The sequence below is a fragment of the Emydura macquarii genome, unplaced genomic scaffold (assembly GCF_026122565.2).
Source record: "Emydura macquarii macquarii isolate MOO-44397 ecotype Brisbane River unplaced genomic scaffold, CSIRO-AGI_Emac_v2 contig_1313, whole genome shotgun sequence".
Classification (NCBI taxonomy): Eukaryota; Metazoa; Chordata; order Testudines; family Chelidae; genus Emydura; species Emydura macquarii.
In genome coordinates, this window is record NW_027131450.1 from 143,974 (window position 1) to 212,805 (window position 68,832).

At 51.7% G+C, this 68,832-nt stretch overlaps 5 protein-coding genes across 5 annotated transcripts in view; all 5 read left to right on the plus strand.

Moving 5' to 3' along the window:
* Positions 1–4,660: 4,660 nt before the first annotated feature.
* On the plus strand, positions 4,661–8,467 carry ADRB3 (adrenoceptor beta 3). The gene is made up of 2 exons (XM_067550767.1): positions 4,661–5,979; positions 8,434–8,467. Exons 1-2 carry the CDS (start codon positions 4,661–4,663, stop codon positions 8,465–8,467), a joined length of 1,353 nt encoding a protein of 450 aa, XP_067406868.1.
* A 5,785-nt stretch (positions 8,468–14,252) lies between these two features.
* Positions 14,253–20,112, plus strand: LOC137154917 (nucleoplasmin-like). The gene is made up of 8 exons (XM_067550768.1): positions 14,253–14,271; positions 14,844–14,930; positions 15,017–15,123; positions 16,803–16,885; positions 17,633–17,752; positions 17,989–18,082; positions 18,697–18,782; positions 19,965–20,112. The coding sequence occupies exons 3-8, from the start codon at positions 15,057–15,059 to the stop codon at positions 20,013–20,015; spliced, it is 501 nt and encodes a 166-aa protein (XP_067406869.1). The 5' UTR covers positions 14,253–14,271; positions 14,844–14,930; positions 15,017–15,056; the 3' UTR covers positions 20,016–20,112.
* Positions 20,113–21,649: 1,537 nt separating this feature from the next.
* Positions 21,650–27,967, plus strand: LOC137154911 (aspartate aminotransferase, cytoplasmic-like). Its single transcript, XM_067550764.1, has 9 exons — positions 21,650–21,761; positions 22,615–22,796; positions 24,167–24,290; positions 25,031–25,143; positions 25,264–25,356; positions 25,451–25,601; positions 26,246–26,411; positions 27,185–27,327; positions 27,641–27,967. Exons 1-9 carry the CDS (start codon positions 21,650–21,652, stop codon positions 27,814–27,816), a joined length of 1,260 nt encoding a protein of 419 aa, XP_067406865.1. The 3' UTR covers positions 27,817–27,967.
* Positions 27,968–36,526: 8,559 nt separating this feature from the next.
* LOC137154918 (prolactin-releasing peptide receptor-like) lies at positions 36,527–60,142 on the plus strand. The gene is made up of 3 exons (XM_067550769.1): positions 36,527–36,710; positions 51,027–51,470; positions 59,509–60,142. Exons 2-3 carry the CDS (start codon positions 51,052–51,054, stop codon positions 60,140–60,142), a joined length of 1,053 nt encoding a protein of 350 aa, XP_067406870.1. The 5' UTR covers positions 36,527–36,710; positions 51,027–51,051.
* A 5,362-nt stretch (positions 60,143–65,504) lies between these two features.
* Positions 65,505–68,832, plus strand: part of LOC137154910 (rab11 family-interacting protein 1-like) — an 18,679-nt gene continuing 15,351 nt past the window's right edge. Inside the window, 1 exon segment of the mRNA XM_067550763.1 lies at positions 65,505–65,905. Coding sequence (XP_067406864.1) covers positions 65,550–65,905 — 356 coding nt within the window. The 5' untranslated portion in view covers positions 65,505–65,549.

Here is a 68,832-nt window from a genome sequence, read left to right on the forward strand (position 1 = left end):
ACTAATATGGCTAAAGATGCTCCACAATGAAGTCAGCATTCAGGCAGTTCCTGGGTTGATTTGTAGCTGGCTTTGGTCTCTTAAGCACACCCAGGAGCTTTGGTGAGGATGAGTGTGCAAGGCGACTGGCAGCAATGTGACAATGATGATCTTCTCTGGGCTTCAGTGGAATGGGGGGTACAGCAACCACAAGTATTTGCTGACGCCACAAGAAACGGTTTCCCAATCCCATCCGAACGGGGCGACAGCAAAGGTGAATGAAGCCCTCTGTGCAAGAAAGAAGTTGCTCAGCTGCTAAAATTGAGCTCAGGAGGTGACAGTTTTATTGGCACAGTGGGGACCTAACTCCAAGTTTGTGAGACATGAAGAGCTTTCATTACAGAGCGCTTCAATGTGCCGGGAGCTATTTTTTGCCGCTGTTGGACTAAACAGCCATGGGGTGAAATCACTGGCAGCAGGAAGTCACAGAAAGTGACCAGTCAGCATTAGCGCTTGTGGGAATGTTTGTGCGGACACAAATCAAGAATTCACTTTTGTGATCCTTTTTATCATTTAAATGACAGTAGTCGTGCCTGGCGGCCCCCCTTGTGCTGGGTGCTGCTCACATAGTGCCTGGGTCCCCACCCTGACAAGCTCTCCACCCTCCAGATAGACAAGAGAGACACAGATAGGGAGGAGAAACTGACACACAGATTGGTCAAGTGAATTCCCTGCAGTCATCCAGGTCAAATCCAGGAGTTGAATCCAAGTCTCCTGACTCCCACCCAAGTGTCTCATCCACTAAACCGGCTGCCTTCATATTTATTTCCCGGGTGCATTCCTACAAGTGCTTTTGGTTTGCAGAGAGCAAAAGGTTTCTGAACTCCCGTTCATATGAAGTTTCAGGCTAGAATTGTTTGCACATCGACTTTTGAGAATGCTTTGATTTCTCTCTCTGTTTTTTATCTAATCAGGAAGCAGAAACAACTTGCTGTGAGATCAATGGCCAACTACACCATGAATAATAAATCTAAAAGTCAGCTGAAGCAAATAATTTGGAGAAAAAAGCCTCAGGGCTGAAAAATGTCCGCCTCACATGTTTGTATGACTATTCTGAAAAACCAAAAACAATTGTAAAAATCAAACTCTCTTTGTGGATAATTCATGAACTGAAGAAAACAACTATTAGATGAATATTGATTATGAATCGTAAGTAGTTTTTGCTCATCTGTTGTCAAATTATTCCTGCTGGCTGAATAGTTGGAGGGCTTATGGCTGCTAAATTCTGGTGCCTGCATGACCAGCAGTGCCAAACCTACCCACTCAGGAAACTAACCAGGAGTGTTTCACTGGAGGAACAGAATCTCATGCAAACACATGCCTAGCTTTAAACGTGAGTAGCGTCATTTACTTCGATGGATCTATTCACACGCTTAAGGACTAGTTCTCCATGTTTACTTGGTTAAATATATATATATTTTAATTTCAAAATTGTGACGATTTGAAATGCTGAATGGTTTAATTCCAAAAGAAAGGAAAATGTGACCCTTTTTGGGTGCAAAATGTCCCCCTTTCTTTGAGTAGCTCTCATCACCAGGTTTGTGTTTCCCAGACACCCTGCCCCGGGAAAGGACTGCACCAGGGGCAAGGGAACGGAGATTCAGTCCCTTAAAGCCAAACACATGCGCTGGACGTGCTTTGCTGGATAAAGGCCAGGCGGTCTACACTGGAAAGCGAAACCTACGGCACCAGGTCTCAGAGCCGGCGTCAAGGGGCTTGGCCTGCAGGGAAAAAATAGCACTGTAGATGTCTGGGCTTGAGACCCTCCCCAGCCACCAGATTTCACAGCCCGAGCTCCAGCTGCAGCCAGAATGTCTGTACTGCTGCATTTCGCCCGGCTACCTGAACCCTGCCAACCTCGGCCAGTTGATCCCGGCCCTGAGACTCGGTGTGGCGGGCCTTTTATTGCAGGGCAGACACACATGTCCCAGCTGCTAACGCATGAGCGCAGCATCGGGCTTGTTTCCTAGCAATGTTCCTAGCAAATTCATAGCCGAGTGAGCAATCTGCCCCTGCTAATGGCACCCGGGCAGTCTGGGTGCCGCCGAGATGCAGTATCCTTCAGAAACGTCGGACATTTGTAGAGCGAAATGGTTGGTTGCATCTTGCTGGGAGAGAGCCCAGGGGCTAACGTTCCTCAAGTGTTTCTTGCTTCTTATTTTTGGGACTTCCTTGGTTTTGTGCTTATGTTTCAGTGAGTAGCTGGAGATGCTCAGGAGCCAGCCCCTGCCCTGGGTGTGGTGGAAGTTTGGGGGTATGGCCTGCCCCATCTTTCTCCCATCATAGTTACTGTGCACAGTCCTGGGGGGCTCTGTGATACAGCTCAGCCAGGGTGGCCTTGTGCTGGGAGGGGAGATCCGGAGACAGCAGGCCAGGGTGGGGTGGAGCCCAGAAAGGGGCAGTGGAGACGGAGAGGAAAGCTGCAGAATGGCCCCAAAGCTCCCCCACAACTTTGGTGCCCTGTCCATCAGCAGACGCTGTGCTTTGGTAGCTGGGGGCAGGGACGCAGGAGGGGCAGGGTGTCTGATCCAGAGCGCATTGGACTCTGTGGAAAGCCTCCCCCCATGACTTTGTCGGGCTTGACATGGGAGCCGGGGTGCACAGTCAGGAAGACAAGCCACGGGTCTAGTCCTGCCGCCCTTGGCTCAGACGGTCTGTAAACTAGAGAAGCCATGACCGTGTGTCCTGGCTCCTTGAGTGCTGGGGGCGCAGAGCTCCTGGCCTGGGGCCATCCCTCCCAGCACCAAACAATCTGCGGGAGGGAGCAGGAACAGCTGGAGGCCTTACCAGGGCCCGGATCCTACCCACCGAGGGCCAGTCAGTGTGGGGTGGAGAGGGCACAGGCTCTGCCCCGGAGCCGGAGCTCAAGGATCAGAACACCTCCCCTGGCTGGACAGCCCAGGAGGCGGTGCGGATTAAGAGGCGCTGAGTTTCCTGCGAGGATAAGGTACCGAGCAGAGGGTGCCTGCGCCAGGCGGGCAGTGTTTGCCCCTTCCTAACGCTGCCTAAACGCCGCTCGGATCAACCCCCCCGCTGCAGACTCCTGCGATATTTTCATTCTTACGCCCCAGCAGGGAAGCAAATGACCCCCCGCCCGCAGCCGGCCTCTGCCTGCCCCCTTCCCTCGACACACCTCGGGGGAGCATCTGGAGCAATTCGCTCGCCCACGGGCGCCCCTCGGCCGTGCGTAACGCGGCAGTCTTGTCCTGAACTCTCCTCGTTCGCCGTCTCAGCCCTCCCCAGGCTGTCCCGGCTCCTGGCAGAGGCGGTCGGTGCAGATGGAGGCCAGTGTTTCTGCCAGGGCAGTTGGCAGCGGACACAGGAGATCCCGCCCGTGTCCAAATGCCCTGTACAGCGGGACGCGAGGTCAGGGTGGATCCCCACCATGCATGCGACCCAAAGGCTGTTTGCTAAGCGCTCCCCAGCTGCAGGTGAGACCTGGGCAAGCAGGGGACAGATCCTTTATCTTTCCCCGGCTGCACGTACAGCAGCAGAGCTTCCCCCGGGTCATCCCCTGGGCAGCGTTTTGCTGGCCCCGGCTCCCACCTCGCCGCCCTGCCGGGGTTTGGGGCTTGACCGATTCGCGCGTGGCTGAGCGCAAAAGGAAACCGCTACTTTCTCGGACCGGCAGACCGCTGCCGTGTGTGTCAGGGGCTCTGGCCCCAGAGGTAGCCCCCCGGGAGGAGTGAGCTGGCTTGCTTTGCAACGGCTGAACTGCCCAGCAGATCTGCCGGAGGCCCAGCGCCCCAGGAGGGATCCTGCTCTGGGGAGGGCCGGGCACAGGCTCTCCTGCGTGAAAGCGTCTTCCCTGCAAGGGGCAAAGAGCGGGGCGCCAGGGGAAAGGGCCGGGGCTGTGCAGAGATCCAGGCAGACGGGGCAGGAGGGTCAAACGCTCAGCCCCAGGAGAAGGTGCGGAGGCGTGGCGGGGAAGGGGCAGGTGTTGGACCCCGAGCATTTAAAATCCCCGCGGGGGCGGTTGAGAAAAAGGAGGGACGGGAACAGACCGGGAACGAGCGATGCAAATGGGCGTGTGTTCCAGGCCGCTTTGCTTTTCCCAACCAGCCTGCGAGAGGGGGGCAGCCCGCCTGCGTCCTGCGCCTTTAAGGGCTCCTCCTCTGAGCCGGCCACCGGGGGTGTGCAGGGCGGAGGAGGGGAGCCCATCCCCTGCGGCCGCTTTTTTCAGTGCTCCCGGGGAGATGGCACAGGCTCAAGAAGCCGCTCGCACGCCCTGGCTGGAGCCGCAGCTCCGAGCGACGCGGGGAGTTTGCCCTTAGAAGCTGGCGTTCCCCTGCGGAGGGAGCGAGGCGCGGAGACAGGGGCGCGCGGAGCTGGGTGCACGGAACTGGGTGCACGGAGCGGGGCGCACGGAGCGGGGCGCGCAGAGCCGGGCGCACGGAGCGGGGCGCGCAGAGCCGGGCGCACGGAGCCGGGCGCACGGAGAGGGGCGCACGGAGAGGGGCGCGCAGAGCCGGGCGCACGGAGCGGGGCGCACGGAGAGGGGCGCACGGAGCTGGGTGCACGGAGCGGGGCGCACGGAGCTGGGCGCGCAGAGCGGGGCGCACGGAGCTGGGCGCACGGAGCTGGGCGCGCAGAGCGGGGCGCACGGAGCTGCCCGGCGGACATGGCTCCTTGGCCGCCGGGCAATGCCACCTCGTGGGGGGACGCGGGGCCAGCAGGCGAGGGCGCTAACTGCACCGGGGCCGCCAGCCTGAGCCGGCAGTGGGCCGTCGGGGCCGCCCTGAGCCTGACGGTGCTGGTGATCGTGGCCGGCAACCTGCTGGTGATCCTGGCCATCGCCAAGACGCCGCGCCTGCAGACCATGACCAACGTGTTCATCACCTCGCTGGCCTGCGCCGACCTGATCATGGGCCTGCTGGTGGTGCCGCCCGGCGCCACCATCGTGCTGAGCGGCCACTGGCCCTACGGCACCACGGGCTGCGAGCTGTGGACCTCGCTGGACGTGCTGTGCGTCACGGCCAGCATCGAGACCCTGTGCGCCATCGCCGTGGACCGCTACCTGGCCATCACCTGGCCGCTGCAGTACGAAGCGCTGGTGACCAAGGGCCGGGCGCGGGCCGTGGTCTGCCTGGTCTGGGCCATCTCCGCCTTCGTCTCCTTCCTGCCCATCATGAACCACTGGTGGCGGGACGGGGCGGACGAGGACGCGCTGCGCTGCTACCAGAACCCCCGCTGCTGCGACTTCGTCACCAACCTGCCCTACGCCATCTTCTCCTCCAGCATCTCCTTCTACCTGCCGCTGCTGGTCATGCTCTTCGTCTACGCGCGCGTCTTCGCCGTGGCCAGCCGGCAGGTCCGGCTCATCCAGAAGGACAAGGTCCGCTTCCTCCCGGGGCCGCCCCGCGCCCAGGGCCTCCCCCGGCGGAGGAGACCCTCCCGCCTCCTGGCCATCCGGGAGCACAAGGCGCTCAAGACCCTGGGCATCATCATGGGCACCTTCACGCTCTGCTGGCTGCCCTTCTTCGTGGCCAACGTGGTGCGGGTCTTCTACAGGTCGCTCATCCCCGGCCAGGCCTTCCTCTTCCTCAACTGGCTGGGCTACGTCAACTCGGCCTTCAACCCCATCATCTACTGCCGCAGCCCCGACTTCAGGGGCGCCTTCCAGAAGCTGCTCTGCTGCCCGCGCAGCGCCGAGCGCCGGCTGCACGCCGTGCCCAGGGACCTGCGGCGCTGCCCGTGCGCCTTCGCTGCCCAAGGCGCCTCCCCGGGGCAGAGCAAGCCGGTGGCGCCGGGGCGGCAGCCCGCGGGGGAGGAGGAGGAGGAGGACGGGGGAAGCAGCAGCAGCAGCAGCCGCTCCAGCAGCAGGTCGGAGGAGACCAGCTTCTCCCACCGCAAGAGCAACGGGCATGGCCATGCCCAGCGCCCCCTCAGGGAGGCCCAGCTGCAGGGCACCCAGACCACGCTGTGCCCGGCGCTGGAAGAGTAGGTATCGGCGGCCAGAGCCAGAGAAGCGGCAGAGGGACCGGGGGGGGGAGGGTGATTACAGCTGGGCCAGGGCGAGCCCCTGGGTGTGCAAAGACCCGGGAGCCGGGGCCGGGAGAAGGGTCGCCTGCGGGGTGCAGGAGGCGAGCTGCAGCCAGATCTGGAGGAGTTTTAGCCGTCAGCCTGTCTGCAGAGCCGCGGTTGCAGAGGCTCGGCCGCGCTTCCACCCCAGGCTCCGCGTCGTCCGTTGATTGAACGCAGGCTGAGGTTTCCATTTCACACCGGGACGGGCCTTTCCCTAGCGAAGCCAAGTCTCTGCTCGGACAGCTTCACAGGACAGCGCAAAGTGCGAGCGGTGCAGCCGCTGTTTATCTATCGGTTGTGCAGGCTTTATACAGGGCAGGGATCCTTACTTCGGCAACAGATGGGCGGCAGAGATGTCCGGGCCAGCGGCTGGGGCTGGTAGAGGGACCTGGGGACAGTGCAGTGATTCACTTCCAAATTGCAGTGGACTTGGGAAAGCTCTGACACTATCTGAAAGGGAATGAAGGCCGGATTGCAAAGGTCTTTGGGCACCTGGCATTCAGATGACACTCAGTGGGCTTTTCAAAAGCACCTCGCTTTAAACATCTGGCATTGCATCTGCATTTCCCTGCTTCCGGGGTGATTTGCTTTAGTCCCTGATTTTCAGTCTAATCTAATCTAACCTAGCCTCATTCTTTAGACATTTCTAGTGCCCCATCCGATCTGAAAATTAGAGCTTCTGGGGGCTTTAATAACTCAATACAATGTCAGGGGTAAACAGGAAAAGTGCGGGGCTTTGAGTGTTCCAGCAAGCTTTACTTACAATGAAATTAGCTGCACACACACACACACATAAGGCATTTTCTTTCATAAACAAAAACACAGAAGAAATTGGAGTTCGGTCACTTTTCTTCATAAATAGCATCCGGTAACTTTTTGCAGAGAACAGGAACTTTCATTGTATCTTTGCTCAGTTCTGGAGCTGTAGTTGGAATAAGCTTTTAGTTGCACTCTGGTGGGAGGGCTGTATTTCTCACTTCTCGTCCAAAGCACCGTGTTCTCTTGTGGTGCATTGCCAACAGGAGCCTGGGGCCTGCAGCCCTCAGTGAGTCCATCCACAGGGGATCTCCCATTACAGCCAACAGGAGTTCTGCTTCCATAAGGACTAAACAGAGTAATCAAAATCTACCTGTCCATATCTACTAGCATAACCCCATCACCCCGGTATTTAAACTCCATTCACAGACTAGACATCCGTTTCCGATCAGTGACACTATCCACCACAGACACTTTGAAGCTCCTAGGGATTGTTGACTAGGAATAATTACTTTTATTATTCATTCTTAGTCGTACTATTTATTTTCAGGCCAAACCTGGAAGTCCCGACTGAGTCCTAGAACTGATTAAAAACGTTTTCACGGGGCTTTTTTTTTTTTTTGGAAATTTCTACTGGGTTTGCAAAACTTTGAAATTTCATCAAAATGTTTCAATTGTCAGTTGTTTTCACGCAGCTCCGAAGGTAGTCAGCCCGCTCCGCACACACCCGCGTGCAACACTTTTCAATGACATTTTTAATTGGAAAAAAAAAATTGGAGGAGGAGGGTTGTTGGTCAAAAATAGAGCATTCATTGCCATGTTTTGCCCTGCTTGAAAGTCGGCAAATTTTGATTACTCTGTTTAGGCCTTACTGAAGCAGAACTCTGGTTGGCTGTAATGGGAGAATCAACTCACTGAGGGCTTCAGGTGCCAGGCTTGTGTTGGCAGTGCACCACAAGAGAACACGGTGCTTTGAGAAACGCGTGAGACATACCAGGCACCTGATGGGAGACTTTGCTGTGGGCATCAGACAACAGCAATAGAAGGGGGATCATTTCAGGGGCACAAAGGCATAGAGGCACGGTTAGTGAAGATATAAGGGAAGCCATAAAGTACCGGCCTCACAGAAGAAGAGGGTTTTAAGGAGTGATTAATCCATTACATACTCCCTGATTCACTTCTCATAGAAGCAGTCAGTTTCATGCGCGGTGTCTGTTAGTGCAGAGCGATAGACTGTAGCTGTGATAAGTTTAATAGGTGGGAGAAAGCCTGAGTGACTGGCACTTTTAAGAGATGGTGTGTCTGTTCTGGAGTGCAAATCAGCCCAAATGAAGCACGGTTATTCTGGAGAACACGTTGCACCGGATACAATTTCTCAGGGTCTTCAAGATGGGTGAAATCTTGGTCCTATTGAAATCAGTGGCAAAAACCCCACTGACTTCAGGATTCCACTCAGGGTCTTTTGCATCTTTAAGCAAATGTCGCCATGAGTCATATTTGTTTGGCTCTTCCCTTGCTGTATCCATTATAAAAGTGCACAAGCAAATGATAGAAATTACCTGTAAAAATCCTGATTATTAATTTACTGTCCTTCTTTTTTTTTTTTTCCTAAAGATTTACCTGCAAGGAAGCAAAAGCAGGTCCTTGAGCATGCTTGAAAAGGAAAGAAAAAGAGAAGAATGTAAGTATAGATATTTTATTGCCTGGAAAATGTTGTGATATTCCAGCTACTGGTGGGGTCAAATTTTTAAAAGAGCTCATGGCCAGATTTCCAAGTGCTCGGTGTCAGGTCTTCGAAAGAGCCAAGCACCAAACATGCATCCAATGGGCGGAGCTTTTCTGAAAATCTGGCCACTTATTTAAGCTTTGTGAATGGAATTTCACATCAGTTTTGCAAAAAGATTCATACAAAGAACCCACAGCACTGCATTTCCTTTGGAAGTTGTTTAGCCGAGTGAAGTATCATTTTAATACATGGTCACCGCTCTACAATTTAATGTGGAATTATCACAGCATTATCTAATAATTAGTACATAAAGATAAGGTAGGAATGGGCAAAAGCCAGGTTCCTATTGTCATTGACATAAATGGAAGTTAAGACCCTAAATACGTTCCAGGATTAGAGGCAAAATGCTTTGGCACCCTTTGGGATGGAAGGCATTGTAGAAATGTTTGTCTGTAAATCAGTTTGGATAAAATGAGCACCGGTGACGGGTGATGTTCAGCATTGGGTTTGGAGAATGTCAACACATTCTGTTGCTTCTAACTTTCTCCAAACTGTTTGGTTGTGTAAAATGGGGCTTCAGAACAGAGTTCCTCGTGAGAGCTCTGGGACCTAGGCTTCTATTCCCAGCTGGAAACGAGGGGAAAAACCACCAGATGCAAACATTTGGGAACCTTAAAGATCACTCAGTCCAAATGTTGCGCTAATAGTTGAAGGTACAGAGGGCTGCTTATCTGATCATTATTGATTCCCTTGGTGCTAATGAGACCCACCTCAAATCTATGCCCCACAAGTGACCTGGGGGAGAAACTTTTCTGAGACTTGAAGAAATTCTCTCCCCTGTTTTGGTTTATCGGTTTGTGCTGCCCCCCTGGGTCTCCTGAAGTATGTCTGGGCTGAAAGCGGAGATAGTGAAATGTCACCCGAACGCATAGAAGTATCTTGGCCCATCTGGAGTTGGGAAGTACCAGGGAGATTTCCAGAGTCAAAGAAGTTCAGAAACCAAGGTGCCATGCCATTTGGGGTTTGCCCAGTCTATCTTAGCAGCAGCTGCACCTCGGCTCATTGGAAGTGCAGCTTCCCATTGTGTCAGTACAGCCCTGCACGCTCCTGTGGATGGTGTGGGCCCTGATCCAGCAAAGCACGTAAGCACATGCTTTACTTTAAGGGTGTGAGCAGTGCCATTGATTGCTGTGTTACTCTCTAGATAACTAACACGCTTGTGTGCATCGGTTGTATATTCTGTTGCTTCCACGGGATGCATTTATTTGACTTCAGTGGTTCTTAAGCACGAGCTTCACGTTCAGCATCTGCTTAAGAGCTTTGCCACGTCAGATGCTGACATCTCGAGAGTGGCTTTGATTATCCATCGTTTTTGTTCAGACCTCATCCACGATTTTCCTTTCACACTACAGTCAATTCTTTCTTCTTCCTTTCTTTCAGGAACGTGTCAAGGCCCCTCCACCTGGCCGTTGCTCTGGGTTTGTGTGCCAGCTACTATCCACCTGAAAAGAGGAAATGATGCATGTAGATCCATCATAGTTTTACTTTTGAGGTTGACTCAGGTATTTTGAACGCACATACCTTAATTTCCTGCCTATTTCTTCAGGGTTGGACATAGCGGAGAGGAAACTGTACCTTAAAGAAAAGTGTTACAGAGGGGTGGCATCTCTTTAAAACAATCATTCCCGTACGTATGGCAAATGTGCAGGAAAGAGGTGGGCTCTTGCTGTCATTCGTTGTTTTCAGTAAGAGCTCTTGACAAGTGTTGGAATTATACCCGGGTCCCAGAGGGCTAAGCCGAAATATCTTAATATTACTTCAGCATCGGAATTCTGGAACCAGGTCTAGAAACAACTCCAGCGCCTCTGGTGATGTGACGCTGCACTCCATGTGAGAGACCTCCCTCTCCAAGGCGAGGCAGCTGAATTCCAGTGCTGCTCAGGACACGGGTTAGCTCAGGAACTGACCAGCCTAAATGTGAACAGTGTGTGTAATCTCCAAAGATGCTCCAAGGGAAGAAGGCATGAGGATGTTTCCTGTATAGATTGCAAGAGAAATTACTACCTCAGGAGCAGTACTTCAGGATGCAATTGGAGTTTGCCTTTGATAGCCAGAGCTTTCTACCCTCCAGCATGGATTCACACCTAGCGCGGCCCTGAAAGCGCTGGGGTTTTGATACACTGGGCCCGATTCTCCCCTGTGCTTGTTGCTGTCATTTACAGCTGTGCACAAGGGGTGTGAAATGCTACCGAAGCAGAATACGCAGGAATAGCTGACTACAGCAGGTGCGATGCTGGGAGAATCGGCTCAGGATGCTGAGATAATGTACCGGCTGAGCATTGATTTGCTATCTGAGATGTTTTGGGTTGTAAATACGATAGTCACTTGTAAATAAAAAGATATATACCTAAAACCATTCTTAAGTACGGATGTCTTTCTTGGACATGGGAAGAACTGTGCATGGTTCTTCTCAGAACTGGCTTTGGAGCAGTCTACATTACGGGAACAATGTAGCTCCGCTGGTTAGATTCCAGTGAAGTAACCCTATTTCTATCCCCTAGGGTGGCTTTGCTGATACAGATATGGGCTTCAACAGGCAAGCAAAGAGCTGATGCGCATAGCTGCTCAGGGCAGGAGCGCACACGTTTCAGCCCTGGAAAAGGGAGATTTTCCAAGGCATAAAGGGCAGTTCGACACCCCACTCTCAGGGCTGGTTTACACTGGGAATTTACATTGGCATAACTACATTGCTCAGGGGTGAGAATTCTTCTATCATCCTAGCTACCACCTCTTGGGGGGGTGGAGTACCTGCGCCAATGAGCATAGACAGCGTCTGCGCTGAAGTACAACAGTGGTGCTGTAGCGTTTCAAGTGTAGACAAGCCCTCACTGACGTCCAATGGGAACTGGGCGCCTAACTCACAGGAACTCAGTGTTATTCAATGGAATTCAGCCTTTAGAGCAGGCAGCCCCTTTTTGGCCAGGAGAAATTTACATGAGAAGTAGTTGCAGCTACAGGAAACTCGGTAGCAGGGCAGTCCAGAGAGGTTCCACACGCCGCACCAGAGCGCAGCACACTGGCTCGTGTGAAATCAACAGAGCTCTGTGCATGCATGAGTGTTTGCTGGCCCAGACCTACTTCCAGACTCAAGACCATCATTTCCCATCAGGCTTTAAGATTTTGGCAAGTGCTCAAGCTTGTGTTCGAGACCCCAGATTAATGCTTGCTTTGCCTTCACCTCATCCCGTTAGCCAGGGTCGGCAGTGCAGACCCACAGATCATGTCTGATCGGCACAACTTTAACAAACTGGTGGGGCAGGCCTGAGGTTTTTGGTTTGAAATCAAAGTTTTCCTTCTCCTGGGATCCCAGCTCAGTCCAGGCATAATAAACACTTCCGAGAGCTAAGGGGGAATAGGCAATTATAACTCCTTCCACAGCAGCTGGAAGCAGTGCCACAAACAAAGGATTATTTGCTACATCAGGTGGGGGAAAAGCCCCTGGAGCAGATGTTGAATAGGCACAAGAAATCTTGGCCAATGTGCATGGAAGTGGAGTGATCAGCTCTCTCCTTCTGCTGGGGGCAGGTTCCTCTGGGCCATGTCTGCTGGCTCTTTAGACACCTCTGAGGAGCACCGAGCTCTGCTCCGTGTCCCCATCAGATTTGCTACTTTTGACCCTTTGACCTTCACACCTATTCCTGGTTTTTTCATTTGTTGTCCCACGTATTTAGTTGAGTCCGAGCCCAGTAGCTCCTCCCCTGAGGCTGAGGGAGGGGATTTTTGCGGTGGGTGGGCGCACCCCACCTCTCAGTACCCAATTGGACTGCTGGGGGTGAAATGGAAGGAGAACCTTAAAACAAAACTTGCCAAAATTTCTGCAGCCTCAAACCGGGTAGAACTTGGAGTTACTGCAGGATTTGCTTTGGGGTGAACATGCCCTGAAAAGCAACAAGCTTATTAGCAATAAAGAGCCTCTTGTGATACAAATGTTCACAGCAATTAACAAACAAGGGGAGAGAAATCCCGAGCCGAGATGGATAAGGGCCAGTTCAGCGGGAAGGTTCTTTAGCGTGTGGCTTCCAGCAGGTGTTCAGAAGGCATTCGCTGGACTTTACTGATCATTTGTCTTTCATGAAGTTCTTGTTGGTACCTTCCTTGGGGCTGTATTTAGCCTGGTCTCCGTGTCCAGCAAGAGTTGGCCAAGCAGCAATCCGCTTAATCTGCTGTAAGGGAGATCGAGGTTAGGTATTAGGCAAAACTTTCTGACTCTAAAGGTAATTATAGTGCTGGAATCCGTTACTGAGGGAGGTGGTGGAATCCCCATCACTGGAGGTTTTTAAGAACAGGTTAGATAGACACCTGTCAGGGATGGTCTAGGTGTACGTGGTCCTTCTTCCATGCAGGGGGATGCACTAGATGACTCCTGGAGGTTCCAGCCCTTCGTTTTTATGAATCTATAGTTAGTGCGGGCCGCTGAAAAGGCAGTGTCTCCCCTTTCAAGAAAGCAATGAAGAGATTCCCAGTGCCACCTCCTGGCTAAAGGGAGGAATGCCATCACATCCCACTGGTGGGAGTTTTAATAGAGAACCAGCCGGACTGATCTGTGAACAGACCATGTCTCAGTCTAATGTGGATAATGAGGGGGTTTTTTTTAAATGTCATTCTTTATTGGCATATTTTATTTTTAATATTTTGCAAGATTGAAAGTGGCAAACAACCAAAAAAAAAAATGCAAAGAATCTGAACAGTTCCATTCTATTTTTATTATTAAGTTCAAATGTTCAGATTCAGCTGCTTTTCCCCCTTCAGTCAGTTTAATGGATCTCCAGATTTCCTGCGGTGTTATTCATAACCTCCTTTACTGACTCATTTAGAAACAGCAGCTAATCATGTAGCCACAAACACTGATCATAAACTTCAGAAAGCAAGAAACCCCTCCCGCTCTGGAAGGGCCTAATCCTCAACCAGTGTCAATGAGTGTCACTCCACTGAAAGCAATGGACTGGGATTGATTGGCACCAACTGAGCATCTGAACCTATGACTGCAGCAATCACAGAACGTCTTAGCAAGGACTTAAGGCTCAAAGCAACTCCCCTGAGTTTCTGACAGCCCTATGGGGAGGCTGGAAAATCTCCTTAGAGACAGCGGTAAGATCAATTACCCTGCAATGTGCATCAGTTCAGTTAATCATTTATTATAATAGAGAAGCTGCTGTTATTAGAACTTGGTCCCGAACCCAAGGAAGTAAGTGGAAAGATGACTAGTGACTGGGTTTTGTGTCACTGCAGACACATGCTTATCTGTATGTGCTCTGAGCAGGTGCATTGACTTCAGTGGAATGACTTGTCAGTGTGCAGCTAAGCAGGCGCCTAAGTATTTGCCGGAGCAAGGCCTCAGTTTCTAATCCAAATAAACCCCCTATGAGTGGCTGGAGGTGTCATTTTTTTAAAGTCTCTGATCTGAATTCCTCTTTGCTGGCTATCAATCATCATCCTGCTGTGATGAGAATCTTCCTTCCTGCTGCCAGAATGAGGAATGCTGGTGAGCTGGGCATGGTTAATTTCACCTAACGACAGGTGTGTGTGTTTCAGCTGCACTTTCTGCTGCTCTTCTGCTGGGGTAGCTCCTTGGTTTCTCTATTTTTCATTCATGATTGGCCCAGAACAGCCCAACTTTTTTCCCCTTTCCTTTCGTCTACAGCCTAGGAGGGGAGCTGACCTTGATTGTGAGTGTGTTGATGGAGTGATCCTTTTACAAACTTAAGGGTTTAGAGGGTACTTTCCCTGCTAATTCTGATAGTCAGGGGGTGAAATCCATGTGGTTATATGTTTATGATTTTCTCTTCCTTTGTTATTTAACTCCCAGCACTCGAACTGGCAGTGAGAGTAGGTTAGATTCACTAGTTATGGGGGAGTGTGAAGTGCAGCGTAAGCACTGAGCATCAGCAGTGTTCTAGAGACTTCAGAAATGCTGGTAGACTCTGGGCAGTTAAAATGAGTCCGTGTTAAGAGAGTGAAACTAATTTACCCTCCATGTGTTGTCTTTAGTTCCCCATAAGATCTCAAATACCAGTCTGGCCTGCAAAAGGGAGAGTTGTCCTCTTCAGTGTCCTTACTTTTCAAATAATGTTTAATTCAGGTTTGTAAAATCATCATGAAAACTTTACAAGCCCCGGCAGAGGAAGCTACTTGCTCATGGTGATGGGGGTGAGGGAGAGGGGATTTTATTCTTCTCTTCCTCCCATTAGAAAAATATAAAATGGCAAGAAAAGAGTCTCAAACTGAATCTTTATTACAGAAACATAAGCAAGAGACTCTTTAAAGAATCTCCAGGCTATTCCTCCCTGGCTCTGTGACTTCAGTGCAACACAGGAAAGTTTAAGAGGTTCAGTCACTTATTTTTCTTGTGGGGGGGTTCTGCCTGCTCTTGGCTTGGTAACAAAAAGATGCGTTTTGCTCCCTCTGTCCTAGGATCTGCTCGCTGCCCAGGTTGCATCTGTTGCAGAGCAGAATGAGTTCATCTATCTTGCTGTCTAGTACACGTTCTGAAGAAGAGAAACCTACTGTTGTCTTGTGGGGTAAGGATCCTTTGTCAGGAGGAACTGCCAAGGGGTGAGCAAGATGAGCTGTTCTCTGGGTTCTCAGAACCAGTTGTGTGGTTTGTAGCTGGTATCTGCTAGCAGAAGGGAGGTTGATGGGCAGGAGGGGGGATCCCTTGTGAAGGGGTTGCAGAAATACCACTACAGGATGATATAATAAAAGCGGGTGTGTGAGAGTGAGAGAGAATTTTTCCCACCATAAGGCCAGTGGATCATTTCTAGGTGATGGAGCAAACCGCATTCCCCCCTTCCCTGGTCTAGGAGGGTCCTGGTGCCACCACGCTGCACTGTGATCGGCGTGGGATGTGCCTTCTCTGCTCGCCTCTGAGCAAGTGACCCATCTGGGCCGAAGAGGAGAGCATCAGCCCCTTGGCCAGCCAAAATAAGTCCCCAGGCTTTTCCTTTCCTCCAGACTCCCAGCGTTGTGACTTACCATCTAAGTACTTGCTTAGCTACTCCTTGAACCGGCCTGGCTTCCAGGGGATTCTGTTTTAACCCTGCCTTTAAGTGCTGTGTAGTGCTTCTGGCGTGCTTAGCGTCCCCGCATCCCTGCTGCTAGTTTCATTCCAGCTTCTTAAATCCAGCCTTAAATCTTACTTGTTTTCTTTGGCTGAGGCTGAATGAAAGGAGGAAAAGCAAAGCACTGGCTGTATGGTGGCATCATTAAGCTCTCGACTGGAGTTTCTATGTAGGAAGATGTGTTAGGGTTGCAACTGCTGGGGAGAGGAATTAAAACAGCTTTTGGATAGTTCCAGTGCCCCAGTTTGCAAAATACAAGCTGGTGTGTATTGGAAATACGGTCCCATCAGGAGTCAATGACCTTTCAGAGCAGATTCAGAGGTAAACTGTGTTCCACACAGCAGCATGTACACTGATAGGTTCTAGGCCAACCGAAGCATTGGGCTAGATGCCGGGATTATTGGATAGTTATTCCCTGGGCTGTGTTCTGCGGGAGGTCAGACTAGACTATCACAATGCTCCTTTCTGGCCTTCAGGTTTCTGCCAATGGGAAATACCTCTCAATGTCCCTGTCTTGTAGTGTGTGTGGATTCTAAAATGTATTTGATCAGGCCCCGCTTCTTTGTGTCTGTAGTAGTTTACGCTCCATCACCACATGAGTACATCCACCGATTAAAAAAAATAAATAAATTCACCCACAACTCGCACTACATATTAAAAGCAGTAAGGCATTGATTCAAACCGAGTCAACAATCCACTGTAATCAGAGCGAAAGCAAAACTGCACCTATGCTCGACGCTTACAATTAAATGTGCACACCACGCCGTAGCAAACGGATTAATGTACAGATGGCAACAACTTTGTATAGTGCTATGCAAGCCTGATGACAATCCTTCCCCTTCAGTCAAATGCACAGCACCGTCTGAGGACCTGATATGTCTGACGGAATCACCTTTGCTAGTTATTCAGTGCTGTGGGTAAAATGTGCACAGTATTGTCCCCCCTAAAGCTTTTCACACCCCCCCGAATACATTCTGTGCCCCCTCCCCGAGAGGGCCTGCCCCTTCCCCCATTTGAGAACCTCTGGGCTAGAGGGATTTGTTTGCTCTTGAATTTCCATTGGCAGATGCAATTTTTCTTCCACGCCTTGCAGGGTTTGTTGATAATGCCTCCACAAATGCGGCTGTGTTTTTCCCTAGGCTGTGAGCTGAACACCAGCACCAGGAGGTGTGTGGTGACGGAAGAAGATGACTTCCTGGAACACCTGGTTTTACTGAAAACAGTAAGCTACGTAACTGTCTGGGGATCCTGTCTGATAACCAGGGCTTGTCTGCACACCAACTTGCACCAGTTTAGTTAAATCAATTTACTTAAACGACTGCAAATCCCTGAGTGGACACTCCAATTTCAGTTTGAGGGGCTTATTTTGGTTTGGTTTGGTTTAACTTAAGCCCAGACTCTGCTGACGAGCAAATGCAGAGGGGATTTGGACATTTTTGGAGCACAGGAAAGTCCAAGGTGCCCTGCGTCTGGTCTAGGAAAGCACGTGTGTCTGTGTGGGAGATGAGCTCTGCTGACTCAGTGCCATCTCTAGAGGACAAGTGTCCACATGCAAGTTGCCTGGGTTTGAGGAGACGTGGTCTGTTCATCCAGCCCTGGATGTTTTCCTTTCGTCCTTAGAGGCTGGGTGAAAGCACCCATGGAGAGGGCAATTCTGGGGGGAGATTTGCTCCCACTGCCCATGATGAAGAGAGGACGTCAGCCCCCGGGACTGGTGATCTGGCATCTTTAATCAGCACCTACGTCCCAAGCAAATGTTTAAATAACTTTAAAAGCTGCCTGGGTGAGGCCTGCTGGAGGGCGACTGACTCCGTGAACGTGGGGTTAGACGCAGCCTTCTGCAAGCTGGCCGATGGGGTCAGAGTGCACTGAAGTGGGGCAGGAGGAAGGCTCGCTGTGTGGGGACCAGCCCACTGCAAACCAGCATCACGGTGCCGCGGCTCTGTTCTGTTCTGTTCCACCGTTGCAGATCTGTCTTGATGCGGAGGCCAAGGATGAAGTGCACGTGGTGGCGGTGGCGTCAAAAAACACCTATGGCGACAACAGGCCAGTCCCCATCGCTTCACTGAGACTCTCAGTCCTACCAATGGTAACTCCATGGGGAAACGCGCTGCATGAAGGCAGGAGTTTAACAGCGCAACCCCCCAGAACGCTCTCTGCCCAGCAAACGACTCATCTGGGCAAACTACAGCGTGGGCACATGCCCGCCAGCTCACCTGGCAGCTGTATGCCTCAAGTTCACGGAGCCGCACGCTAGCCAGCTTCTTTCTTCTCAACATCTCAGTGATTCTGGTTCTTATTTAAATGTGAAACGTTCTGTTTCAGATCAGTCTCGATGGCTTTGAATTTATCCCTCCTGTTGCCTTTGAATTAAAGTCTGGAACTGGGCCAGTTTATCTCAATGGACAACATCTGATCTGTGAGTAAGACTGGTGCCCTGGTGTCTGTAATGAACTGAAGCGACAGCATGGCTTGATTGGAGGGAGCATTGTCTGGTGGTCAAATCACAGCACTGGGAGTCTGACCTCATGGAATCTATTCTCATCTCTGACACTGACTTGGTCTGTGGTCTTGGGCAAGTCAGTTGGTCTCTCTGAGCATCTTACTCTGAGAAATGGAGACAATAATGACCTAGCCAAAGTGTTGAACAAAATCTGTTCACCTTTTGTAAAGCTCTCTGGAGAGTGCTATAAGAGGGACATGATCCGAGAAAGTCTCCAACTCTCTCCACTGCTACCCTCTTTACGTGGCTGAGGCTTTCCCTTTGCCTCTTCCCCCACAGCCCATCTTTCTGGCATTCAATTCTTGGGGTGGTTCTCTTCTTGGGGTACACAGGTATTGATTGAGCTGCAAATGTTGCAACCAAACCGAAGGTCTCTTTATGTGCGTAATAGGGGATCCTCTGTGTTCACCCTCTTCTGGTGAATGACCTGAAGTGCTTTGGATGCTAACCTGCACAGCACCATAAAAAACCATACATTGGGGGTGGAGGTTTATGTTGACGGTAACCTTGCAATTCTCACTTCTTTCCAGTGGAAGATGATGCAGAATACGAAGCAAGAGGGGGATGGCTGGCAGAAGCGGAGTCGTTCTCTTCGGCGGGAGTGGAAGAAGAGAGAGTAATTTGTTTCATTTATAGCCAACTTCTCTATGGCTTGTTTTGTGTCTGCTTTGTGGGACGCGCTCCCAATCCAAACGGTCACGATGCTGCTCGTCAGCGTCGGAGGAAAAACTGAGCAATCGCCCAGCTTTTCAAAGTATTTTTAACTTCTTTCCAAGCACTTTCTTTTCATTCTCATTCCAATCTGAGACACTCTGGTCAATGCTTTCCTTTCTCTCTTCATGTAACACTGAGGAGACACGGTAAACATCTTGGACAGCTATTCAAAACAGCGCACCTTTGCTCGAGCAACATTGTGCAACAATTTTGCTTTGAGATGGTTAATGTCTTTGATCTCTTTCCTCTTCGGTTGCATGACGTTGGGTCTCTGACATGTTTGCTCCAGGCATAAACGTCCAAGCTCCCCTCCAGTGTGATTAATGCCTTTCTGCTACTGCAGAACAGATCCATGGGCCAGGACGTGCTGGTGATTCATGGAAATCTGAGACTGGGGAAGGACAGCTAGGTTCCAGCTAGTACAGGATTATTCCCTACAACACTGCTTCTCATGCTCTGTCCAGCCTACTTCTTAACTATCCCATGACTGGGCTTCTACCACTTCCCGTGGGCGATGATGATGATGCCAGGGCTTTGTAGAGCTCTCACTGTTGGAGAAACACGCTGCCTTTCCCTTTAACGTCACGCCCCTGCCTCCCCGCTGTGCCCCTTCCTATGCCTTCACACCCTCTCTAAACGCTGCGCCACGGCTAGTCACGCCATTGGCATGCTTGGGCTAGTTTGTCCTAACAGCTGCTGGCTTCCTTTGGGTGCTGCTTGGCGTCTTAGAATATTTGTGCCTGGTTTTCTAAAGAGACCAGCTCCCGTTTATTCCTCAGACGAAGCGGCTGCCCTTTCCAAAGGACTCCGAGAACGCGGCAGAGAGGGCTCACCCTGGGTGCTGAGCTGTGAAATCATGGCAGGTTCTGGGCGGTGGTGCCGAACGGTGCGGGCTGGGGAAAGAGCCCTGCGTGGCAGGAGGCGCTCCTGCATGGTCGGCTAGGGGGGACCTAACCCAGTGGGCCACTTCCAGCGCGCTCATTTAGAGGGACTGTGGCTGGAGACCTCGATGTGTCATTGCCCGGCTCGTGCCGCAGCCCCGGTGCAGAGCTAGTTCTGCCTTAACGCTGTGCCTTCCTTTCAGGACAGGGCTGCCGAAGCTGTCCAGCCCCCCGCTGCGGTGTGCGTGGAGTAGGACTCCGCCCCGGGAAGCTTCAGACTCTCCTAAGCCATGCTGTACTGCCCTGGGACGATTAAACTCTGCTGTGGTGACACTGCTGCGTCTCCTCCCCTCCCGTGGCCTCTTCTTTCACTGACTAAAACGTCCTTTGCTCCCCAGATGGCTCCGTTCTGGAGCATGCCCCGCAACCTTTGCCGGGACTGTCCCTTAGTCAGCCGCACGGAGACCGACCGCGTCTCGATGCTAGCAACGGCTCTGACTGGTTGGTCAGCAGAAGCGTTACCCTGCGCCCTGCCGAGCTGACTGGATCCCCTGTCACTTCCCTGCAGTCTCACGTCTAGGCCCACTCAGCTGGGGAGCCGATCCCTGGACCCCACCCTTCCAAGACCCAGTGAGGAGGATGTGGGGCGCTGGGTGGGGTGGGGTTAGGGTAGGAGCCTCCCTAGGGTAGGGGGACCAGCTGGGTGTAGCAGGGAAGAAGGTTTCTCACTCCCCCAATTGGTATGTTGAAAGGAGACCCCCTGGTGCTATCCGTCTTCACCCGTCTCCTCCAGGGGCAGTCAGCACTCCCGCTGTCCTGCCGGCCTTCACGCTCCATTGCCACGGATCCCACACCCTCGGGACTCCAATGCCACGGCAATAATTCCGCTGCCTGGTTCCTCTCCTCCCAACTCACGCTGCCTTTAAAGGCTGCTTCCCTGCAGCCCCGGGCTTCTCTCCTTATGCCATCCCCTGCCGCTACAGCTCATGTCTTGCACAGGGGGCGGGGGTGGTGGAGGGAAGGACCTGGTGTGATGCTAACCACGGTGCTGGACCCCAGACAATCACGGGCACAGCCCTGCGATGCACGGAGCCGCGTTCGGTGCCCTGTACAAGCCATGGGACGGGCTAGATGCCGAAGGACGCGACCCCCCAAAGCAGGTAGGCAGGCGGGGAGTCCCCTGAGCTGGTCCCTGGGAGAGGCTCAGAGGGATGCGTGGTATGCACTGTCCCTCTCTTGAAGGTCGGTGACCCGCAACCGGAGGGAAGAGAGCTGGGTGTAGGGGTGTATGCCGGACGTGCACAGGGGACCTGAAACAAAGCTGCAGGGGAGAGGGCCCTCCCTCGTCCCCGGTAGCCTCGTGGCTGGGGTGTGCGCGCAGGAGACTCACTGGTGGACCTGCCAGCTCTCAGCCCAGTGCCCGAAGGGCTGGGCTAACGGTTACAAGGGAGCCGTGTCGCCTCCCTCCCCGGCCCTTGCGTGTGAACTCGCCGGATGCGGTAGGTGGCCTGTTGGATGGGGCCCCTGCGTGCAACGTTCTTGGCTTGTGAATCGCCGTGCGGCCCGGGTGGGAGGCAGGGGTCCGGGCGCCTGGTTTGATGCAGCAAAGGAAAAGGCTTGGGCCCGGGTGTGGATGACCGAGGTACCGGCCAAGGGGACTTAGGCGCACCCGTGCTGCCGGCGGCTTCCAGCCGCCGCGTGGTTGGCTGCTCAGAACGTTCAGTGGGCAGCTGTTTCCTGGGCAACACGTGTCCCAACAGTCCACGGCCCCGGGGAGTCGGGGGCAGTTGCGGGGCGGGGGCTCTCCTGGGAGTAGCAGGGGGGCCCTGTGGGAGCGCGGGAAGGACCAGCGTGAAACACACCGGGTCCTCCTGGCCATTGCTGGGCCATGGCCGCTCTGTCTCTCTTCCTTGACGTCCCGCTCACCAGGGGAGCGGACCGGCTCCTGGATGCCTACAGGCAGGATCCGTCCCCTGACAAGGTGTACCTCGACCACTGGGGTAGGTCCCGCTGGCTGGGCGCCGCTCGCTCTGGCCTGCACGCTTTCCTCAGCCGGGCCGCAGGGGCGTCTGGCTGCAGGGGAGCCCGAAAGGTGGGCCTGTGCTCGGCTTTCACACTCGGCGGGAGTCCAGGTTTGTTTCCTCTTTGCTGTGGCCGGGCCACGTTCGCTCCCTACTGAACAAAAGAGGTGAAATCCTGGCCCTGGCGCAGGCCAGGGGAGTTTTGCCATTGGCTTTCATGGCGTTCAGGATTTCACCCGGGGTCTGTTAACAGCCAAGGTGACAAACCTTCTCAGCGGGGCGTCTCCCTTCCCCTGGCGCCCCCTCCCCAGAACTAATGAGGAGGCGTGAGGTGAAACAGACCCCAGCTCACACACCTGCGGCTGTGCAGAGCGAAGTCACGGGGGGAGAGGGGGAAAGCAAAGGGGGGAGAGGCAGTGGAGGAAGGCGACGTCTTGTACGGCCCTCGTCTGACTCCGGCCGCGCTGGCAGGGTTGCAAATGTCTCTGCAGGTAGGGCGCCCGCGGCTGGTTTTCTCCTGTTTAGAGGAAAAGCCCCCTTTAAAAGTGCAATGAAATAAATGGTTGCCTGTCAGGCCGTAGACTCGTGTATGCAAGGAGCCACCGAGCGCCTACAGGTTGTGTCCTGTGCGGCACGGACCTTGTCCCGCTGTCTGCGCAGCCACTGCCGGTTGGCCACGGGGGCGATCGGGCTCTCACCGTTGTCCCAGGAGCTGGGGGGGCCTGTGCTCACAAACCACGGTCCTTCTGGCTGGGGGCCGGGGTGAGTATGTGGGGCTGTGATCATCCCAGGGCCGGGCTGCCAGAGGCCATCTCGCTCTTTCTGCCTGCAGGCTGCCAGACCGACAGCGGCGAAGCGTGGGTCTGCCCAGCCGTGAGACAGACCCTGCGGCAGATCGCCGACGACCCCACCCTGGACCACGAGTACCTCCCGGTGCTTGGGTTCCCCCGCTTCACCCAGGCAGCCACGGAGCTGGCGCTTGGCAGGGCGAGCTGTGCTGTGACTGAGAACAGGGTATGGATTCTGGGAGCTGCTGCTGGCTGTCCGAGGCCATGCTGCTGAAATCTGTGCGTTTGGAAAGATCCCCCGACCCCAAGAGAAACCACCCAGCTCTCCCCTACCCTCTACGGGCAGGCAAACCCCCTGGGGCCCCCGACTCACACTTCTGACCCCCCCCCGGTCAGTGCTTCTCATGGTAACCACCTCTGGCTACTTCATCAAGCCTTCAGGGGTCAGCCTGCTCCATCTAGACCCGTCCCTTCTCTCTCAGGGCTGGGTCACACCCAGTTTTTGTACCGCTACAAATGCTAGTGTGGCAGCAGTCTGGTGAAAACCATGCAGCTCCCTAGAGTTGGTGCAGTTATACTGACACGGGCCGAGCCGACTGGCACTACCATCGATCGGGGCAACAAATCCACCAGTGTGCGCAGCCGGTTCCAGCCCCGAGCGGCGTGCTCCTGTCTCGCAGACGCTGAGCCCTGGTAACCCCGAGGAAGCCTTTACTACAACGTGCAGGAGCCCCTTCCTCTACCGCCACACACACACACACACACACACACACAGGATTTTTGTCTTTAGACTGATGGGACAATTGAGTTCTGGGGAACTGGGGAAAACTAGAAGGCCTGGCTTTTGCAAATCCAGAGAGGTTTAAGTGGCTCTATGGAGCTAATAATCCTGCTGTATCTGTGTAGGCTGTAAATCTGCAGAGGGGGCCTGTCTCCCACATGGGGGGTGTGACTCACCTGGCATAGTAGGTCTTCCAGGCAGCACCAGACTGACATTGCTAAGAAAAAGGTCTCTGGGTTTCAATGGGGGAAGGAAAATGACTTATCTGGAGTCCTCAAGCGTTTTAAAATGCTTCTCCTGGACGCTAGGCCCAGTGGCACTACGAAAACCACACCGATTCCTACACACACAGTTCTGAGTGGAAAATCTCACTTAAATTTAGAGGAAAAATAACATTGAAAATCATGACCATTTTTGTGCCACTGTTTTTCCCTTCTGCCGCCTGCCTCATTGGTGAAGGGGCTACTGGGGCGAGAGATGCTCTAAGGAGAGAAGCTATAATCCTTACCCCCAGTCAGGGCAGGGATTTTCCATCTAGTCTGGCTGCCTGGCAGAGGCTGTAGAGTGTGACTGTCAAATTGCAGCAATACTGTTCTCTGCTTCGGGGGCAGTGTCTGGAACAGGCTCCTCATACCAAGGGATGTCCTTCAACATCCCAGGTGCTACCCAGCACTGCTGCTCTTCTTGTAGCTCATCTCCAGCAGGGATTTCCAGGAATGCCGTGTTTTGTGGGGCCCGAGTTCTAGTTCACTAGCGATGCAGCAGCCCTGGGACATTTGAGCTCTGAGGTCGCTTCTTGTCTCCACGCAAGCCAGGCAGGTGGCGTTCACACAGTCGGAGGGAGGGGAGCTGTTCGGATTGGAGCCGAATTCCTCCGGCGCTGGTATGACAGAAACAGCCCGAGTCCCGTCGTGGTTTATATTGCCTTTCCGCAGTGGGGTAAGTGACGTGTGCTTCAGAAACCGGTCCCGGCATTGCTCTGTAGGTTGGGCAGCTGCATCTTCCCCGGGTGCTCCTGTTACAAAGGCGAAGCCCAGGGCGTTGAACCGTGTGACAGCAGCTCCACAACCCACCAGCACTGCTAGAAAAGGGGGGCACTCAACGCTGACCCTGCCTGAGGATGACCTCACAAGCAGCTGCGGCGCTGATGCAAGCTGGGATGAGGGGAGCGTTCTGGCTCCAGGCCTCGCTTTGCCCACAGCCTCTCTGCTGAGTTTGCTGGCGGTGTGTAACGGCTGAGATGCGGTGTGTAGTGCAGATGGCCCCCGGGGGCTCTCTCCTGCCATCTGTCCTAGTCCTGGGAGCAGGGGACATTTTGGCATGGACAGGACCCCTGCTTAGCATCAGGAATTGGACTGGGAACCCCGGCTTTCCCCACAGCTCCTGCTTCTCTCTGCTTTGCTCACCTGCACTTTGAATGAAGCCCCGGGTGTCTTTAGCTCTTCACATGACCCTGAGCACAGGAAGAAACCACTGGGGCACTGCTGGGTCCCCGATAACCATGTTCACTACACGGACACACACCCACCAGGCCCGACTCCCTACACACGGCTGCTCTGGCTGGGGTGGGGCAACGTTGAACGCCGGGAGCACCACGAGACAGCTCTCAAACACTTTCCAGGGATAGCACCCAGTGGCTATCCCCTCCATCTCGATCACCAGCCCGTTTATGTCCCCAGACAGCCTCCAGTGTGTGTTCCAGGACGCCGGCTTTACGGAGATCCGCCCGTACCATTGCTGGGACCCTGTGAAGCTGGCGGTGGCCACAGAAGGATTCCTGGCGGTGCTGGAGGTACGGCGCTGGCCGGCATTTTGCCAGGTGCATCTTGCCCTAAACCGAAGTCCGATCCTCTCTCTCCGCTGCCCCGGCAGTGGGCAGCTGTGCTGGCCGCTTAGGCTCTCTTGCTTTCAGAGTGCCCCGGACCGCTCCATAGTTGTGCTGCATGCTCCTGAGGAAACCGGCCTGAGCCCCACACAGTGGGAAGAGGTTGCCAGGACCATGAGGGTAAGCCAGAGAGCGGGGGGGAGACGGGGCTTTTCTCCAGCTCAGGGGGCCGCCGGCGTCTCATTGTGTGCCCCGTTCCCTGCTGCGTCCCCAGAGGAAGCGCCTCTTCCCGTTCTTTGACGTCCCGGCTCAGGGCCTGGCCTCCGGAGACCTGGACCGAGACGCCTGGGCCTTGCGGCACTTTGTGACCCACGGGTTTGAGCTCTTCTGTGCCCAATCCTTCTCGAAAACCTTCGGCTTGCACGGTGCGTCCCTGGGCTGGCCTGGCAGCCGCCCGGGTCCAGGGCAGAGCTGGGAGGCGGGCAGGCAATGCTGACTTTCTGTAGCAGGGCGCTTCATTTGGGCAGCTTCTCCCGGCTAAGAGCTCTCGGAGGCCAGGGCTCGGGAACGGGTTGGACCCGGAGGGCTGACATCTCCTGCCCCTCAGGGCAACACGAGCAGGGGCTCCTGAGGACCAGCCTCGCTCAGTGCCGAGAGTACAAGGGGGAGGGAGAAGGGGGGTGACTGGCAGCTAGTGTAGACGTACCCCAGCTAGCGGCACTCTCACTAACAGGAGCAGGGAGGATGCAGCCGGGTGGCGCCAGGTGGGCTTGTGCAGCCATGCTGCAGCATCCCGGCTGCTAATTTGAGCTGGAGTCCCGCCAGCAGCAGGTACGTCTAGACGTGCCCTGAGACGATGCTGGGCCCAAGAGAAGACACCAGGTGTCGCTGCAGGCAGCAGAAAGGGCGGCTGGAGACTGGCAGGAACCGTGGTGGGGTGTGCGGGCTGCGGGGCTGGGTGTGGGAAGGTCAGAGCCTGAGCCAGGGCTGGCTGTGCTGGCAGAGGGGGTCGTCTCCCTGTAGGGGGGGTGCATGTCCTCCCTGCCGCCTTGCTCTTGTCACTGGGCAGATGAGCGGGTGGGGAACCTGATCGTGGTGGCGAGGGATAATGAGACGCTGGCCAGAATCCGCTCCCAGCTGCAGAAGCAAGTGATGGCGACGTGGGCCACCCCTGCCAACGTGGGAGCCCGGGTTGTCGCAACAGTGCTGAGCAACCGGGCTCTGTGGGGCAAGTGGTAAGGGGCAGAGCAAGCGGTGGCTGTAGTGCTGCGTGAGCGAGGCCAACTCCACGTGTGCTTTACACCCACCAGCAGGACGCAGGGGGACATGGGCACGGCCGTTCTGGAGCAGCCGAAGGTGCTTTGCAAACCACATGCTGCCAATTGCAGCCAGCTCTGGGGCGGGGGAAGGAGACACGGGGAGAACCCCTCTCAAAGGGTATGTCTGACCTATAGTGCCCCCTTCTGGCTAAATCTGCCTCAGGTTCCCCTTCACTCAGGCTCCCGTAGAAAGCGCACACAGTTCAGATATTCAAAGCATGCCCTTTGCTGGGGTCCAGTGTATTAAAAGTCCTGCACAAAATCTTTCAAAATAGAACTCAATCCCAGGGCCAAACTGGGCAGCCCCTCCATGCAGAACATCTGCCTTCCTTCCACCATCTCGGGCCTGGAGTCTGGTGTCTTCTCCAGGATCTCCAGGGACCTTTTTATTCCCTGCAGTGTCTGCAGACATCTGCCCCCTCTCCTGCAGCTGTCTCCCCCTTAATAAGACCCAGGTGCCTTCCTTAAGCCTGGTTGGGCAGCAGGGAATCAGTCTAGGTGCAGTCTTTTCTTGCAGGGCCAGTCACCCTGTGAGAAACACCTTCTGCCACCGCAAACCCTGACAGGCCATGTGAGCAGGGTTTGGGGCGCTCAGGAAGGGCCCCCCCACCCCAGCCTGGCGAAGCCATTAGCCCCTTGAAAGGAGAAGTGCAGTCCCTGTAATCCTGCCCCTGTAATCCTGCCTGCAGGAAGCAAAGTCTCCGGATGCTGGTCGAGAAGATCATGTTGATCCGGGAGAAGCTGAAGGAGAAGCTGCGGATCCTGGGCACTCCGGGCAGCTGGGAGCACCTCACGGCCCAGGCAGGGACGCGCAGCTTCATGGGGCTGTTCCGTAAGTACACGTCCTGTCCCTCCTCTGGGCCGCGCCTGGAGAATCTGCATCCTGGGCGACAGCACGAAGCTTGCAAACACACCCCCGGCTCCTCCATTCCCTGCTGTGGCCGGCCCAGACCCAGCCCCCGTGCCCCTGGGAGGGAGGGCCATGTCTCTGTACCCATATAACAGACAGGGAAACTGAGGCACTGTGCCTTGCCTAGAGCCCCTTGACTCCTCCCTCCCAGCCTATTCTCAGCTCACTAGGCCACACTCCCTTCTCGCAATGAGGGTTTGTAGGAAACGAATGAGGCTTTGTTGTGTCGTCTTAGCGTCCCAGGTGGCTTTCCTGGCGAAGCACAAACACATCTATCTTCACCAGAGCGGCCAGTTCAGCGTCTGCAGCCTGAACTCGCACAACCTGGACTACGTCGCCCAGAGCGTCAGCGAGGCAGTAAGCGCCGCCGCGGGGGGGGCACCAGGCCTGAGCCAGGAGGAGATGGAGTGAGAGCGCCACGTCCAGCGCAGCTGCCATCACTTTCGATCCCGCGGGTTTGGAAAGGGCTCTGTGAGCCGACGGCCCCGGCAGCAGCGTGCGCGCCTCGCCTCTGCCCGCAGCCTGCCCCGGGGAGCGCTGCCCCGTCTGCTAACTGAGTAAAGGCGACCGTGAGAATATCCGCTCTTTGCCCTGCTACCAAAACCTCTCCAAGCACTACCCGGGCAGTGACAGGCCGAGCGGCACAGGGTGGCCAGGGGCACTGAGAGGGGAAGTGACTCACGCAGGGTCGCCCGGCAGTTCAGGGCCAGGCCTGAGAAAAGAGCCCAACGCTCTGTGTGGGTGTAACGAGGGGCCGGTTTGTCCCTACCCACCTCCTGCTGCGCACTGGCTGGCTGGGCAGCGCTGCCCACACCCACCTGGATTATTCTCGCCCATTGGTCGCTGTAGCCCCACACCCACACCAAAAGACAGCTCTGCTTCCCTCGCCCAGGGGCGGGGGAGCCCGATTCAGCGGGCGGAGAGCACCCAGCCGGCAGCGTGATGGACAGGGGGCGGCACACCAGAGGGACCAGTAGTTTTGAAACGGTGACTCTGATCTGCCCCCTGGCTAGCAAACGGGCATTAGCACAGGCAGGGGACCGGCCAGCAATGCACCCTCTGCTCCTCATGAACGTTGGTCACGGGCAACAACGTTTTTCAAAATAGTTCAGGTTTTTCTGCCAAAACACGGGGCTGAAAACGAAGCCCCAGTCCAGGTTTTTGAGCCCGGCTGACTCTCCCCGTGGTCGAAAGGCCATTTTTGGGCCGACGAGACGTGTTGATGAGACGTGGGTGACTGGCTCCAGCTGCCGTGGAGGCCACGGGCCTCATCCAGCGCCCGCCCCACGCCATGGGCGTCCGTGGGCGGGGGCGAACAGTCACTAAAGCGTCTGTTTCCAAAGCATCAAGCAGCCGGGTGGAGCTGGTGTGGGTGTTCCCAGGCGGGCTGGGCCCGGTGCTCTGCCAGCTGCATGGCTACTGGGGGTCCGTACCCATTCCCTGCACAGCTGCCCTCCCTCCATCGCAGGGCGGGGGAGGAATCTCCTCCGATCTGATTACACAGCGCTGCCTTTTGGTTGCAATGGGTTCCGCTGAAGGTAACTTCAAGGCAACAAATTGCTTTGGCCTGAAGCCAGAGATGGAGGAGGGGAGAGAGGGCAGGAGTGAAGGGCCGTGCTACCACGGCCCGCTGCACCCAGGGAAAGCACGCGGGTCCCGTCACTGCAATTTGCCTCCCGCCAAGCCACAGGGCTCTAGAGACTCAGTCAAAGGGAAACGGGGGGAGGAGGGAGGGTCCCTGCCTCAACGATAAACTGCAGGGGACTCCCTCAGAGCTGAGATTCAAACCGCCCTGGCCTGCTGCTTGCACTCTTCCACACGAGCAGCTCAGCTCAGGTCCCCCTTCCCTCTTCCCCTCCCTGAATTCTGGCCGCAGGCAGGGTACATCCTCTCACGCAGTGAGAGACTCTCTCCCACCTGCTCCACGGCCCCTGCTCCTGGCCATGGTCTCATGCTACAGGCAGCGCAGCTCGGAGTTAGCGTTAGTGACGCACGCCGTTTCCATCCTGCCATCTACAGGTTTCCAGATGGCTTTGTGTGGACTTGCCCCGCTGCCAAAATGTTCCAAAGGGTGGCATTTCTCCCGGGCTGGAAATTCCCTTTTCTCACCAGCTCTAGTCTGCCAGCGCCCGCTGCCTTTCCCCGGGGGATCTGTGCGTGCGTGTGTCCGCTCCCCCGCAGCCCGGCTCCCCTGGGTCTGTTCTCACAGGCACCGTCTATCACGGCCGTCCTGTCACTGTCACGGGGGCCTGCTGTCTGCGGCAGACAATGGTGCCCCCCGAGGCTGAGCCACCAAACAGGGAGGGAAGGTAGCTATTTGCAGCCAGGGAAAGAAATGGAAGTAAGAGAAGCAGAGGAGCTTGTGAGGGGACAGGGACCTTCCAGCGAAGTCCAGTAAGACAATAAGCCCTGAGCATTAAGGGCGGCTGGTGAGGGATAGTCCACAGCTGCCAGCGGGAGTTGGGGGCACGGAGCCCATTTGGAAACTTGTATGTCCCCTCCTTGTCCACTCACCTGGGGGGGGGGGTGCTTCAGCTGATCTGGTTTCCGATCTCTGCCCTCGATGACTTCGCAGGGGGAGGGCCCAGCCAGGAATGAGACACAAAGGCCATTAGCTACCGCACCCTATGCGTGCCAGCAGGAGGCATGCTGGTATTTTAATTGCTGCCTGACAGGTGCGCTGGGAAAAACTGCACCTCCAGCGCTGGCCCAGGTATCCGGCGTGCTCCCCGGGCCGTGCTCCTGCCCCAGTGGGATGTCCTGTGGTGCTAGCGATGCTCTGCTGATCGCTGGACTGCCCAGCAGTCTGCTTGGCAGAGACGCAAGGGGCGCTCAGTTCTGCAGGTCAGCCGGGGGGTGCTGGAGCATGCTGGTGCCGGCAGTCAAAGGGGGCAGCAGCAGCAGTGCCTGCGGAAGGAGGAAGCGTGATCTGGTGGTTACAGTACCAGCCTGGGACTCAGAGAGCTGCCGCCAGCCCCCAGCACTGCTGCAGGCTCCCCATGTCGCCTCTCGGTGCCTCAGTTTCTCCAGCCGAGCCCCACTAGGGGGCTAATAGTCCTGCCCTACCTGTTTGTGAGCACAAAGCCGTACACGGTTAAGAGTTGCCCAGACACAATGGTGCTGGGGCCTGCTCAGCGCGGAGAGAGAAGCCGCAGCAGCGGCAGAGTTAATCAGGAGGGGGCAGCTTTAAAATCTTGTCCCCCCCTAAATGCACATTTCAGCAATTAGGCTGGGCGCAGTCTCGCCGTCAATAACTGTGCTCCGTGACTAATCCCCTGACAAGTGTCTGTTTGCCTGAGCGAAATGAAGTTGTGTTGCAGCAGCATGTGACAGGCGAGGGGAAAACACAGCAGAGGGTCTTCTGAATGAGCAGTGACAAAACGAATGTGATTAACGCTCCTAATGGCGAATAATTGCCTGGATCCATTAGACACATGATATTAGCAGCTAGCGCAGGCTCTTTAAAGAGGCACGCGGTGTCCCCAGCCAGCGTGGGGAGGGGACGTGGGCAGGGAGGGTCTGAATGTTTCTCGTAACCGCAGACTAAAATAAACTAAGACAAGCTAAGGGCTTTGCTTTTCCAGTAATCGCTCATGAGGGGCGGGAAATGGAATAAGATGGCATCAGCCCCGTCGTGCGTCCCTAATGGGCCAAAGTTGTGTACCAAGCACACGCAGGCCATAAATAGCCTATTAAGCCATCACCCCCCCGCCCCCCGGGGTCTGTTTGCTTTTTGCCAGTACAGGAAAGCAGGATCTGGCTATGTGAAACCAGTCCTGCATCCTGCGTAGCCAGCCCCTGGGCATGCACTGCGCAAAGAGAAACCTGAGCGACGCTCCTCTGAGACGGAGCCCCTGGCGTCAGCACCTCTGCGTCTCACCCTGGCTCCTTCGGCTGCTTCCGAAGGCGCTTGGACCCCTGTTGGAGACTTCCCCTCTTGGGAGCGCTGCAGAGCTGCAGGGCGGTCTCTTCAAACCACGCCAGCATGGATTAGGGACCCAGGATTCAGGGCCATTGGGTGGAATGGGAACGCAAAGGCGATGCATGTTTCTCAGCCAGCTTGTCCGCTCCGCACCCAGTGGGTGACAAAGCCAAAGTGAAGGCGGAAGCTGTGGCACGGACACTTTTCATAAAAAATAATAGACGTTTCCCATGTGCCCCACACACCCAGGGGCGTCTTATTACCCAGCATGCACCACAGCAACTTTGCACTGCTGCTTTGCATGCCTGCCTGCTACCTGCAGTGAGGAGCTGATGCTGAGATTCGGTTGCATTTGAATGTTACTCCTGGGCATTGCACTCAACATCCGGGTCTTGGCAGAATACTGATGCTACGTCGTCCTTCTAGAGTCTCTTTCATCCCCTTGACTAAAGGGTAATTACTAAAAAGCACTTTGCTAAGGTTAATTACAAGTCTCACAAGCCCCCTGGACACCCCTCCCTCTCCTTTTACTGAAGGCATCTATCTGTCTGATCTCCGTACACACCCCTCCATCTGTGCATCAAGCAGTACAGGCTATCACCCACCACTGAAATGCGCTACCGCTGGAACGGAAAGCTACAGCCGTTTCATATTGTTGTGTCCAGACAGACCCACAAGGTGCATTTCGGAAGGCTAAATCTCATTCCCAAGGACAGGATGTGGGAACAACCCTGTTCTTACAACCAATGCTATCACCAGCTCCTTAATGAACCCAAGACCCAGCCCTGGGGCCTGCATTTTACAGTTCGTCAGGGAGATGGTCCCTCCACTGAGCCACTAGGCTTGTCTCAGTGTGGTTCCCATGGCACTGCCTTACACAGTCTGAGTAGGTGCTGCAGGACATGGGTCCTTTCGTTGCTCATAGCTTTAACTCCCTTAACTGGGCTTTTACAAAGCTGTGGAATAGTCAGTACTGGAACGCAGGGGAAGGGAGATAACACTGTGCACATCTGACCAAGTGGGTTACAGCCCACGAAAGCTTATGCCCGCAGAAATTAAATGCGTTAGTCTTTAAAGTGCTACAGGACTTGCGTTGTTTTTACTGTGCACTAATTGGTCCTTTGATGAAGTAACAGAGGTGGAAGAAAACATGAAAGGAGATGGAAACATAGCAACATTGCAACAAATAATTCATGTTGTGTTTGCCTCTCAGGCTGCTTTGCTGGCAACTAACCAGAGATGTGAAGGGTTTCGTCTATTGATTGTGATGCCTTTCACCAAGGGTCAAACAACACCCGTCCCATGGGCACGGTCCCTGTCGCCCACACATCATATGGAGAGCCTGCTTTGGAGAAGTGTCTTGGGGGAGAAACGGGGGCTTTCTAGACACGGTGCAAATGAACTCATCTGAAAAGCCTCCCAGGAGAGGTTTGAATGAATAGTAATGCTCCAGTTGGAAGTTTCGGAAAACCAGAGCGAGCAACTTGTCACGTGAACTCGCCCCCACTCTCCCCACTTCAAAGATGATGCCACCACGCAGCTACGGCTGGAACGGGCAGAGGGCCCATAGATTTCTACCCTGCAGCCCACAGGTACCCAGAGGCACGGCCCCTGGAGATGACACTCCTGTATGCGGGACCCCAGCAGGACCCACTTGGCCCTTGGGCCGCTCCAAGGTGTGATCTGCTCCCTGTAGTGGCCATCACATACAGACCACGACCCGTTTCTATGCTGGCAGTGAGCATGGGTCAGATGCAAGCCAGGCTTATGGCGGTTTTATCTAAAGCCTCTGTGTGCATGACAAAGGTTCTCTGGTGCGCTGTGCAGGGCTGAAATGCTCCCCTTTTGCTATCCCTTCTGTAAATCTCTCCTCACGTGCTGCTGGCCCGTGACTGTGCAGGACTGACTCAGGCATAGATACCAGGGGATAAAGAGCACTGGGTCAATTCATCTCTCGCTCAATGCCACTGCAATCGGTCACTGGGATTAGGCCAGGGGCAAGTTTCCCAATTACTGCTCATTAATAATAGCATGGCCACTGCACAGTAACTAGGTAACCTCTTACCCTGTCATCTCAGGCAATTAACTTGTGTCCACCTGTGTTTACAATGTTCCTTAATTACCTGCTAATTAAGCAGACTGGGTGTAGGAGGTAGCAGCATCATTACCTTACAACCGTACTCCACTCTGCCAATCCCCATTGCCTAGGCGGCTCCAGGAGTACAGGTGGCTGCCCTCAGCGACCTGCTGCCCCACTGACATTGCCAGCAGCTGGTTTCTACATGGGTCTGCATCTGGATGAGCAGTCCTGGATATAGGCAGCCCTGTCTCCTCTCCCCAGCCTCGGTACAGAATGGGCAGAAGCAGGTAAACCCCTTCCAGGGTCCCCGTTGCCAAGCACACCTCTCCCCTGTGGTGTTGGAAGATCCCTTTAGCAATTCAGAGCCTCCAAGGCCCCACTGGTTTTACTGCTGACTCAGCTGACCAGGGTCCTGCTTATAACGCAGGATCTTGAGCCAGCTCTGAAGGGAGATTTCCTCCATCCAGGCCCCCACGTTAGCCGTAGGTTAGGAAGGGCCGTCAGTATCAGCATGTCTGGCTCACCAGGAAATGAAAAGCCGCATGTCCCCTTTGCCACCCGGTCCCCGTCCACCATCTCCTGCATAAGATGCTATATGGAGACATAAGAATGGCCAGGCTGGGTTGGACCAATGGTCCATCCAGCCCAGTGCCCTGTCTTCCCACAGTGGCTAGTGCCAGGTGCTTCAGAGGGAGTGAACAGAACAGGTCATCACTGGCTGATCCATCCTGTCCACGAGTCACTGTCACATGGCTTGTCTGCGTTTAACTTCAGTGCTTTTGAAGCAGCTGGGTTCAGCCAGCCTCTTGGCAGACAAAACCTCAGCTGTGCTGCAGAAGAGCTTCCTGTCGGTGCGTCTCTGCTAGACAAGCCCGGGGAAGCACAGACCTTGCCAGTAACTCGGGATGAACAGCAAGGCAGTGTGTGGCCACAGCTGCATGAAATGTTGCTCAGCGCCTCAGCTCTTCCATTGGGCAGCGCAGTCACTTCTGATAAGCCCGGAGACACGCCTCTGTGTCGCGTGCCTGGGGAGAAATGCCGACAGGCAGGAGTGATGCATCAGTCTTGCAGATGAGAGAGAATTTGTATAACTTTATTTCAGCCGTCACTTGCTGAGAGAGCTGTGAGATTTCAGCTGCTCAGCACAGCAATGTCTGCCTGTCAGCCAGGTCCACGGGTCCTTACTTAGAGTTCACCCATCCCTAGCTTGGACAAAAATCTCCCACTGATCTCAAATGAGTAGCACCACCCAGTTATGTTCTGGGGCATCTGTCCACTCTCTGGAATGCAAATTGGAACGGGACTTGTGTGTTTTTGTTTTGTTTGTCTGCTAAGGCTCAGCTCTGCCAGCCTTACTCACAAGTGAGTGATGCTTTTCTTCTTGAGAAGCCCCGTCAAAACAATGGCACAACACACACAATCAAGCGTTACTCAGAGTGAGGGAGGCAGAGCCTTTTGTTTGCGCACCAGGTTGGTGCTTGGCAAACACCATCATTTAGGGGAGCAGAGAGAACATGGTAGCGGGTTTGAGTTCTGCAGGTCTCTTCATAAGAGCATCACTCCTTAGAGGAGAACTCCCTCCTGGGGAAGTAAAGACTAGATGAAGGAAGGCAGGACACCAAAGTGATGGAAGCAGTCGTGACATTGAGAGGAGGTCACACTGTTGTTGGTAAACAGCTTTTTTTGCCTTATTTTTTTCTGCAAGGAAGAAGAGAGACCCAAGCGCGTTACTTCCCTACAAAGCAAGGCATTGGTGGCTCAGCTGGCTTATTTCTGATTTCTGCTGATCACTGACCTAGCTCTGCCGTCCCTAGTCAGTTAATGCCTGGCGGTGACGCGGTGTTCTGGGTAAAAGCGCCCAGCTTTGGGGGTGGGAGGAATCACCTGTGGGCAGGACCATTCCCATTCAATATTCCATCTCCCGTTGTGTTCAGCGTCGGGTGGGAAAACGTCCACGTGGAAACATCTCAGGAGGAAGGCAAGTAGCCGCTGAGGAGTGTCTGAAACCTCCTTCACAGGTGGATACTGGCTTCCTAGTGTCTCCCCTGACCCAAAGCCCCTGCCATGCAGGGAGGCTGACTTTTCATGCCAAAGGCTAGCATGGGGTTGTCTCGCATGAATGAGGACTGGCTGCTTGGAACGAAAGGCTTCAGGGTCAGCCATCACTGGCCAAAGGGCTGGCACCACAGGCCAGGATTTAGCAGAGCCAGATTCGATAGGTGTGGTTGTCTGCTAGAAACCCCGGAGATCACCACAGGGGCAGATGTTTCATCGTATGAAGTGGCAAGAGGGGGGAAATCCTGGTGAACAATTCAAGTCAAATGCCTGGGGAGGTTCCATTTGTACAGCCCCAGTCCTGCTCCTGTTAACATCAGTGGTAAAAAAAAAACCCTGAATTCAGTGGGGTCGGAGCAGATTCCCCCGGTCTGCAGCACAATGTCGTTGGGGCCGTTGGGCGCGGATGCACGGCTCTGAAAGGAGCCATGTTTAATTCCTGTGCACTCTCTCCCCTGCACTTTGTTCATGGGCCTCTCCTGGGCAGAGCGTGTGTGTCTTGCTGTGTGGTTGTGGCTGGATTTTAAGTTGCCATTCCCCCTCATTCACCTTCCCCGTGGAAAGAGCTACGCACGAGGGTAGCCCAGGCTGCCCCGCACACGCACAAACTGAGCGTCCCTGTGCCCACTAGGACATTTGCCTGCTGCCCCTCCACTCCAGCTGTTGCCTGATGTAATGTGGCCCATCAGCCGGTTTGGGAGCCACGTGCTCCTTCGCCTTGCGCCGCACAAACCCGTCAAGCTCTTTTAATATTATTTCCAGGTAGCTACCATTTAAATGGTTTATAATTGCAGCCATTAACGTAAGTGTTTAGTTACACAGAGCCCGGCGTGGGAGGACATCAGCTCTTGTAATTAACCATTTGCTGCTGCATCCACAGCGCTGGTGTAATTCCCAGGAGTTTCCACGCAAGAGGGTCTGACGGGGTGATGCTGCCTTCTTGTGTGCCAGGATTTGCCCCTGCTGGGTTCCCACGAGCTGTGTTGAGTCCGGCTGAACAGATCAGGCTAGAGTAGAGGTGGGGTGAAATTTTCAAGCGATTTCCCCTTTTTCTTTCTCAGGCAAAACGTGACTAGGAGCAAGCCTGCATTGTGGGGCTGGATGCTAAGATGCATTCCTGTTTCCAGCCCAGGGCTGGAGGCTCAGAAGTTCTGGAGAAAGGGGAGAAAACCAAGAGACTTCTCCGTGCTTCTGGGCAGAAGCAGGCGTGTGTCCCCAGACAAGTCCATGGTGCTAACGAAACAAAAGGTAGCTGAACGTTCTGCACCTGGCTTATTTCTGTGTAATATGTTCCTGGAACAGGATTTTAAATAATCAACACCAATTTTCTGTCCTGAAAGCTGCAGCAGTCAGTGTTCTTGAACTAGAAATGGAACTAGAAAGACAGACCACTAACCATTCCTTTACCTCTCTGAAGTTCCCACACTCCCTGTCCCCAGTATTACCCCTTTCACTGGCCTCTTGCTTTTTTTTGGAACTCTTGTCAACACCCTCCTCAGTTTTCTCGTCGCACTTGTCTCTCTCGACTTTCTCACTCCCTTGCGCTTCTTTTTGTTCAGTCTCTAGCCACGATCTCTTTCTCCATCCCTGCAATCTGGCTGTACTTGGGGTTACCATAGGAACAGCTGATCAGCCCTCACTGAGCAGAGCTTCAGCATAATGGCTCAGACAGAGGTGAGGAAGTCCCAAACAAAAACACTTTGCAAAAGCAAAACCCATAAAACGCAGCTCAGGGAATGTCCAATTTCAGCAGCTGTCCCGGCACCAGTCAGGAAAACAATCAACAAGAAATCACTGATTGGGAAACACTGAACGTGAGAAAATGCGACTGAAGAAGACGTGGCATCAGATCCTGATCTCAGTTCCTCCAGTGTACCTGAGTTCTGCAGGCTCACAAGTTTCCTCGGCCCCATGCCTAACTTCCGAGCCAGTGTTACCGGCAAGCTTCTGTCTTTTGCACCGTGTGTTATTTCAGTGCAGACTAAAGAAGCCCGTGCATGGACATAACAAGATCAAAGCAGGAGAGCGGTAAAACGGCACATTGCCGAGCTCCGCGTACACACAGCCTGTGCCTACAGTTAGACACTAAGTGAAAAGGAAACCTGAATGGGCAAGGCCCCTTTGGGAGACCCGGTGGAGAAATTCCGGCTGTCATGCCCCCACTACGTAGACGTTAGCTGCAGAATGAAGGGCTTCAGTGTGTTAGTCGTGTCGGAGTCGGCTTGGAAATTAGCTCTTAATTATTCCTCTTCACGACATCAGTTGTCACTGTTCTGCTCTCACAGGAGACGTCTTCTGGCCTAAGGGCACTGGACGGTGGGTGGTAAGTGTCCACCCGGTAGCATGGCATAGCTAGTACACCTTAATTCACACCCTACTTCACTGCACACTAGCTTCTCCTTGGAGGTGAGCCCGGAGGAGACACTTGCTGCTGGGGGTGGGGGTAAGAAGGCGGAGTGGGGCAGCAGGGCAGGGAGAAGAAATGGAGCCTCGTGGGCGTTTCCCCCAGCTCGCTCTCCCAAGGTGACCGGTACATGTTCAAACCCTGCTGTGTCTACCTGCTGCCCCAGAACAATGAACGCCTATTTCAAAATGATCAGAAACCTCCGTTAAGATTTAGTTTCTCCTTCTCACACAGCGATTGCTATGTCAGATAAAGTACTAATGGGGCTTTCTGGGGCTAGTGCCTGAGTTTGCTCCAGACCCAAAGCAAGTCAGGGATGGGCCTAGAAATAGAATCCATGAGTCCTGGCACCCCCGCTCCAACCAGTAACCCATGGTGACGTGGATGGGGAAGAATTCTGCCTGTTTTGCTCCCCTGCGGTTACACGTTTGCAGTTACCACAGGCGTGCTGGGGGGAGAAAGCGGGGAGATGAGAGAGGCTGGGGTGGGAGCTGTGTATTGCTAGAAACAAAGAGCATTTGTACAGGGTTGTGATGAATGTGTCTGTGTTGTGTGTCCCTACATCCATCACACCCCATTAGCAGCACAATTAATAGGGGAAATAAGAGAGAGACGCTCAAGGCCGGCTAAAATGCTGTTATAAATCTCTCACAAGTGGGTTGCATAACAGCCCCACGTATTGAGAAGCGCTCGCCATGGAACGCGCCGTGAGCCGAGCAGACATGGAGCAGGAGAGTTCTGGGGCGGTAAGGTTTGCAGACAGCCATCACTCGCTGCCCTGGGAGACTTCAGGACGGACTCTTTGGATGGCCAGGGGCCGGCTGAGGAGCATGGCATCCCCTCTCCCATGCTGGCAGGGCTCAGGATTCAGAATTGTAACATAACAGGGTAAAAGCATCCCGGTAATCTGCCCTGCAATGCGATGCTTTGAAAGCTCACCTGGTTGATGGGACCCTCCAGACTATGACAAGGGGTTTGTTTAGATCACCTTTATTTGTTAGGCCAGCACAGGCAGGGATTGCCTCCCTGGGGACCCGATGGGAAGGGACTGAGTGTCTCGTCCAAAGTATTGTGGGCATCCATTCCTAGGCAGCTTTGGGGAGGGGACGCGTGCAGAGATGAAGTGGGTGAGGTAATATCTTTTATTGGACCAACTTTTGTTGCTGAAAGAGAGAAGCTTTTGAGCTCACAAAGAGATCTTCTTCAGGTGTGTAAGTGGGAAAGCTTCTCTCTCTCTCCAGCAGAGTTGGTCCAATAAAAGATATTACCTCACCCACCTTGTCTCTCTAATCACCGTGGGACAACAGCAACAACAACGCTGCATGCACCACGCTGATGTGATGGTCACGCAGAGCTTTCTGCCTCTGGGGGTGTGAGGAAGAGAGGAGAAGTTGCGGTTGGTAAGGAAAGGCTGGGGTGAGGACGCTCTGAGCTCCCAGGTGCTGTGCTGAGCTCTTGGGAGCTGTGATCCCCTGAGCACCTACCTTGACTGAGGATGAAAAGTCAAAATCTCAAATGTTCGTGAGCTGAAAATCCAACAGGTTTTTTTTTTCAGTCCTGGTCATTCAGACTGTTTGTTTTTGATTGGACCATTTGTTTTTAAAGTTAACTCTACATTTCTAAACAAAACATTGCTGGGATAATAATACCGGATTTTTTGTTGGTTTGTTTGTTTTTTTTAAATCAACACAAAATGCTTTGGTGATTTCAAAAGTTTCTTTTTTTAAAAAGCTTGAGTTGGAAAATTGAGTCAAAAAGAACAATTTCCTGATAAAAGCTCCGTGTTGAGGCATTGGCGACTGCTGACAAAAAACCCCTTCACTGAAATATTCCCATCAAGCTGTAGTTAACAAGCATTAACAGCGATGAGGGGAAGTTATCTCCTATAAATCAAAGCCAGCATTTTCCCCTAAACCCTCCTGATCCCTCACTCTCAACTCCCCGCCAGCCATGGGAGTTATCTTCCTTCCCCTGTGTGCACCCGTTAAAGAGAAGGACATCAAGCCCCCCCTTGCAGCTCTCTTCTGACACCCAGTTTCTCCTCCGTTTGGTCTGTGCTGAATCAAGAGACGAACTACGAGTTTGTGCAGACACACTACTGTTTTATTATGCAGGAAGTCAACAGGGGGCAGCTGGGCTGTTCTATCTTGTTGCTAAAGCAGTTCTACAGTCAGAAGGACCTGGAGACGCATGCAGCAAAACTCCTGGTATATGTAAAAATAAATCTTGCTGAACAGGGACCAAGAGAGAGAGGCTGATTATTCTTTATTATTTGTCTTCTGGAAACACCTAGGGATCCCAACCAAGATCAGGGCCCGATGTACAGATGTGGGGATGAATCCCCTCTGTCTGGCAGTTCCTGCGTAACAAATGCATGTTCTAAAGGTCATGCTGAACACAGTTAGGAAAAAGGGACCCATGATCTTGATTGGGGGCCATCAACTCCTTCCAAAGGGTTCTGTACATAATACTCAGGTCATTTATTGGTCATTTTATTGGAGGGCCTAGGATTAGGAATCCCTGTATTTTCTCCTCCCGTGGCTGGGGAATTTTATTTGTTTATAGTTCTGCTTACTGCCTGCTTCCCCCAGATGTATTCTTTGCTCCTTGACCTTGATACCTCCAGTACGTTTGGCTAGTAACAAAAAGCACTAAGATAGCAGATTTGTCCATTGATTTAGTAATTGGCTGAGTGGGATGCTCATGGCGTTTGGGATGCACTGTCAAAGGAAACCCAGCAATTGCTGAAGAGGGTGAATTGCCTGAAAGGAGGCTGGGCCAAATGTGTGAAAAGATGTGTCCTTTAAAAACAACCTCCTGTGAATTAATACCGAGCTGCATTAGCAACTGGGAAAATGCATTGATGGATGCCTGAAAGGGACAGGAGTATTGCTGGCTGCAGAGTAATTAGTGAGCAGATGCCAGTGAAGAACTTGGAGGATTTAATGTCTTCTAAAAAAAATTAGGTCTTGGATTCTTAGTCATAGACCCACCCCCCAGTTTACACCTATTTTGGACCCCTTAACCTGGATTAGACTAAAGTATTGCAGCTCTCCAGAGACTAAACTATTGCATGCCACAGGCAGAGAATAGGAGGGCTGGGGGGCACACCTGCTTGAGTTGGGAAGGAAAAATCAAACGCACAGCTCTAAAGTGGGGAATGGCTGGCTAGGTGGTAGTGCTGCTGAAAAGGATCTGGGTGTGATGGTGGATCACAAATTGAATACGAATCAACAATTCGATGCATTTGTGAAAAAGGCTAATATCTGTCTGGGCTGTATGAACAGGAGAGTTGTATGCAGGACACAGGAGGTAACTGTCCTGTTCTACTCTGCACTTGTAAGACCTCGACTGGAGTTCTGTGTCCCGTTCTGGACACCACGCTTTAGGAAAGATGTAAACAAATTGGAGGGAGTCCGGAGGAGGACAACAAAAGTGATCAGAGGTTTAGAAAACCTGACCACTGAGGAAAGTTTAAAAAAGCCTGGATGTGTGTACTCTTGAGAAAAGAAGACTGAGGGGGGACTTGATAACAGTCTTTCAACTACGTTAAGGTCTGTTCTAAAGAGGCCGGTGATCAACTGGTCTCAGTGACCCTGGAGGTAGGACAAGAAATCAGGGATTTAATCTGTAGCAAGGAAGATTTAGGTTAGACGTTAGGAAAAGCTGTCTAACGATAGGAGTAGTTAAAGGCTGGAACAGGCTTCCAAAAGAGGTTGTGGAATTGCCAGCCCTGGAGGTTTTTAAGAACAGGCTGGACAAACCCCGTCAGGACGGGTCTAGGTTGACTTGGTCCCGCCTCAGCACAGGGGCTGGACTTGATGACTTCTCGAGGTCCCTTCCAGCCCCACGTTTCTATGATTCTATAATATGGAGAGTGTTTTCCAGATTCTAGTTCCAGCCGAGTTGCCGGCACCCCAGGAAACCTGAGTAAAGCTGCTAAATACATTTCTTTTGATTTCCAAGGGGGAAATTGAAGGTTGGGCTAATTGAAAAGCTGACTGAATGCCACTTGCTCTGCTTGATATAGTGACTGCTTACTGAGGGAGGATTATGCTGTACAAAGAAATCCAGGAAGAAAAGAAACACAGAGCGGATTCAAATCAGTAACAATGAAAATAAGAGCAGCCAGGCTGGGTCAGACCCAGGGTCCAGCTAGCCCAGTGTCCTGTCTTCTGACAGTGGCCGGTGCCGGATGCTTCAGACGGAGTGAACAGAACAGGTCACTTTATCGAGGGATCCATGCCCGGTCGCCCAGTCCCAGTTTCTGGCAGTCAGAAGTTTAGGGATATCCTGAGTATGGGGTTGTGTCCCTGGCCATCTTGGCTAATATCCCTGTCTGGACCTATCCTCCATGAACTCATCTAACTCTGTTTTGAACCCAGGTATATATTTGGCCTTCACAGAGAGAGCCTGATTGCCCGCTGCTCTGCACCTAGTCTTGTGGTGCACACCTCCTGCAGAGTGGATGTGACATGCTCGCCAGGCAGATTTCTTCACTCGCTGACCTCAGTGGAGGCCTTTTCCCACCCGCTCTGCACAGGTGGCCATGGTTGCAGAGGTGCACGGCAGCGGAGAGCCTTTCAAAGTCAAGGACGGGTGTCTGTGTCACCGCCCCCGTGTGCTTGCTAAGCCGCGTGCTCCGAGCGCACCGAGGAGAGACGGGTGAACGCTGTGTTTTCCATCCGTTCTGAGCCCCCTCCTGCTGTGTTTTCCAGCCCATCAGCACGAGGTGGCTCAGAACAGATGTGTCGGTAAGTGTGAGGCACTAGAGGAACATTGCAGTGTTGAATAGCCCTTGCCCTGCGTGCTGCCAGCTCGGATGGGAGATCCAGACCACAGGTCAAAATTCGGCATGAAAAACAGAGGAGGAGCCGGGGTGTGCTTTATCCCTGAGGGATGTGGGAGTGCTAGCATCTGCGTCAGTTACTGCTGGGGGGCTTGTGACGTCAGCAAGTGTGTTTTTACTGACTGAAGTCTTCCCAGTCGTACAGATGGTTGCCAATGACTGTGTTTAGAGCTGGATTGACTCTAATTGTTCTGGGAGACGTCGTGATGGCATTTGGGGGCTGATCTTATTCTGCTCCTTTGTGTGTCTGAAAATATTTTTCTGGAATTAAAAGCCTGGCCGTGAGGGGGAGGAGGGGTGCATGGGAGGAAATGACGTGCTATGGTAGCTGCAGTGCTCCTTCGTGGGACCATGCTGCAATTAAAGCTCAGCTCTTGGCTGGAAACCGGTAATTAGTGCATTTGTGGTCACTAATCTTCTATCCCATTGGTATTTTTAGACACACAAAGGTGCTCGGTGCTTACAAACCACATGCTCTTGTGACTCTCAGGCTGAGAGGTGGAAGGAGCAAGAGGGATTAAATCAAACCACCAAATAAAACACCCCATTCAGTGTGGATCCCACAGCCCTACTGTCCTGTCGCACCAGTGAAACAGGAAGGCTGTGATCAGAGCTGGGTGGGAAAATGAGTTTCACTTCTGTGAAAAATGTTGAGGTTTTGGAAAAAGTTTTGCCCTGAATGGGGACTCAAAGCCAAACCCACGGCATTTTTCATGGAAGGGAAAGTCTGCAATATTTCATCTTGGAAGCAGTGAAATGTTCCTGCGGTGATGTTTCCAAAAGGAAAGATCCTCCCCCGGACATCCAGCCTCCCCTCCAGGTGGGATAGTCCTATGGCTCTGGCACTGGTCTAGGACTCAGGAGATACAGGTTCTACTCCTGGTTCTTCCTCTACACCCCCCCCCCGTGACCTTGAGCAGTACACTCTCTGGGCCTCACTTCCCCAGCTGTAAACTAGAGAGAACAATCCTTCCTTTTTTGCCCTCTGTCCAGCCTGTCTGTCTCGACTGTGAGATCTTTAGGGCAGGGACTGTCTCTTACTGCGTGTTTGTACAGCGCCTGGCACAATAGGGCGTCAGTCTCAACTCGGGCCTCCAGACTAGACACCAACGCAATACAAATAGACACTAATGATCAGAATGGGAGAGAGACAGTAAACTGAAAAACCCACTCCTCCGACTGCCTGCCCATTTCACCATGTCTCCTGGGGCCACTACACTCGGCCCAGCTAGATCGGATTGTCTCTCATTTAACTCACCCCTAAGGCATGTTAAGAGCCGGAAGAGGGCACCCAGCCCAACACCGGTCCCTTGCCACTGTTGATTTCTCAAGCCCTGGCCCAGCTGGTTTCCTGTGTTCAAATCCTCCAGCTGATCTCCAGGTTTCTGACTGTAGAGTTGCATCCACCCAGGCTGGCTTGGATCACATCATTACTTCAACAACAACAACAAAAAAGGAAACAAAACAAAACTCTGTTTAGAAAAATTAATTAAAGGGTGAGACTTTACTCTCCAGCCTCACGCTGACAGGAAAAGCAGGTAAATGAATAACACTTAGTGCTAATCTAGCACCTTCATCCTCCACAGCAAGTGCTAACAAATGAACACTCCCCGGCCTTTTGTGAGAGCTATGTTCCACTGGAACAATGGAGCCGGCAACCCCTGGTGCAGCAGGCCTCGCTCACACCAGCGCTCCCCCATGGCTCTCTCCAGCAAACAAACCCTGCGCCTGCACCTTGCCCGTGAGGAAGGAAGGAAGGAAGAGAGGCCCCGGGCGGGTGGGTTTGTAACTCTTGGGAGGTGCTCAGACATGTGATGTAACACCCCAGATGGATGAATGGAGGTGCTTGAATTTCAGTGATGGGAGAGGTCCTCTGTACCAGGGGTGGGGACACACCGGCCCTGTGCAGTAGGTTAGTATTATTATCTCCATTGTTATAGTCTCTGTTTTACAGGTGTGTAAACTGGAGGGAGGACATGGCGGAGCCGGGACTGACTCAAAAGTTCTTGGCTGCAAAGACAATGCTAATAGCAGAGCATGCGGTACAGCCCTCCCCAGCTCAGAGCCGCCTCCATGTGTGGGATTAGAGGTGACTGGCGGCAAGGAAGCCCTCTGAGAGGAGCTCAGTGCTTTGGGCTGCTCCCTGCACCTTTGGACTTAGAGGAGATCTCAGGTCCCTCCGGCTCGTTATTTTTCTTCTTTCCCATGCCCCTGTTTGGGTGTTTGTGGAGTTTGAGCAGTGTCCCGCACAGCAGCACATCACCGAGCACTTTGAGAGAACCATGGCAACAGGACAGTAATTAGTAGAAGATACTCAATGCCATGGAAACAAACAAAGCAGGTGAGCTGGATGGCTCAGGGCATGCAGAAGGGCCCTGTAGCGCTAGGTTACCAGTTCAAATCCAGCCCTGGTGCAACGCTCCTGGGTTTTAGCCTTTGCTGGTGGCTTGTGTGAAACTGACCTGACCTGACCTGACCTCAGTTTGGTTCTTAGCAGAGAAGTGCTGGCAGGCGGCACTTACGGGTGGGCTCAGCGGAGATGAAAGACTCTGCAAAGGCAGGTCCCCCAGCTCCATCTGGCTCTGTAGCGTCTTACGCTTGCTTTGCCCTAGTGTAAACGATTACCCAGGGTGCTGGGCAGTGGAGAACCGGGCTCCCCCTTCGTGTGCACCATTCAGAGAGATTGCGTCTATTTCTCCCCTAAGCCTTGTTATCTCATGGAGGAAATGGCTGGGAGCTTTCAGCCCTATCATTTCCTGGCACTTAGGAGCGTCCAGGCTGGTGCATTACTGGCTTGACGTTCAAAGACAATGAATGTCCGTCCTCAGCATCACGGCCATAGTAGCTTCTGTTCATAAATCCTAATGACTTGAGGTGGGACAGAAGGACTCGGTGAAGGCCGAAGAGGGGTCCTTCCCCCCCGCCCTCTTCCACCCAGCAGGGCTGGAAAAAGACACTTTTCACCCCAAGAGCAGCAGGCTCTTTTCTTCTAATTTTTCCCGGTGAGTTTCACACCGATGAAAGGTGCTGTGCTGCGCCCGGTGAATGATGCTCCGTCCTCTGATCATCCAGGTGAAATTCACCCTTCAGCCTCGCTGCAGCCCTGCTTGGGGGAGAGGGAGGAAACGTACTCCTTGTGCTGACTCCTCTGCATGGGGTGGATTTCTCCCCCACACAGCAGGGGTAGCCAAGGCTGTGGCAGCTCCAGCATCCCCACCTCCCTCCCGTGACCAGTGCCTCTCAGCCCGGATGGACCTGGAAACTGAACTGATCACGCGCTCTTTAGCCACAGGGCTGTAAATCTCAGACTGTTACTCGCGATGAAGTCACCCTGTAAATCAGCGGCTTCATTACAGAACAGAGCTGGCCGGCAGGGGCCCTCTCTTGGGTAGGTCGGTGCTAGGCTCATGTCACGCTTGGCCTTGCTGCCGAGACGGTCCGTAAGGGCCGCGGCCAGGGAGAGCCGGCTGGGCTGGTGGGATGTGTGATGTGAGCAGCTCCCAGCAGGAAAAGGGTCTGATGGTGTTGGCCTGAGCTTCTCAGGCCACTTTCAGCTCAGGTCATTACGACTGGCCTCCAGAAATCCCTCCGCAGTTTCAGCCTGATGTGGTATTCCCCTCCACTTATTCCCTCGTTGGGTGGTGGACCTGGGCGCTCCTAGGGCAGTGGAAGTCTTTCGATTGACTTCAGTAGGCTTCAGATCATGCCTTTCAACAGCTGTGGCACTCCTCCTCAGAGGTGGCTGCATTTCAGGAATGAGAGAGCCAGGGGATGGTCTAGTGGAAAGGACATTGCCCTCAGGCTTAGAAAACCCAGCTTTTCACAGGCTCCCTATGTGACCTAGGACAAGTCACTTAATCTGCTCTGTGCTTCAATTCCCATCTGTCCAACTGGGATAACAGCACTGCCCTGCCTCCCAGGGTGTGATTGTGAGGGCTCAGATACTCAGGTGATAGGCAGATCTCTCCATGTATGTGTACGGTATCAGTTCTCAGTCTATGCTTGTAAAGTGCTGTAGGGAAAGTAGAGCTATCTAAGCATAAGCTGTAAACGATCAGCGCCACTAGAGATCCCTGTGTTTGGCGAGAGCTGAAATGAATAGAACACCACTTTATTCTGCAGTGTATCTTTCATGCAAACAGTAACCCCAAAGCCCTTCACAAAGTTAAAGGTACAAGATGGCAGGCAGTAAAGAATAACCCAGGGGTTTAAAGGCGTTTTATGGTGAATAAATGAAAGCACATTGTCACATGAGCCGGGAGTTCAAACACAGTTTTAATGCCTATCATCCTCTGTTTAGCATAAAAGACAGGTTAGAGATTTCTCTCCCCCTGGCTTCATCTGTGGGTTCAGCACAGCTGTGAGTCTCAGAGTGCGTATCGGGCACAGCCCACTCCCAGAATTAATAAGGAGAAATAGAGATGAAAGCCTGTGTACCCCACTGGGGCAGGGAGCAGAGCGGAGAAGGTCCTCACGAGCCAGTCTCATTTCTATTTCTGTAATGCTTAGCAGTAATGAGGAAAATCTTATCCCCAAGGACTCAGTCTGTCAGAGTTCAGGCATCTGGTCTCCTCCTCCAAGCTCATCTCTTTCAACAGAGAGTGAAACTCTCCAAGAAAAGAGAACTGTGTTTGATGAAATGGGTGTAGTGCTGGGCTGCTGTGGAAATAGCTTCAGAGATCTCAGCTGGGGAAGGGAGCTGCAGTGGGTCAGAGAGTCTAGCCCCTTGCATCACAGAGAGACAACTTTGAGAATGACCAATGTGACACATGGTGACTTCCTGTAACACCCTGGACAAACCCTATTGAATTAAGTGCAACGATCTCAGGAGCTCATTGTATTAAAATGCAAATGTTTATGTGGTGTTGTGGAATTGTATGGAACTTGTCTAGGAGACGTGACTAATGCAGACCTTGGGAAGTGTTATGACTCTTTCGAACAATGGGCTAAGACGAGAATGGAGTGTTCGTGGCGTAGGTTTCCCAGGAAACACTTGAGAGGAAGGGAACGAAAATGCCTCCCTCTGGACCTAAGCTTTTAGAAGCATCACCCTGGGGAGGGGACCTTTGCCTATGACTTACCGATTTCCAGGCCCAAATGGCATAAAGAAATAATTCTCAGTGGTTACTGTGGCAATTCTCGGTTTGCTGGCTCTGAGGAGAAAGGTAAAGTAGGCCGGCTGAAGCAGTCTGACTTTGCTGGGAAATTCACAGTGGAGGCAGGTAATTGAGCAGCCGGGGAATACCCTGGTCGGAAGGGAGAGGGATGCACGTCTCCACCCACGAGAGAGGATGGCTGAGGAGCTGGGAGCATGAGTGTGGGTGGCCTTGCTGGATCACAGAAGAGAAACACAGGTGCAGTTGCCCAGAATTGTGACAATCAAATCATCCAGTGCTGCCTGCCTGAAGCGGTTAACACTCATCACAGTAAAGAACGGGTGTTACGTTCTTGTTTAATACAGGTGGCTCCGTTTTTGGTTTATATCAAATTAAGTGATGGCTAGAACGAACTGGGGAATTAATTTAGTAGAAAGCTCTGAAGGGTAACGCTGGGTCTCTTTGGCTTCCTTTATCAGGAATTCAAACGGCCGTTAATGAACAGCCCCAGAATTAAACAAGCAATGGAAAAGGAGAAGAATCAGAATAAGAAGAGTAAGAATGATAGTTATTATAAAGAGCTTAGACTGAATAATACCTTCCACCCAAAAAACCCCAGTACACCAGGATTCTTTCACCCACTGCAGAAATGCAGCCACCTCTTGGGTGGAACATGATAGCTGAATTTAACACTCCAACTATTGCAAAAAGTGCATGCCAATGGGTTTTTAAAGATCCACTGTACTTATTTTCCCAGAGGGTATTGGACTGGCGAGGCTTTGAACTATGCCACCAAAGGTTATGATACTCTCTAGAAACGGGTTGTTTCTTAGCTACACCTTCAACCTTTTGGCTTTCCCACCTGGAGCTTGTTAAGTGCTTTACTGTTCGTGCATAGAAATCACAGAGACGGGCCACTGAGCTGTAAGCAAAGAGGGCCTTTGGCATCTCGGGGCTTGGCACGCCAGGCTGGGATTTCGTCTCAGCCTCCTCTGTCTTCACAGGCGTTATTTCTAACTGACAGCTGTGCAAGTGGAGAATCAAGCTCACTACCCTGGTTGCGGTTACAGGAAGGAGCAGAGAGAGGCAGCAGCCAGTAGGGGGAGGAGGAGGGGGTTGGAAGCCTGGATCTCAGTAAGTTCAGCTTGCAGAAATGAGCACAGTTGGAATACAGAGCCTCAAAGGATGACAGCAGTCTGAATTCTCGTCCCCTCCCTGGAATTAAGGCAGCTCCTGAGTGCCTTTCCATCCTGACTTCCCTCTGCACAGGTCAGTAGAGAATGCAATGGTTCTGTTACTTGCATTTACAGACTTGAATCTCCAGCCCAAATGGAGAAGCCGATTTTCCTTTTTCTTTTAAACATGCTGCATGCATAACCCAACTAGTGAGCAAGAAATGTGTCTAGCCGGCTGGAAAGGTTCTGTAGTTAAATGCTACTGTACTGCAAAAGTTACTTGATTCCTGACCACTGGTGTCTCATTGTAAAGATGCCCGTAGCTCACTGAAAGCGTAGCCAGCTGTGATGGTATTGTTTTGCTGGGTAGTACCTTCTCAGAGGAAGCAAGGACTTCTGTACAAAATAATGTAAAGGAGGATTTTATATTCATCGCTTCTTTCTACAGGTCACATTTGGAAGCTCATTTGGGTGCAGAATGGCAAGGTTTGAGGGTATGTCTGCGATGTAAAATGCATTACACTGCTAGCGTTTCACAGAAATAATACTTAAAAATTGCCTTTGGTAATACATTGTTTCTTTTGAAAGTATCTTCCAAACCAGCAGCGTCTCAAAATGCCCCCTGTATGGAAAAGTCCTGTGCAGTTGAATAAGGACAAAACCAACAGGGCTCAATAGCAATTAATCTAAAACGCTAGTCAATTGAACAGAGGCTGCTAAGATTTCTACAGGTTTTTGAGCCATCCGTCTATAGCAGAGAGAGAATTCTTTATTCAGTTCTATAAGATTTTTCCCAAAATCTGTGATTTTGTTCTATTGAATTAAAGAAGACTTTGCCATCAGAGTTTACGGAGTGAAATAATAGCAGCCGACAAAGAGAGAAATTAAGGGGTTCAGGAAAGGAGAAAAGGGCTGCTTTATTAAAAAGCTCACAAACACTCTGCCATAGAAGAACGGCAGATTAGGCACTAGAATAGTGTTTTTCAGGTTAGACTGAAAAATAATTTGAGCTGCAACTCACAATGCTTTGTGGGCAAACGTATTTTAAAGACATAATAAAACCTTCTGAATCGGGAATGCACTTGTGTGTCCTCATTCTGAATAACAGCAGGAATCCATTAATTATTTTATCTCCTACTTATGGAGACTTGAGGGGTCTCTGGAAATGAGCTGTATATGCTCCTGAGGGATGTCCAGCAGAAGTTCTCCTGGCATCAACTTACAAGGATGAGTGCTCTGGCCTGGGGGCTGTGCCCTGGCCAGCCAAAACTCCCAGATAGACAAGGGTAAGGGGAGGCATGGATTGGGGGGCTGCTGCGAGGGTTTTATATTCCAAGACGGAATCTAATTCTGGGTCCACCAATTTCTGTCTTTCGTTCACATCTTAAATTTGGGGTCTAGCCCTCTCTTCTTGGCATTGTCCATTTTGCCTGGTATCAGCGGAGGGCTATTTATCCGAATCCCTCTTCTTCTTAACCGCCAGTTTCCATCTTCTGTCCCAGGAATCTGTAGAACAAAATCCTTCCCAGACCTTCCAGGTAAGCCAGGAAAATTAACTGGGGGAGGGGGGGAGGATATTCTGAGGACGTTTGAGACAAAAATCAGATTATGAGGAGACTAAAGAGACAGGCATGAAGGGAACGGAAATGGCCTCAGTCTGAAGGATAGATACAGCTGAAGCACAAACATGAAGTGAAAACTGATGTGTTATGAGGACATTCCAAGTCAGCACTCAGGCTGTGACCTGGGAATTCTAGCACAGAGAGGAGTATCCCCGGGTAGCACCTGAATAACTTCACACAGGGACACTCAAACATATATGGAAACTCTCTGAAAAGCTGAGACACTGGCTCAGGGAAACAAGTTACACTTTACCTGTCAGGGACTGTCTCCTGCTCCAGCCACAAGAGATGCCCCCAGACGGAGTCAATCATAAATGACACACGCCTGGGTTGCTAACTGTGTCTATGAACTACAAATGAATAGAGTCATGTTTATAATTAAGGTCACTAATGCTGATCCCTTCTGCTCTTGTCTCAGCTGGCTTCTCCGTTGCCTTTGGCTCATGGAATCAATTGGGAATTGGGACAAGCTGCTGGCCAATGACAGCAGCTACGAGATCATCCTCAAGAATAGCTCCAATTCCAGCTCTCAGTTTACGGGCGTCCAGCTGATCCAGTCCTTCAAGCCCCTCATCATCCCCTGCTACACCCTGGTGGTGCTGATCGGCATCTTCGGCAACTATCTCCTCCTCTATGTCATCTGCAAGACCAAGAAGATGCACAATGTCACCAACTTCTTCATCGGGAACCTGGCGTTCTCAGACATGCTGATGTGTGCCACGTGTGTCCCTTTTACCCTCGCCTATGCCTTCAACCCGCAGGGCTGGATCTTCGGGAAGTTCCTGTGCTACTTCGTCTTCCTGATGCAGCCTATGACTGTCTACGTGTCTGTCTTCACCCTCACAGCTATTGCTGTAGACAGGTAACTATAGTTCCTAGCCAGCCCGCTGGAAATGGTGATTTTCTCTTGGTTGATGAAGGCGAGGGGGTTATTCAGTAATTTTTTTGGCCTCAAAATAGCAAAATCTTTTCATGAAATATCACTAAGAAATCTTTGCAGTTTCACTGCTGCCCGTTTTGTAGCCTCAGAATTTAGCTTCTCATTAAACAAATATTTGCCCAGCGGTGGCCTTTTTTGCATTAGGAGGTGTGATGCTTTGCAGTTTTGCACGAGTCACTGCAAAAAATGATTTTCAGCAAAACGAAACCCCAAATATAAAAAATGTCCAAGATTTTTGTTCAGAGAAAGGACCACTTTGGAGGCGAGGGGGATCTGAAATTTTAATTTCAGTAATTAATTATATATCTTATTACTTGCCTTACATCATACTTGGCATCTTCAAATGTACAAAAGTTAATACAATAACCCTCACAGCACCCTAATGAGGAAGGTCATGATTTATTATCCCCATTTTAAGATGGGGGAAACCGAGGCACAGAGCGGCGAAGGGACTGATTGATTTTTACGTGTATTTGAATGCTGTTTATCAAATGTGCCTATTGACCCCTATAGGGTTTGTCACTGACTTGTGTGATAAGATGCGCAAGTCAGAGGTCAGACTTTCACTAGAGCTCAGGAATAGATTTCCAAGCACTTAGCACCCAGAGCTGGAGACAAATGTTTAAATGAACCCAGTTCCCCAGACCTAAAGAAAGGCCAGATTTTAGTGCTCTGCTCCCATTGCAACCTTTATGTCCAGGTTTCTAAAAGAGCTCAGCACTCAGCATGTTGAATAAATCGTGCAAGGACAGGAATTCTGTTTCAAGAAGGATTTTGAGATTTCTAAATCTTGGCTCCGTTTCAAATCAGAACAAAACCTGGAAATTTCAAAATCCTCTAGAAAGGAAAATTCCTTCCCCAAAAAGTTTCAGATCAATCACAATGTTTTGTTGCAATTTTGACTTTATTATTTTATGTTATAACACATAACACACAACACATGACATAACATACATAATATAACATATACAAGAAACTCAAAGCAAAAAGTTGTTTCAAAATGAAAAATCAAAATGGTGCATTCCAAAAATGTCAAACCAGATGTTTTGCCATTGCTTGGATTCTTTTTTCCCTCCCTCCGCCCCCTAAAACAAAATTTTGGGGTATCCGACTTTGCCAAGTGTTTTGATTTTGACAGAACTGCATTTTCCAAGACAGTTTCACTGAAGTTCTTCCAACCAGGTGTAGTTCTCAGCTCTTTTGTAAGTCTGGCCACTTACAGGTGTCTTCGGAAAATCCGGTTCTAAATTGTTTCGTATTATGGGAATAACACTATCAAGCGTGAGAGGTTTAGTGTTTGTAAAGCATTTGGGCATCTGTGAATGAGAGGTGCTGAGACACATTATTACAGACACAGCCAGTAGTTCCTGTGTCTCAGTCTAAGCGAATATTCATTTCCCTCCCTCTTATTATTTTCCTCCAATTCCTTTTGCTGCAGCTGTTTCCTACAGTTCTCTTGGTCAGTTCTGCTCACACACTGTTAACTTGCAGCCTCATCTGCTCAGCATCCCCAGCTGAGATCATTAAAGGGTCAATACATTCCTGCACCTCCACCTTCTCTGCCTGACTGTCAGGCTCCGGAGATCTAGGGTGGGAAGGAGGAGTGAAAGTTGTGTAACACCAGGGCCAATTCCACCTGAATTGTTTCCGAGGATGGATTTTCTGGGACAGAATATTTTTTAAGTGGCTTAAAGAGTCAGCGGGTGATAGAAAGTATCCCTTGTGTTTCTCCCCTGCTGTTTTTCATACCCATTTCAGTAACAACCGTCGGTCAGCCTCCTCAACAGAATCCCTGCATGTGCAATTGCCTTCTCCAGGCATGCAATGGAAGTCCCCTCACTTGGGACTTTTAGTTCTCCGTTAGACCAAGCACTAGCCATTAGACTGCAGGGAACAGCTGGAGAGAGGTGGTAGGGGCTAGAAGGGGCCTAGCAGGATTTCCCGTCTTTAACGTGTCTTTCATTGGATGAGTCTTATAAAACAGGGGACCCTGCTCGGCAGTAAACACCCCACATCCCGGGAGTTCATCCCCGCGTTGTCGCTGGAAGGCTCAGGGGTGGCATTTGCCCTGGGCCTGCACGGGGATGGGACTGCCCTGTAGTGCAGGGAGTGCCGCCTGCAACAGCCCTTCAAGGAATGCAGCGTGATCCCGCTGCCTTGGTGGTGGAGGGGGGCATCTTGCTGCAGTGACACCTGCCTCTGCAGATCTCTTTCTGGCCCGGGAGCAGCTCCGGAGTGTCCCCTGCGTTCCCCTGTGTTCTGGGGCTGTGATTCTGTGCTTCCCCTGAGGGCCAGATTTTCAGCCCATGTGCCCTCCCGTTGAGGCACCTAAAGGAAGTGGATGGCTTTTCCATGGAGACCGATGGGAGCTGCTGCGGGCCGAGCACTTCTGACAATCTGGCCACTAATGTCTGTGGGCCAAATTCCCAGGCCCTGCCTCCGTTTTCACTCCAGCAGCGGTTAATGGCAGGCTTGCCTGAACAAGGGCTGAGTAAGAAACTCAGGCTTTGGCCCTAGGTTTGGTGTGATGTTTCTTGCTCCCTGATGGCTTGACCTTGAGAGGCATCGAGGAGCACGATCGATCCCAGATGCGGCAAGCACCTGGCATTAGATTCCCATTTCTCACTTTCTTCTGACCCAGCTCAGTTTCCTGAGGCCTCTCTTCATCTTCGGTGTTTTTCCTTCAGTGCCTGTCAATTACCTCACTTACAATCCATGCTGTCTGGAGTCTCCTCCAGGGCAAGATTAATAAACTCAGCCGGCCAGCTCTTTAGCCGTTTTCTGCTCACCAAAGCAAATCAGCTGTCACTCTTGACAGTTCCCAGGCGGATTTCCCAGCCTGCAGGTTGGGGCCCGTAATAAGATTCATGAGAATCTGCCATGCCAAACGCAGAGTCATTCGGCATTAAATGGAGCACCAATGCACACCCCTGCAGATTCCAGATGACCGCGTCTGTTGCTCTGAATTCTAGCACAGAACCCTAGAAACTAGACAGCCTAGGTCCAGCTTCCACTGTACAGTGCAGGACTACTACTTTTATTGAACGTTACCAGGAGGGGCTTGGGTTTAAGCCATAGGATTGAGACTTAGGAGATCTGGGTGCAATTCCGGCTCTGCTGCAATTACGTGTGAGACCTGAGGCAAGTCGCTTACTCTGTCTGTGTCTCAGTTCCCCCTCTGTAAAAGGGAGTAACGCCCGCAAAGGGATGTCATAAGACTCTGGCAGCTGAAGTATGTGAGGTGCTCAGATATTGTGGTGCTGAGAGTCCCAGAAAAACCAACAAATATTTCTACCCGTGTCAATCTTCAGGAACTTGACTGAAGTCAGGGGAGTGACACAGGTGCCAGCGAAAGGGGCAACAGACTCAGCGTCACGGGCTGACTGAGTGTAGCGCTAACTCAGGTTAAAATAGCGGGGAAGTCCCTGCAATTCGGGTTAGCAGCCCAGATTCAGCCCTGGGCTGGCCGATAGGCTTCCCATCGCGCTGCTAACCCAAGCTGAAAGTCGAGTGGCCCTGTCTTCACTGCTGTTTCAACTCGAGTTAGCGAACCTGAGTTAAGAACACGCCTTCTCTGCACCATAGAGGTACTCTTAAAGTGAGACAGGGCCAGATCCTGGGCGGGCATCATCCATGCAGCTCCTTTAACGTCAGTGGAGTTACGTTGCTTTACACCAGCTGAAGATCAGGCCTGAGATTTTTGCATTCATTGAATAATCTCCGGCAGGTCTATTCAGCTGCGTGCACACGCAGTAGGAGGCTAGCCATATGTCCTCCTCTGTGTCTCCTATTGTCTGCGCTAGGCAAATAGCAGTGCTAAGCAGAATAAACGATATCATCAAGGAGATTATAAAGCGGGCTGATATTTGAGGCACCCAATGGGAATTAATCCTCCTCAGAGGGATGAAGCAAATAGTTTCAGGAGAAAGAAAGGTAGTATCTCCACGCTTCCCAGTTAGCTGATCACGCTGTTTGCACAGATCTCCATGCTGCCGCCTGGCAAATACAACCTAGAAAGGCTCACGCAGGAGAGATGCTCAACCCTGACCCACCGTACACCTCTTATTTCTGTCTCCCCCCAACTCTGTCCTACTTCATGGCTAACTTGCAGCACCCCTGCTTTTCCAGCCCTGGCTTTCCGTTGAGGAGAAAATACCAGCTGTGCACTAATGGGTACAACTGGGATCTAGGATGAGAAAGAAAGAACCCATTTACCCTTGTGCGAGGGCTGGGATTTCAGCCGTTTGCTGTTGTCTTTGGTTTGGGCTCCAGCAAGCGTCTGACCTGGCTGAGAGAAGAGCTTGTTATTGAGGACATTGACATGAGCCCACCATATATACGTCAAACTCTGCATTAAAAGGTGTCTTTTCAGTGCTGTGTGCTGGCTGTAAAAGTGGGAAGGCTCTGTAACCAGTGCAGCTTGTGGTGTGATAGCGACATGATCAAACCTCCCTCTACTGTGCTCAGAGAAGACTTTGTAAATCCAGTAACAAGCTTCTTAATTTCTTGGAGCTGCTGCGAACATTGGCTGTGACAGTCTGAGCCAGTGACGGAGCCTAGATCATTGCAAATAGCAATTCCATTTCCTTTCCTCCGTCTGCACTTCGTATTGAAGTCCTGGGGCTTTGGCACTCAGCAGGGCTGGAGAGCTGCCATGGCCCAGTGAAGATTAAACCAGTGTCATCATGCCAGAAGCTTCCAAACTGTGAAGCAAACACAAAAGGAATATGCTACTCAATCCGCTTCTCTCTGTGCGAGGCATATTTATGTCCCATGCTTCTGTCCCCATAGGCAGAGATCATTAAGTGTTGCCCGTGCTTGTAACCTGTGGCCAGCTGTGTTGGAAAATAAGCTAATTTCACAACCCTTCACCTAACCAGGAGGACTAAGCAGCTAGCGTGGGGCAGGAAATGTGTGTGTGTTTAGTTTGGGAGTGAACTTCTCCTTGCTCCTGTTGCTGTTTCATCAGATGCAAGAAACAGAAATCAGACAGGGGGTGTATATATACATTCAAGGGTAAGGAACAACAATGGGGAGGGTAGGTGTAAACAAAGTCCATTCAGTTAGAGTAGATGAGGCCTATTCACAACCATTGATTAGGGAGGTGAGAATGTGTGAACAGTGACAATTACTTCTTGTAATGAGAGAACCATTCCAAGTCCTGATTCAGACCCAGTCTGATTGCATCAAGTTTGCAGACCAGTTCCAGCTCTGCAGTTTCTCGCTGAAGTCTGTTTTTGAAGTTGTTTTGTAGCAGTGTGGCAACTTTCAAGTCAGCGACAGCGTGTCCTGGGAGGTTGAAGTGCAAAGAAATAGGCAGATCAAGATACAAGGAGCATCTTTAATGCAAACATGACCCGGACTCTGGCAGAACAAAACAGGGTGTAACTGAGGCAAAGATTAGCCGAACAAAGGGACGATTTCAGCTGGATTAACAGGGGGAAAACTATCTGCCGGTGAGATCTCATAGGATGTAGGCTGAGCTGCCAAGGGGAGTGTTGGAAACCTGATCACGTGGGACTGTTCTGAAGAGTCTGATCCTGCATCATCTGATGGAGGGCAGCTCTAGTTATGTCCCAATAAGGCGTTCCCGCCTTGAATTTCTGTGACTCTGTTCTTTGCCTTTAGGGTTGGGCTGTTGCTCCGTTTTAAAGGGGAAGCTACATGAAGGGAGCTACATAGAGAGAGAGGCAGAGGGTTGATCAAAAGCTAGATAGACTTGGAGTGTGATTTATTGCAGAATGTCGAACGCCCAGTAAGCGAAAGGTGCTACATAAAACCAGATTCTATTCCCTTCAAATGGCTGGCGGGAGGCTCGGCTCTTACAAGTCTTTGATCATAAGAAACAGCGAGGAAATGAGCACAATGCACACAGTGAAGGAGGAGAGAGATTAATTAGATGATTTTTTTTTTTTTAGGCTTTTTAAAACTGTTGCCTGACGCTTCCAGGTATGATTCAGAGGAACTTTACACAAGGGGCTGCTTGTGGGGCTGAAAAGGAATACTCTGATAGGCTGGGCGTTTCTGGAGACGACCGAAGGCCCCCCACTGTTTAGCACAAGGCCTCGGGATGGGGAAAAGAAAAGCCTCCATTAATTTCATTCTTCCACAATAAATGCTTTTCCAAGGGGTTAATTCTGTGGCTGTGTCTCTGCTGGGATAATTACAGCTTGAGGCTTTTCTGTGCTGGAAGGGTATCATTTCCTGTGGATTTGGCACCTCCTGTCAGACCTTTGTGCTTAATTTAATGCAGTAGAAATGTAACGTTAATGAAATAAGAAAAAGGGGCCATTAAACGTTTGACTAACTAGAAAATGACAGCCTTGGCCCTGAGGGGGAAATCTCTTTTGTAGCTTTTCTGCTCAGCCCTGGAATTTTCTGGCGCTGATGATTAGCTGACTGCTTCTGATTCCGTTTGTTGGTGTGGAGTTTTATTGGTTAAGCACTACCCGAAACATTCGGGATTATAATTAGTGGCACATACTGAAGCAGCTAGAACGAGAACAGAGCAAGAGCCCATTGAGTCTGATGGCTTGTCAGTGCTGGATGCGTCAGGAGATGTAACTCTCCCCAGTGAAGTGGTACTACATACATACACTATGGCAGGAAAGGTGTTTATTTCACCAGCAAGCAATCAGTAGACCCTGAAACCCGGTTGATAGTCCTTGTAATTTTACCTTAGCTAGTGCAACTGCTGGCAGATGCTGTTCTAACCACACTCGTTCTTTGCCTCAGTAATATACTGTGACGGTGAGTTCCAAAGGGTAATATTTTTTCCTTTCATCAGTGTAGAAAGTTAATGCTTTTAAAATTTAATTTAATTTTTTAATCTTTTAATTTCAGCAAGTGCCCTTTTGTTCTTGTATCCTGGGATGAGGTAAATAGGAGAAACCAGCTGGGCACCTCCATACTGTATCCCCTACTGACAGGTCTTTTCTTTTCCTCTGTCATTCCTCCAACCCAGGCCAATGTGGACGAAGCTGATCAGCTGTAGGCTAGATGTAACTTTGCGGTACACTGACGGGAGCCCTGCCTCTGAAAGCACACGCAGAAAGATAATCCTCTGCAGTAGTCACAAGCAGAGGATGAAATCTCCCCATCTCCTTCAGTGACCTTCAAAGTTCAGAGGGGGCCCACATTGTTTGTCCTCTTAGAGACTGGGCTCCCCGTGCGTTCATTGGGGGCGAAACACCCGTCCTGTGCAGAGGAGCCAGCACAAGGCTAGGCACCGTGTGGGGCCCACTTGATCCCTGTCCGGAGGATTTAAGAGATGCATATTGCTGGCTGGCTGCTTGGGCAGGGGTTTGCCCTCTGAGGGGAAACTTCAACCCGCTCCAGACACTGAAACCCCTGGACCAGGGGCTTGGATGAAAACTAAGAGCAGAATTATGGCTTTCAAAGGTGCAGCAGGGAGACCATGCAATTAAAATGGCTGTAAATACCCGAACGCAAGGACAGCAGCAGAACATGTGCATGTTAATGTCGAATGGCTGATTTAGGTAGCTGCATGTTACGTAGTCTAGGTCACTGTGGGTGAGCAGCACTGGGGTCTGTGTGCCTGGTAGTGACCATTGTGTCCCTGAATGTGGTCAGCGGAGCCTCTATTTACTGCTCCAGCTCCACCCTCCTCCGCCCCGGACCCAAACACTTCAGCTCCAGTGTTTGCCTCTCTGGCTGATTTCCGGTTCTGTGCAAACAATAAGATTTTCAACCAGCAATTTGAGCTCAGCTTGACTCTTGCCCAGCTCAGTCAGGAAGACCCCTCACAACCCCCCTGGCCGAGCTGCTTCCTATGCATTGCTGAGGCCTTACTTGGGTCTTGATACACACATGCCAGGAGCACGCCCTGACGGTGAGATCCCTGAGAAGCTGAGGGGGCTACAAGGACAGCGCCGTTAAAGAGAAAGCAGCAGTGGGAGCTGTGACTCACCCACCCTCATCCCTTCTCCTCTCTTTCCAGGTACTATGCCACCGTGCACCCGCTGAAGAAGCGCATCTCTGTCACCACCTGTGTGTATGTGGTGGGGGGGATCTGGTTGCTGTCCTGCGCACTGGTGGCCCCCGCCATCGCCCACACGTATCACGTGGAGTTCCAGAAGGAAGGCTTTGCCATCTGTGAGGAGTTCTGGATGGAGGAGGAGAAGGAGCGCCTGGCCTACGCCTACAGCACCCTGATTATCACCTACATCCTGCCCCTCTCAGCTGTCTCCCTCTCGTATATCTGCATCACCGTCAAGTTGAAGAACCGTGTGGTACCCGGTCACCCAACGCAAAGCCAGGCCGAGTTCGACCGGGTGAGGAAGAGGAAGATCTTCCGCCTCATTGTGTTGGTGGTGGCTGCCTTTGGGATCTGCTGGCTCCCCATCCACGTCTTCAACATCATTCGTGACATAGACATTAATCTCATCAACAAGCAGTACTTCCTGCTCATCCAACTGCTCTGCCACTGGTTTGCCATGAGCTCCTCCTGCTGCAACCCCTTCCTCTACGCCTGGCTGCATGACCGCTTCCGCAGTGAGCTGAAGAAGATGTTCACCTTCAAGCAGAAGATCATCCCCACCAATAACTGTGTAGCAGTGAGTGTGATGCTCTGAGGCCCGGAACCTGGATTCTCTGCTTTCTGATGGTTTCATGTTCCTCTCACCCTTTTCATCCCAAACTGATACACAAAAGAAGCAATGTACCCACCTCCTGAAATGCAGGCTCCTCTGAGGCGGCAGGCTGTGACTGTGGAAGTGTTTAACGGAACCCAACAACACCGCACAAGAGTTCCAGGATCGGACGTGGATGACGCTGTATTCCACTGCAATTGCAACGGGAGTTTGGGACTTTGAACTTTCCTCAGAAGCATCTAGTATTGTCCGCTGTGGGAGACAAGACCGTGGACTAGATGGGTCTCAGGTCCGGTTGCTGTGTTTGTACAGTCTGTTTGCCTGGTTGGATAGCACACCATCACAGCACAAAATAGTCTGACTTCAGGACAATAGCCAGGGGAAAAGTGGATTTGGGTCTTAATGGTGATGGGAGGAAGGGTATAGGTGAACAAATAGTGCACCATATTCAGCCCTGCATGTATTGGTGCAGTGTCCCTGCCCCTGCCGCCCTGATTTAGTTAAACAGGATCTGCTCCTCCATTCACCAGGGTGAAAAAAGGTTGACCTATTATGCATAGTCTGTCTTTCGTACTACTTCAAGATTCCTCTTTCAAACACTGAGCTTAGAGGAGATTTTCTTTTCCAAAGTGCAGATGCTGCAGCCCTGATACCTGCTGGGACCAGAACTGCAGTGAGTGAGATGCTAGTAACGTGTAACTGACGTGATCCTAATGATTCCATCCCTCACCTGCTGTTCACTGAGCTGATGTGTTTGATGCCTAATAAAGCACTGCCAGAGACTTGAGATTCTTTTTTCTCATGCTGACTGCATCATGATGTTTAACAGACAGGGCTGTTTTCATCCAGACGCCAGTGGCTCTGGAGGAGGAGAGGGGGGGAGATGTTTCCCAATACTTATAGAACAGAACTCAGTCTTGGTTCTGTTCCCAGTTTTGCCACTGTGTAGCTTTAACCTATTCACTGCATCTTTCTGGGCCTCAGATGTGAATCATAAGACTTCCCTATTTCACAGGAGGGTTACGTGCCCCACCAACATTGGGGATGTGAGTGTCCAGCTACAGGGAAATGTCTGTGCAATGAGTGAGAAAGGAGATGCTGGGTGAAAAGCCTCTTATGTAGTGTCTGCTCCATTTTCTTCTCACTCTTTCCCCCACCTCTTCCTGTCCCTTTGGCCCCAGGGCCCGGTGAGGTTTAGCAGGTCCTTGACCTGGATTCCCCACCTGCTCAGCCTCTCTCTGCTCCGAGCCACATTCAGGGGCTGGCCTGAAAAGGGATTCGCTACTTCCCCACTGCCCCTCTCCAGCCCTTAGTGCAGCCGATCCCTCATCGCTCCCTTTTGCGATGGGATTTCGGGGTCCATTGAAAACATGTGTGATTTTATGCTGTGGCCTCTCTCCTTTCTGGAATCAGCCCTGATAATCCCCTCTGACAAAGGGATGCAGCAGGCTGACGCTCACGTCACCCAGCCAGAGACCACTGTGCAACTGCCCGGTCACCCAGCCACCTAATAGCTACTCACCTACAACCCATAAGAGCTGCCCGTTGAGGGACTCCACTTTAGCCCCTGCAGTAGCAGGTCCAGTGGGAGCTCAGTAGCAGCACCCTTATGTGCACTGCCCAGAGTGCGTTCGGTAGGGCCCCAAAATGCAACCCTTTGTTGCTGCACTCTCTGTAACTTCAGAGTGAAGACTGGGGAGATCAGTTGCAGATTTCTACAGATTTGAGATGACGCAGCCAAGCCAATGCCGTGGCTGCACTGTATGCGTGTATTTTGATGGGATAAGTGCATAGGCAGAGTTGATGCAGCCCTTAGGACCCTGACAAGATGCCTCCTGGATCTCAGTGTCAGTCAAGATTTGGGCAGACGGAATTTCTTCAGGCTTGTGCCAACCTGTTGGACAATAATTAGGACGCAGCCGCATCAATGCGTTTATCACGTATTTCGTTTCCCATGGATGAGAAGCAGAAGAAAGAGGAGGGAGGGAGGGAGGGAGAAAAAGAAGCAGAAGCGCAGAATTCTAAGTCAGAGCAGCTGAGAATGGAGAAGAGCAGACGTCTTCGGGGAGAATTCAGTGCAGCTCTTTATTTGGGGAAGAAGTGTTTAAAAACGCACAAATCATTTTGCTTGAAAATGTCAGAGTAACTCCTAAAAGCCACTCATTTCCCTGGGGGTGTATGTTAAACAGGCTCAGGATGTGAGAAGGGAACGTGTTATTAAACGGGACCGAGTGACAGAGGAACCGCAGCCTCACAAAAGAGGGAATGTGCCTCTTTTATCGGGAAGCAGGAAATGCTGGAGCCTGACTCCAGAGCTGAGTAGGAGAGGGGCCCACACAGCGCATTCTAGGCTCCATCCTATGAGATGCTGCTGGCCTCCAGTGGTGCTGAGCACCTTCAGCTCCCATTCAGGTCAAGCGAGAGCGCTCAGCATCTCTCCCGAAGTGCTTGCCACCTGGCGGGATCTGGCCCACTTTCTGCCTTTCTTCTCCATATCTTTGCAGAGAACATTCTGGGGGAAGAGGGAAATCTGACAGAACAGCAAAGCAATCGTTCCCTCTTGAAACTCCTTTTGTTGCTTAATAAATTCCAATGATTGCTACCGAGCTGCTTTGGGCTTTCTCAGCTCCTGAACGCCAAAGAGATGGAAGTAGCTACAGGAGGAAGAAAAGCTTTCCCCCACCCTCCAACACAACAACAACCTCATACTCCCCTGGTTTCCCTGCACCCCTGGAGTGGTTTCCCTCAACAAGGGGCAAATGGGCATTTCTGCTCCCCATCTCTGACCTTTGTCCTCACCGATCATCGTAATTTTCTCTTGTGCATGTTCATTTTTTCTTTTCTGATCCACAGAAGAACTTCTAGCAAAAAACCCTGTGACCGTCCTTATCTCAATGACCTCTTGTAAACACTGCTCCGATTGCCCGGGAGTAGCACCATGGCGTGGATCTCCTCCCCCCTCGAGGTACCATCGCTCCTTGAGCCGGGGCTTGGTTTTGGAGAGTTCTCTTTTTGGCCCGCTCATCAGCTGAACATGGTCATTGCACTGCCTGTCGCGCCTTCTTGATGGTGCCCACTTGGCTGGGCTCTGAATACCTTTCACGGCACAGTTCAAGCGTTCGTAATCTAGGAGGGAGGGTGGCTGGGCTGCTCAGTGCTGAAAGCGTTCGGAAGAAAAGCATGGCAACTGCATCTCTCCCTCAGAAAAACCTAGGCACCCAGTGCTAGACAGCAAGGGGATAAAAAAGGCCTTTTGCCATGAGTCCACATTGCCTTCCCTAGCGCTTCTCTGTATTGCAGCCGCTTGTCTCTTCAGTTCAGCGGCTCTTAAAGCACCCCTGGGTTTGCCACATGAAGTCCCATAAAGCTGTGGTTTTATCTACTCCTGTATTGAAGCTTGTGACCTCATTAGCGCCTAAACCACCTTCCAGCCTGGAGTGACTGCTCACATAGGGTATGAGTGTTTCACATGTGGATCCATTGCTAAGTGACTCTACTCTGCGAGAACCATGGTCCAGAAATCCACTTGCTTTTCCCCCCTTCCCACTGTTAAGCTTTGTTTACCACAGGGTTTAGAGTTTTATCCTGTCTCGCATCTCTCCAGATCCTGCTGCAGCTCTGTGTTTGGAACGCAGGGCTCTAGATGAACATTTCTTTGGGCACCTAAGACACGGCCCCTAGCGTTTAGGCCTTTTGGATCTGTGTTGCCTGTCTCATTTGTACTGACCTCTACCTTCCTTACTTCTGTATCATCCGCAAATTTTATTGCCTTGTGCATTTTGTATTCTAGCTAATTAAGCTGATAACTTCCATACTTGGCCTCTACTATACTGATGAATTTAATTGTTTTCCATATGTGCATTTATGATTTCAGTTCTGCATTCTTTTTGTGTCTGGTGTCACATGTAGAACTCAGACTCTTGACTCACAGGTCACGGGCCTGTTTGCTTTCGGTATGACTGCTAGCATTCCTCTCTATCTGGTCACAGGTCCCCAAAGGAAAATGGACGGCATTTTGGACTGGAAATCATAATGATTTGGATGGCAAAGTAAACACAAGCATTAAAGGACCGAAGGTGAATCTCCAGGAAGTGTTAATATGAATCATTAAAGGTGAGCTGCAGAGGAAAACTAGACTGGGCTCTTTATTTTTGTGATGCATTGAGAAGTCCTGAATTGCCTTTTCCCCTCAAAAAGTTGTTTTTTACAGAGGAATGCAGGTCATGTCTATCCTGGAGGCCTCTGATGGAGAGCCAGTGAAATGGTGATATCACAAAAGTCAAGAAACTGAAAAGTGAGTTGTTGAAGCTTTGTCTATACTAGGGAAATGTTCTAAACATTTACCCATGCAGTAGCATTAGCAACTTCAGGAGCCCTAGGGGAGGTAAAGTTCCTGTTTTTAACAATATCAATTCATCTTCCAGTGCGAGTCTCAGTGCACTCCATCTGTGAGCATGTGCAAGGAGTGACTGTCTAAACTTCTTACTGGGGAACTGATGTTAAGGAAACAGGTGAGATCATTGTTTACCAACTTGTGTAAATGAGTAACCAGTCTGATCCTCAAATAAAGCAGCACCACACCCTGAAAGCATTACACTGGTATGAGCCAAACACCGAAACTACTTCATTTAACAAAACCACCCTCTCATTCTTCGCTTCTCTAGGAAGAACAAGTCTTCCTGGTGTACAATTGCCAATCACTGAAAAGGGGAAGAGGAGGAGGAGGAAGGCTGTTTGCACAGATGGGGCAGTTGGAGGGTGGCAGTTTGCACGGACAGGGCACGTGAAGGGTGGCAGTTTGCACGGAAGGGGCAGTTTGCATGGATGGGGCAGTTGGAGGGTGGCAGTTTGCACGGACAGGGCACGTGAAGGGTGGCAGTTTGTATGGATGGGGCAGTTGGGAGCGTGGTTGTTTGCACGGATGGGGCAGGTGGAGCTGTTCCAATGGGACAGTTGTTATGAGGCTACGCTTGCTGTGGCAGTTGTGCCCAGAGGCCCCGCTCACCGAGGCGCCCCCCCTTGCGCCAGGCGCTGCGCTGTCCCAGGTGAGCAGCCCGTGCCAGTGCGGGGCAGCTGGGCAGTGCTGGTTTGAACTGGGACTGCCAGGGGCAACCCAGGGACAGATTAGGCACCCAGGGCAGGGTCCGGCTCTGGCATCCCGACTGGCCCCGCCCCTTTCCCTGCTCGCCCCTCCCACTCGCCCCGGTGAGCTCTGCCCCGCCCCCGCCACTCCCACCCCCGCCCCTTTGCCCCGCTCTCGCGAGATTTGCCGCGGGCGCTGACGCCCGGCTGACCCCGCGCGCCCGGCCGTTGAGTCCTTCAGTCAGAGCGAGGCTGGCGCTGGGCTCGCTCGCTGGGTCGGTCAGTCAGTCGGTCGGTCGGCGCCGGGATGTCGCTGCCGGGCTCCCCGCCGCGCTGGGCCCCCACCCACGTGCAGGTGACGGTGCTGCGGGCCCGGGGGCTGCGGCCCAAGGCCAAGGGGGCCGGCGGCAGCGACGCCTACGCGCTGATGGCGCTGGGCAAGGAGACGTTCGCCACCGCGGTGGCGGAGCGCTGCCTGGGCGCGCCCGTCTGGCGGGAGGAGGCCACCTTCGAGCTGCCGCCCCGCCGGCCCGGCCACGGCGCCGAGCCGGCCCTGCAGCTCACCGTGCTGCACCGGGCCCTGCTCGGCCTCGACAAGTTCCTGGGCCGGGCCGAGATCAGCCTGGCCGCGCTGCAGGAGGAGGGCGGCCGCCGCGCCACCCGGTGAGTCCCGGGCGGGCGGGCTGTGAGCCGGGCTCTGCGGGACTGGCGGGGCGGGGCGGGGTGTCCGGGTGCTGGGGCGGGGGGCGCCGAGCCCCGGGGCGGGGTGGGAGCCGGTGGTGCTGAACGTGTGTGTGTGTCTCGGTGTGTCTGTGTGTGGGGGGGGGGGAGTGAGGGTGTGTGTGTGTGGGGGTGAGGGTGTGTCTCTGTGTGTGTGTGTGTGTCTGTCTCTGTGTGTGTGTGTGTGTGTGTGTCTGTGTCTCTCTGTGTGTGGGGGGGGGGGGGGTGATATTTTTCTGACTCTGGGTCCTGCAGAATCAAACTGGGATTCCTTCTTGTCCATGTTGACCAGCGGAGAAGATGCTGCAGGTCAGATCATGCCATTAGTTAAACACCTCACTGCAAAACAAAGAGTGCTGTACATTAATGTTTGCAATATCATTTGCTTTCCTCGCGAGCGGACACAGGGTCTTTGTGTCCCTTTTCGTTTGAGTGCCCAACACAGTTTGGATCCTATGGGCTGGATCATACAGACATATTTGCAGGAGGGGAAATGGGAGGATGAACTCTGGAGTTCACAGTGGGAGTGAAGATTAAATAAGCTGATGTTTGTGAAATGCTTTGAAGATGACAGTGCATTTTAGGTTATATATGCTTATTACGTTGTATGTGCTCTATGAAAGGTGGCGTGTTGTTCTGATTTTAGTGTCTTTGGTTTTATACACTCTGTTAAAGCCTCAGTGCTTCAAAGAAGTTATTGGCGTCCGCGTTTGCAAGCTCTATTAAGAACTATGCACTGACTTCTTGGAAGAGGTTTTAGTGGGTCAAGTGTATTAAAGATGAGCTAAAAGGTGTGTTTATTGCCACAGTTGTAGTAAAATGAGAACTTATTTACATGTGACTAATATTTGGGTCACAACCAAAAATTCTGGTCAAATGAGTTTGATATCTTCACTTGCCACACTCTTGTACCCTTCTGCTACTGGGATGGAAATGTCATTAGAAATAAGCCAACTTCAAGATGAGTGTGACCATTATCTTTTATGTGTTTCATAGTAGTGAAAATAAAACACTCGGATGTAAAAATATGAACTTGCATTTCAATGTCTAGAGCAGGAAAGCACAACTTTGACAAAAATGCAGGCAATGGGAACCTATTTTATCAGACATTGGCTTATTTTTAAACTGTACCAGCTACACCTGTTCTTGCTGATTTCAGCATGGAGGGATGGTTTTCTCCTCTTATGGAAAATATAGTAATTATAAATCCAAAAAAAATTAAAAATATATTTAAGAACACATATATACACAATCTTTGAAAACCCTAACAGTAATTAAACTTATAACTATACCTGCCCATCGGCATTAAAAACCAATGTGCAAAATTCAATGAATGAGTCATTTAAGATCAGTTTGTTCAAATGTAGTTTTCCTAGGGGGATGACTTGTTATGCTATAATTTTGAGAATACTACTTGTTTTGATTTGTCTTGACGTATGATGGCTGAACTAATGACAATCTGTGTATGGTAATTCAAATAAAGAGGTTTTTTAAGGATTGTATCTACATTCCTTTTGAGGAGAAAATCATTGACAAGGTCATCTAGGTAGATAATCTTTAAGACTTAAGATTCTAAGTTTTAATTTTTTTTTTTTTTGATAGTCTTTACCATAGTTCCTGTGAAAAATATTTCAGTACAGGCAAACTTAAGTTCTCTGGTGCTCTTGTACATGTGTTTGAGTCAAAAAAGCGGGTTCACAGAAGCTGTGTTGGTTACCTCTAGCAAAGCCTGACTACAGTACTTGTGTTAGAAGAATCCTTTTCCTTTGGAAAGATGAAACAGTCTTGTTGATTCAGTGTTGGGAGTCAGTCTTTTTTCTGGCCATCTCTGGAGGAGACTAAGAATGACTAAACTGTCAAATCCAATGTACATGGTTTTGCCTTTTTTCTGTTGTGGAGGCAGTAATGGCTTGGAGTAGGATATGGATTAGAAGGAAGATTTCAATGTTTACGTCAAACAGCTTTGCGATAGATACACTTGAGGTTTTTGTGTAAAAGAAACAGTAACAGTTCAAGCTGAGAACAATGAAGTTACTCAAGAATACTTAATGTGTTTGTAAAGCCTCTTGTTTAGGTGAAGAATGAAAGTACTGTACAATGCAAGTCACAAACACTCTTGTTCTTAATAAATACATGCCCTTAAAAGACATAATCTCCTGGAAAAGTAGCTAATTAACTGAAGTATTAGTTTCTGTTAAGAGTGGAATGGAAATTGTATGAAGTTAAACACTTTTCCTGCTAGCTTTGTACAACTAGATCAACATTGCTTTCTCGAATTTGCCGTTTTAATGTAAATGTTCTTGGCTGCCATGAAGTGAGTAAGATTATGGTTTCTACTGTGAAACTATTCTTAAACTGGAATAAGTGTGTGTGACTAATATACACTCAAACCATGTTATAAGCTAATGCTTTTCAGTGGCTGTTTTCCTCTTTTACCTCACCTGGGTAGATTAGCTAAGTGATCTCATGAGGTCCTGTTGGGCCTTTACCTTCGCAAAAGTTATAGATTTGGCAGCATTTGCTTCTTGTAAATTGATAGTGCCCATATAAAGTCTCCTCCTAAAGGACTGACAACCATGAGTGCAGAGTTTGATATGGACCTATTTTTCTGCCAGGTCTAATTTTTTTTTTAAAAGAACTAGCTCTGGGCTGAAATCAGGCATACAGGATCATTGGCATTAGCTCTCAAACACAAAGGTTGAATGAAAAATGTGCCTGTTTTTTGAAATGCATTGGAAAAGATGCCACATGGCAGATATTTATAGCCTGTTACAGGAAACATGTCAAGTTTTTAAAATTTATTATTTTGGACTTCCAAGCATCCCTCAAGGTTCAGTATGCAGAAAATTTACCCTGTTAGATAGTGGTCT

Coding starts and splice junctions, on each gene's coding strand:
- LOC137154918 (XM_067550769.1), top strand. CDS start 51,052: ATGGAATCAATTGGGAATTGGGACAAGCTGCTGGCCAATGACAGCAGC. Junction 51,471..59,508: donor ACAGCTATTGCTGTAGACAG/GTAACTATAGTT, acceptor CTCTCTTTCCAG/GTACTATGCCACCGTGCACC.
- LOC137154911 (XM_067550764.1), top strand. CDS start 21,650: ATGGCCGCTCTGTCTCTCTTCCTTGACGTCCCGCTCACCAGGGGAGCG. Junction 21,762..22,614: donor GGTGTACCTCGACCACTGGG/GTAGGTCCCGCT, acceptor TTCTGCCTGCAG/GCTGCCAGACCGACAGCGGC. Junction 24,291..25,030: donor TATTGCCTTTCCGCAGTGGG/GTAAGTGACGTG, acceptor TTATGTCCCCAG/ACAGCCTCCAGTGTGTGTTC.
- ADRB3 (XM_067550767.1), top strand. CDS start 4,661: ATGGCTCCTTGGCCGCCGGGCAATGCCACCTCGTGGGGGGACGCGGGG. Junction 5,980..8,433: donor CTGTGCCCGGCGCTGGAAGA/GTAGGTATCGGC, acceptor TTTTTCCTAAAG/ATTTACCTGCAAGGAAGCAA.
- LOC137154917 (XM_067550768.1), top strand. CDS start 15,057: ATGAGTTCATCTATCTTGCTGTCTAGTACACGTTCTGAAGAAGAGAAA. Junction 15,124..16,802: donor ACCTACTGTTGTCTTGTGGG/GTAAGGATCCTT, acceptor GTTTTTCCCTAG/GCTGTGAGCTGAACACCAGC. Junction 18,783..19,964: donor CGGGAGTGGAAGAAGAGAGA/GTAATTTGTTTC, acceptor CCTTCCTTTCAG/GACAGGGCTGCCGAAGCTGT.